Source organism: Cibotium barometz, chromosome 52, assembly GCF_041138505.1.
Source record: "Cibotium barometz isolate CiBa-2024 chromosome 52, ASM4113850v1, whole genome shotgun sequence".
NCBI classification, from domain to species: domain Eukaryota; kingdom Viridiplantae; phylum Streptophyta; class Polypodiopsida; order Cyatheales; family Cibotiaceae; genus Cibotium; species Cibotium barometz.
Window position 1 is genome coordinate 42,971,675 of NC_141097.1, and position 72,089 is coordinate 43,043,763.

The window sequence follows — 72,089 nt, forward strand, 5'->3', positions numbered from 1 at the left end:
CTCTCACCGTTGCCATCTTGGCAACTGGGCTGAAAGTTTCCTCATAATCAATCCCATATGTCTGCGCATATCCTTTGGCTACCAATCTAGCCTTGTACCTGTTTATGCTCCCATCACTGTTATGTTTAACTTTGTACACCCACTTGCATCCAATGGCTTTCTTGCCTTCTGGCAATTGCACTAAATCCCAAGTTTCATTTCCATATAGTGCATCCATCTCCTCATCCATAGCTTTCTCCCAATTCACATTTCCAATAGCCTCATCAATGCATGTGGGTTCAACAACCTGCACAACCTTTGCCATATATGCATAGTGATGTGCCACATAACCATCATATGTAAATCTCTGCACAGGGTTCTCCACTCTCCCTGATCTTCGCAGCTTTTCATTCATGGCCTCCATAGCCTTCTTTACACCAGGTGTTCTCATAGCTGGGATCCCAAGCTCCTCATCAAGGCTCATATCTGAGCCACTAGACTCTCCATCAACATGAGAATGCCCTGCAGAAATGTCAGGCATACCAAGGGGCTCAACCACTTTCTCTTTTCCTTTACGTGATGTACTAATCACATTTGCAGGACTGGTATTATGACGCAACTTGCCACTCCATGGTCTATCAACAGACCCACTAGATGAGGACTCTCCTGGTCCACTCAAAGACTGTGATTGCTGACCTGCATTCTATGCAACCACACTTCCACTCACATCAGCCCCAATAGCTTCTTTTTCAGCAGCATACCAGCTGCTCATCTCATCAAAGACAACATCCCTGCTTACCCTCAACTCACGTGTAGCAGGGTTATAACACCTGTATCCCTTTTGCTCAAGGGAATATCCAATAAACACACATTTTTCAGCTTTCGGATCCAGCTTAGTTCTCAGCTCATCTGGCCCATGCACATATGCAATGCATCCAAAAACTTTCAGATGAGACAAATCTGGTTTTCTGCCAGTAAACCTCTCCTCTGGAGTTACATCATGTATGGCTACAGTTGGAGTCCTGTTCATGATGTATACTACTGTAGAAACAGCCTCAGCCCAATAGCAATGCGGCATATTCTTCTCTTCCATCAATGCTCGCGCAATCTCAGCAATGTGCCTGTTTTTCCGCTCAGCAACTCCATTTTGCTGCGGAGTGTATCTGCATGTAAATTGTCTCCGAATACCATTCTTCTTCAAGAATTCAGAGAACTCATTGGAGAAGTACTCTCCCCCTCCATCTGACCTTAGGCACTTTACATATTTCCCTGTTTGCTTTTCAACCAAAACTCTGAAATTCTGAAAGTGAGTGAACACCTCACTCTTCTCCTTCATGAAATATACCCACACTTTCCTTGTGTGGTCATCAATGAAAGTGACATAGTACCTGCAGCCTCCCATAGACACGGTCTTCGTAGGACCCCATACATCTGAATGCACAACATCTAGTGCATTTCTGCTCACATACCTGTTACGTGGAAACACATGCTTTGTTTGCTTCCCAAATTGGCATGCTTCACATATTTTCTGCATACCTTCCACTTTAAATTTTGGCAGCCCTGTCACAATTCCTTTTGTCTGCATAGACTTCAATCTCTGCACATTCACATGACCAATCCTTTTATGCCATATGTCTGTGTCTGCAACAACTCCTGAACCATTTGCAAACATTGCAGCACTCATTTCAGGCATGTCTACATCCAACGTAAACATTCTGCCCACTCTGTTGCCTTTTGCAACCAACCTGCACTTGTCTTTAAAATCTTCAACATAACACCCATCAGGGTTAAACCGAACCTGCAAACCCTGCTCAATCATCTGGCCAACTGAAACCAGATTCTTTGTTATGTTCGGTACATGAAGTACATCTGCAAGGTACTTCACTTTGCCATCCTGCATAGACAATGGCACATCTCCAACGTGGGCAATTGGATGAGCAGTGTCATCCCCTGTTTCCACAAAACCTGGTCTTTCCGGGTTTTTCATCTCCTTGAACCACTCTCCATGACTCGTCATGTGGTTCGAAGCGCCTGAATCCACATACCATACATTATCTTTTTGTGCTGCATCAACATTTTCAGACATGGCATTCACGACATGCTGCATAACAAACAACCTTTCATTATCCTCATTATTTCTGCTTGAGGATGCATAGTTGTTTTACTGCACTTTCCCATTTTGCATGTCAGCCTGCTTCTTATAACATTCTGCCTGCACATGTCCTGTCTTACCACAATAATAGCATTCACGTGCATCATTATATTGCCTTTGCCAATTTCCACGGCCTCTTTGACTCCCCCTGCCTCTGAATTTGCCTCTTCCACCTGCGTGTTATTGTTGTTGTTGATTCTGGGACTGTTGTTGCTACTGCTGCTGGCCATAATTCTGATTACCTGTTCGGCCACCTCCTTGACCGTGTCCACGGCCTCCTCTACCTCGTCCTCTTCCTGAACTCGTGTAGAAGGCCTGTTGCTCTGAACTATTTTTGCTTTGTGAAGTCTGTTGGTCTTCACCCAAGCTCTTCTCTTCGATAATCAGCATAGACACCAAATCTGTAAAGTTGGGAATGTTTTCCCGAGTCTGAATGGACGTCTTGAACGCCTTGTATTGTGGCCCGAGACCACGTAGACAGACTTCCACCTTGTCATCATCATCTACTGACACACCAATAGATGCAAGGGATTCCACAATACCCTTTATCTTCAACGCATAGTCATTCACAGACATGCTCTTTTTCTCCACAGTATGAAGTTCATTCTTCAACTGTATCTTACGTGCCTTGGTATTTGTTTCATACAGCTTTACCAAGGTGTCCCATGCCTCCTTGGGGGACTTGGCATCCTGAATGTGCCCAATCATGGTGTCCTGTATACTAATGGAAAGCCAATACATAACCTTCCTGGCTCCTTGGTTCCAGTCTTTAAACTCTTTCACATCTGCAGCAGTCGAATTTATATCCGGTATCTCCGGTGCCTCTTCATGCTCGCCTTCTATGTAGTCCCAATAGCCTTTTCCCATCAGGAAATTCGTCAACCTGAACCTCCAAGCATGGAAGTTATTCTTATCCAGCTTCTCAGCCACAATCTGTGTTATGCCATCATTAGACATCTTGCCAAACACACAATTTTACCAGAAACTGCACTCTGGTTTTTCTGCACAACCTGCAGTATTTTCTGCACAGCGGTACTGTAGTACTCAAATGTCACAACCAGTGACTTCAATGTGCATACATACACCCAATGGCAACTGTAGACCTCTTTGCAGCACCCACAGTGTCTGCACAGTCAATCTGTCTTCCTGCAGTTCTTAAAACAGAGTTCTGCAGAGAATCGATGACTTACCCGCAATGCCCGAAATCACCTGCTTTCTGAAAAACGGAGGTCCAGACGCGCCCGAAACGCGTTTTCGGCCCGAAAATTATAGTCCGTAGGACTGTATAGTTGCCCTATAGCTTCACTCCCGCGAAGAAAGCTCCTCAATCGGAGATCGTTTGCCGGTGCCTCCCGTAGAGCTCCCGACAAGGGTGTAGTCACCAACACAATAGGGAAGAGTAGTTGAAGCTCTTACCCTCGTACCGCTTCCTGTGGTTCTCTTGCTTGCAGCTCAGCCCTTAGCACGAACCAGGCTCTGATACCATGAAAAGATGCAGGGGGGAAGAGAGCTTGAGCTCTTGCAAGCACACACACACACACTCACAAACCCTAATAGAGAACACACAAGGTGAGAGGCTGAAAATCTTCTTCTTCTCTACTCAACACTCAACACACCATATACAAGAATAAGAGTACACACAATATGAAAGGTACTCAACCAATACATACACGGGTTCTCTATAATGTGAACCCGACTAAATGAGCTGGCGCTATAACTATGCCAGTCTCTAGAGTGGCTGTCACACAGCCTGTCATCCCACTGGCCGCATATCACCCAAGATCTCACCAACCATGCCAGTGGTGTAAGTGCGGGGCCTATCCCCCAGGCGGGTCATCAGTGTCCACCGCCTCACTAGAGCTCGATATCTCAACAAAATTGCCCCATGGGCTATAAGATGTCATATAAACTGCTAGAATAATGAGTTAGAGAAGTTTTCCTCTTCTTTCTCTGGTTTCTTTGCTTTTCTCTTCTCTTTCTCCTCTTCATCCTTCTTCCTCTTGAATCAATATTTGATGATGTGGCCCTTCTTTTTACAATAGTAGCAAGTTCGAGGAGCCTTGGTCTTCTTGTCCTTGACTATAGTGGAATAGGCATGCTCCACTGGAATTGGTGTTGAAGGAGCTAAAACTTTGAAACCCTCCGTGTGAGTTTCCTCAGAATAGGCATGCTCCACTGGAATTGGTGTTGAAGGAGCTAAAACTTTGGAACCCTCCGTGTGAGTTTCCTCAGAATGCGGACAGAAGTCACTGAGGCTATAGTATGACTGTTTTGATTGGCTATCACTAAGACACACTGCTCATAACAAGGAGGCATGCTAGAATGCAACACATAGATAGATGGTCTCCTCCTCATCAATAGTCACATCTGCACCAACGATTTGATCAACGGATGTCATTTACAGGAGAAGTAATCCTGTTTTTGTCATCTTTTTCCATCCTATAAAGTTTCTTCCTTAAGAAGAACCTAGAAATTGCATTGGTTTGCGTAAAGATGGACTTGAGCCTAAGCTATGCTTCATTCGAAGTCTTTGCTGAGCTTACTTGATGGATTTGGCTATCACCTAGTCCACAAATGATGACACATAATGACTTGGAGTCTAAATTAGTCCACTTAAAGATAAGATATGGATCTCAACTTGGTCTTTTCTCAGTTCCATTAACCACTCCCCGCGTCTTTTTCAATGAGAAACATTTGCATTTTGATGCACCAAGTATGGTACATGGAACCATCAAATTAATTGGTTTTGTCAAACATTTTTCCCACCATGGCTGCTATGGTACTCAACCGGACACACACACACACACACACAGTGTTACATAATGAGGAAGTCCTTTATAGCTCTAGGACTTTACAATGGAGCTTGTCTTTTCACCTAGAAATGCTTTTACTCAAGGATCCCTTCACCAAACAGATGAAGGTGTGTGCACATGAATTTTGACCACTCCAGATAGTGTGAATTGGCTTGGATTTTGAACTTGGGCTTGGATTCTTTAGCTAGTGCAATTTGGGCTTCAGTTTTAGTTTTTAAAAACCTTGGAATTTGACTAGAACCTCTCACACTTTATGCAATGGGAGGAAACCTAAGGACTGCACTCATTATCATGGAGTACACACATGTTCCACTCATCATAGGGAGTAGCACCTACTGCACTCAATAATGGAGTACACACATAGCTTCTCAAAAGGGAGAAGTCCACCATGGAAGCTGAGAGCTCCAAAGAGTAAGAGTATTCAAGAAAGTATAATGATAAAAAAGGGTACAATGTCCATGAGCCCTATGCCTCATATAGGGTCCCCTAAAAGTACACATGTAAATGTCCCTAAGCCCAAGTGCCTAGGCCCCATTTCCCCATGTGCATGTGCACCCAAACCTACTTCATTACAAACCATCCCCTCCTACAATGATTTCATCTTCAAAATCGAAGGGTGGTTGTGCCCGAAGAAAAAAAAACATATACAAGTGGCTATGTACAAAAGAAAACAAAAATCACATCTTGACCCCCTGGGTCAAATGGAAAGAATAGAGGGCTCCCATTTGATAATGAGGCTATATATGCAACCTCCTAGATCAAAAGAAAATCCGAGGCATGCAAAATCCAAGGCAATGGCTCCATGATAATCTGGTGCAAGTGGAGTAGATAAGGAACCATTGTCGATAGCAAATCAAGTCGAGTATCCTCCAAGGATCAAAGGGATATGTATGGTATACACCTTGAACCATCGAAGCTTAAATGGTAGTAGCTCCTGGATCAAAAGGAAAGCTCGACTCCAAAGAGATTGTAGTCCTAGGGTGAAAAGGAAAACTTATAAGCCCATCCTCACGACCACACTGTGAATCTAGTATGAAAGGTATCCGTTGAAGAAGCTCAAAACTCCTGGCCAGAATGTGAAGTGGTCCTGGCACACAAAAGAATCATCGTGTAGGCCAAGATTGGAATATTTGAAAGATGCACCTGAATGTCGAGCCACATATCCAAAAACTATGCTCCTCAAATGGCAAAGAATGCATCCAAAGAAAAATGTCATGACTCCAAAGAACACAGGATCATGTCGACATCCGTAGGAGGCAAACGTACATAGCTCAAGGTCGGCCTCATGTAGAGTCAAATGGGAACCCATGCCTTCGTCACATGTAGCACCACTCAAAAAGTTGAAAGCATGATCCACCATATCTATGTATGTATGAGTATGAACCAATCCATGTACAATATCTCCATGTGTAAGACACTCTATATGTGTGTGTCCCTCTAGAATAGAAACCGGATCATCATAAAGATTATCATCACTAATCACTGACCAAGTGTCTACACAAGAGGTATAAGTGGTATCAGTCAACTCACTATCGATGGAATCTCCAAGGTCACTAAGGTCATCCCCAAAGGTATAACCCAACTCCATCACTGGTGTCCCTAATATGACCTAAATCCCATGATAGATCAATCTCCAATAGTACTGGATCTAAGGAAATACCTAGATCAACTGTAAAACTCTCAAAGTCAATGTCATAGGATATGCTAAAAATTACTCATACGATGTCTCACCTCTATGAACTCATCACTACTCTCATGCAATATCCCTGACTGCTGCTCAATCACAACAACTCAATCCACTCGAATGCTACCAAAAATGCTATGAAAACTAGTAGTGGTCGTATCTGAAATCTCTGCACATGTAACAAATCTAGAGGAGTAGCCCAACACATCTAATACTAGAACCTCGGGTCTATGCTCCTCAAGGTCTATGATGTGCTCAACGACACGTGAAGTGTCAATACCATGTGTAACTAAAGATGTATGACTAGCTGAATGATCATGACTAGTCAAATGCCCATCAAGATCATGGAATGCATCACTACGGTCATCTAATGTATCCCTATGATCACTCAGAATAGAGATAGGTAGCTCTATGGATGCTCGTAATGCTCGATGTGCTCGCTACCATCCCTCCCATCAAGATCATGCACACATGATCTGACTCACATACATCACTCTCACTGTCACTATCACATACATCATCATCATGTACATATGTGTCAATGGCATCATGTGCACGTGTATCACTATCATGATGTGTATGTGTGTGTGATACATCAATATCATCATATTTGTGTGTGCACGATACATCATCATAGGTATGTGGGTGTGATACATCAATGTCATCACATGTATGTGTATGACCATGACCATGTGTACATGTATCAACATCAGTATCATCATCAACATGATGATGATCATCACCATCATCCACTGAATGCATGTCATAATGGTACCCATCCTCAGGTATATAGTCATCTCTGCTCACAAATGTAGGGCACTCAATCAAAGCCCCACATACATCCTCCCATGCAATCAATGCCGAACCATCCATGTAATGATAACGACATAGGTCCTCAACAAAATCACCATGTGTAGAACGTCTAGACCATCTAGCACAAACATCCTCCTCATCAAATAAATGTCTATACTAGCTAGGTAATAACATCTGAAGCTCAAACATCCATATGTGACATGAATATGATGTGTCATCATAGCATGATGTCGGTGAAGAATGATCTAGAGGTCGAATCCATGATGTGCCAAATGTATGTATGAACTCGGCGAATGATATGTAACTCCTCACCTGAAATGGCAAATCAAGATAACGGCCATGAAGCCAGAGTGATAAGATACAAGCAGATATTGCATGATCAGCGTCTGGAATGGCGACATAGTGATGTCGACAACGAAGATGGTGGGTAGCATGGCGATCATAAGCAGGGTAGAGGTAGTAATGGATACCCATGCCATCTCACCAAATCTCGAAAGTGTGGACACACCCCAAATGTTCTCAAGAATCCCACACTGCGTGTGGAAAAGGTACCAATATGCTCAAATGGTCACTCGAACGTGAACAAAAGCCAAAACAATGGCTGAAAATGCTCAGAATGACCACCCGTGTATGAACAAGGGCTAAGATGCATATGTGAATGCCCAAAATACACTAAATGGTCCAAAAGTGTGCGCACATGAATGCCCAAAATGCACTAAATCGTCCACATGACACACTAACCACCACCACCATGAGGCTCAAAACATGTGAAAAACCCTAAATAAAACATCAAAACGTGTGACACACCTCACACGTGTGAACAATCACCCAATATGCCCACACTACACACGAAATATCTCCACAAACTCAAGGCATGCGGACGAACTCTATCACTGCATGTGAACACCCCTAACTCAATACATACTTATCATGCGTGGGAACCACCACTAGCACAAGTAAGGATTGGGTGTGGAAATGGCCAAGCGATAAATAGGAGATATAAAAGTAAGTGGGAACAAGCTGTAAAATGGGCAAGATAGGCTAAGTGATCAAGAGCCTAGGGCGTGGGTTGGACAAAATGAATGGGAATAGGAAATGGCAAAAGGATCTAAGGTAAAATAAAGTATAAAGGTGTGAAAAGGCTAAGAGAGAAAGAAAGAAAAGAAAACTTAAATATTAGACTTCACATATTTTTTTTTCTCCTCTACTTCTCCCTCTCACATTGGCGCCTCCTCTAGTCTATTGAGCTCCTCTTCTCTACTGAGCTCCTCTTCTCTGTTGAGCTTGAGAAAAGAACAGCCTAGCTCTTTCAGCAATGATGGCAAAGGAAATTTGTATTTTATTTTTTTAAAGAAAATGTTGTTTCTTTCCACTTTTTGCTGCTCTCTATGAAACTAACTGTGAATCTCTTGCTTAAATGCTTTTTGCTGAAGAACTCGTTGCCTACAAACTCCAACCAAGACCTGAATTGTTGTGCGCTTGATGTGTTGAGCCTTATCGAAGGTGATGAAGCTCATCTGCTTACGCTCAAAGCAAAATGCTTTTTGCTGAAGAGCTCGTTGCCTGCAAACGTTGTTTCTGAAATACGGCCTCGCTGAGCTGCTATTGAGGGGGTGGCAGAGCCTACTGCTACTGCGTCACGCTTATTTCTAATGCGCTGAGCCTCACAAAAGGTGATGAAGCTACTGAAGCGTTAGAAATGATGAAACTGCTGAAGCGTTAGAAATAGGCAGTGTTGACCGAGCTGGTGTGAGATGTTGAGCAAGAGAGCTGGGCTGTGTTGGTGTGAGATGTTGAGCAAGAGAGCTGCGTTGTGCTCACCAGCGTGCTTGAGAGACACTCAGTTGTGTGAGTTTCAGACAAAGCTGCTGAAATTTTGTGCTGGTTGCTACGTTGTACCTGTGAATGGTGGGTAGCTCGAGGCACAAGTCGAGGAAGGCCCAGTGCAATCTGTTCCTGTGATTTGCTTCAGTTTTTTTTGAAACGTTGAGCTCGCCTGCCTGCGCTGTGCTGGATGACGTTGTGTTGGCTCAATAGCAAGAGATCTTGGAAATGATGCATCTTCCATTTAAGTATGGTCCATTTGACCTACAAGAGTGCAACATTCCATATGACCCATTAGAACATCATGCCATATCCAATATAATGGAGTACAATTTGCTGACAATTCCTCACTTACTGTGCTGACGATTCCTCACTTACTCGTCTATTTTCCATACATGGAGATGCACCCTCTTGTTTCGGAACATCATGTAGCCAACAGGTAGAACAACCCCCACCATCATGACAAGGGCTCTAATCAAGTAGCGTGTAGGCTCTGAGGCTCAATTTGTTCTGAATAGCAGCAGACACATCATCACTCATGCTCCTTTGTTATCTCGTTTAGCTCTACATCCTTTGGTAGGTGAAGTTAACTATAAGTGTTGATGTTGAATAAAGTTGGTTGAGTATGAATTCCTGAGCAATCCGCTATGCTTGGAGAAGAGTTGAAACTGTATAGGCAATGCAAATGATACAACTTTTGCTTGCTACTACTGAATTATTTGAAATGAATGATAGATGCTTGATGATCCTTTGTAGTATGAAGGTAGTTCTTTACTAAATCTTCAAGAGATCATCACTCTCAAAGAACCTTGTATGTAAGTTAGGAGAACCTTGTGGTGTATGGGACACACTAGCTCACACCAGTGGACTCGGTTGAATTCCCAGCAAGGCCATACTTGCAAACACAGTGTTAATCAACAAACCTTTTGGATTCTTGCACTTGAAATTTTAACACTTGTATACTTTTGTATCAACTAGTTATCAGCATGCTTTTTGCATAATACTAATGCTTAGATCTTTAATAGAACAACATACCGTACATCTTCTTGATGGGAATGTGCTAAAATGTTGTAAACATTGTTTTCTCAACACTTTTCCTTTACTTCTAATACATCAAGATTTATGCTAATCTGTGTATATTCCAATACATTTGTAATCTCTGTCTATCTTCGTTGCAAGAAAGTATCAAGATCAGAAAGATTTGACCAAGAATCACTTACCGTTCTAGTTTTTGTGTCAAGATTTGATTTCAGCATAATAAACTTTGCATAAACTTCAAGAAACTGTACAGACTTTAATGAACTGGAGTAATCTTCATTCTTTTGCACAGAATCTGCAACTATTATAATAATGTGCACAGCAATCTATACTCTGCACAATAATGTGCACAGAAATCTAAAAACTGCACATCAATCTTGATGTCTGTAGTAGTACAGCAAACTATACTCTCTGCATAAACTTTGTGATCTGAATATTCTGCACAGTTTGCACCAATCTTTTTGAAAACTGCAATGAAATTTTTTGCAAAATTTCTTAAGAAACCAAGATTCTTGTAAATCTGCTCCAAGAACTCCAAGATTTTAGAAAATAGGACAGAAATAGAGGCTTAATGGATTAATAATTAAAACTGTAAGCTCTCTAAGCAAGATAATGCAAGAAAATATCTTAATTTTGGTTGCTAAAATCTCTATAAATCCTAATTCAAAAATCAAGATCAAGAAGATCAAGAAGTTCAAGAATCAAACAATAAACTGGATTAGGGTTCTAAAAATAGTATTTAATACAAATTCAAAAATGATTAATAAAAATTTCTTTGCTAATCCTGTTAAATAAGAAATTAGCAAATCTGAAAACTGTGTGAAAATTAAATTAAAAAATAATTAATACTAATCACTCCCTAAGCAAGGACCTAAGCCAAGGGCTCTAATATCAATGCAATGGAGGAGCTTTGATACCAATGCAATGGAGAAAACCTAAGGACTGCACTCATTAGCATGGAGTACGTACACACATGTTCCACTCATCATAGGGAGTAGCACCTACGGCACTCAATAATGGAGTACACACATAGCTTCTCAAAAGGGAGAAGTCCACCATGGATGCTGAGAGCTCCAAAGAGTAAAAGTACTCAAGAAAGTATAATGATAAAAAAGGATACAATGTCCATGATTCCAATGCCTCATATAGGGTCCCCTAAACAAAAGGATCCCTGGCTATTATGCATATATCTAATCTAACCAGATCACCTCACATAGCCCTGGCCTAGGGTTTTGGTGGAGTTTGTTTGTTTACTTAACACTGAGTCATGGTACTAGAGAAACATGAGGACAAAAGACTGCATTAAGTCATAAGACTATTCAAAAATGGAGGTGAGATATAACTCAAACTTATAGAATCCAAGCAATCAAAATAGCATCTCATAACTCTCCTTTCTCAAGGTTATTCAAGTAATACATTATCTTAAATTTAAAGAACCAACTATATCAGACATGTAAATCAATCATAGGGGAGGAAACTTATGACTTGATCCACATGCTACAAGGGGTATCCTAAATCTTCAATAGGAGAGGTATCCCCTTCGCTAGGAGTATCTATTCCATGGACTCCTTGCCCTTGCTAGACTTCCTAGGTGCCATTCCTCTTTCCAAACATATGACATTAACTTAGCAAACATACATTAACTAAGAAAGAAGCAAAGCCACCAAAAAATAAACCATAACAACAAATGGGCCTAGTCATGAAAAAAATCCTCAAAAGGAGAGGTTAACATGCTAAAGCGATATTTAAGCATGGTATACAGGTGTCACGTAGGCTGTAATGCCTGTGACCGACGGCAAACCGGATGGCCATGTCCGGGGTTCAGTGGGAGAGGACGCCCATGCGGAGTCATGGGCGGCCAGGCTAGTGTGGACGGCAGGCCACACACTATATAGCCTGGGGGATGAGGGGCAATCCTCATTCTTCCTCTATGGCTGGGTGGTGAGCCAGAGGCCGTCCCCTCTTGTGGTAATGCCCGTAGCGGCGTTACGGGAATGCAACACTGGTATCAGAGCATGGTTCGAGGGAATCGTGAGAGTCCGCGCGTGAACGGGGGACCGGAGCCCACTCGATGGTTTTCGACCATTCGTCTCCTTATCGTTATCTTGAATGGAGGGTGTGGAGGGAGGTAGCCATGGAAGAATGGAGGGGAAGAACTCTCTCTATCTCTCTCTCTCTCTCTCTCCCCGTCACACACAGTAAGGAAAATCAAGGGGGGGGCGCAGAGCCCATGGAGACTTGCGCTGACTGGGTAAATCCGCCTTGAAGGGGCTGAGTGGGGAACCCGCCTTGAAGGGGCCATGTCCGGGGTTCAGTGGGAGAGGACGCCCATGCGGAGTCATGGGCGGCCAGGCTAGTGTGGACGGCAGGCCACACACTATATAGCCTGGGGGATGAGGGGCAATCCTCATTCTTCCTCTATGGCTGGGTGGTGAGCCAGAGGCCGTCCCCTCTTGTGGTAATGCCCGTAGCGGCGTTACGGGAATGCAACACTGGTATCAGAGCATGGTTCGAGGGAATCGTGAGAGTCCGCGCGTGCACGGGGGACCGGAGCCCACTCGATGGTTTTCGACCATTCGTCTCCTTATCGTTATCTTGAATGGAGGGTGTGGAGGGAGGTAGCCATGGAAGAATGGAGGGGAAGAACTCTCTCTATCTCTCTCTCTCTCTCTCTCCCCGTCACACACAGTAAGGAAAATCAAGGGGGGGGCGCAGAGCCCATGGAGACTTGCGCTGACTGGGTAAATCCGCCTTGAAGGGGCTGAGTGGGGAACCCGCCTTGAAGGGGCGAAGAGCAGCCCCCAGCGAAAATCGAAACTCTGTGTGGGGGTGAGGGGCGAAAACCAACCCACGAAAGAGACCCACCGTGTGGAGATGCTGCTGGAGGCGAAGAGCGCCCGTTGCTAGTAATGCGCCGTGTGTGTGGGGCGAAGCAAGCCCAGGGCAAATGGCCAGCCCAGGCTGCGAAGACCTTGTGTTGAAGGGGCTTGTCTTGTAAAGGCAAAGCTACCGACCCACCGTGTGGAGATGCTGCTGGAGGCGAAGAGCGCCCGTTGCTACGAATGCAAAAGCCACAACTGAAGGGGGCGCCTGTGCTGCGTAGCCAGCCAGGCCGGCCAGCCAACCAACCAGGCGGCGACGGCGGCAGCGGCCAGCCAACGCCGGCCAGCCAGGGGCAACGGCAGCCGACCGGCCCGCCATCAGCAGCAGCCAACCAACGCTGCAACGGCCAGGAAAAAAAAAAAAGAAAAAAAAAGTGGGTGTTTCCCATGAGAGTAAGGCTAGTGCCCATATCATAATTGTGACATAGCCCACGTTTATGCTGGAGTCGATCGACACTCCTCCACTGGCTCTAATGTAGAAAATGATTGCGACAATAGTCTTTACACCTTGCCTATGCGCAATGCCTGCATCCTCCAATGTTTGGTACCAGTTGTGGACGCATTGGTAGAGTCCAACCCAATCGTGTCGTAGTGTACGTATACCCTCATGTAGTCGTGCCGTAGTGCACCCTGGCCATTTGTGGCATAACGCACTTGCTCGTGCAGTGCACGTACGTCTAAGGGTGCCGTAGCGTGCCCATGTCTGCTGAACCATTGACAGTCTTGCACACACAAGTCATGTCATGGCGTGCACATGTTGGTGTCACGTCATAAGTGCACTCATACCCACATTGTGCCGTAGTGCACTAGAATTTTTTTTAAGGTGGCAAGAGGGAAATCGATGGTAATGTTCCCGCGTAGTTCGAGAAGTATTTGTTGACAATACATAAATACATGATATAAATTCTCTCTGTTAGTGGTTTAACCATGTGGTTTACCACAAAGTAATATGAGAGCAGATCAAACACATTGTTCTTGTTGAAAGTCCACAAGAAGAAGTTCGTGGCTCCAATGTGCTTAGACCCAATGAAAAATGTCTACTTGGATGTGGTCCATTGTGACGAACAAATGTAGTCCGTAGAGACACTTTTGCAAGCGCAGTCTTGCCATGGTCATGACTTCTAAAATTGGTCAATGGCATTTAAGATAGCTAGGATTGAGGTCGCGTTTGTCGATTACCCGCTAGTAGCCTTGATCACATGACCCCATTAGCAACGTACTCTCTAGACATGACTAGTGTTAGACTCTGGGAGCGTAGCCTCGCCAGATTTCAATTTCCACTTTTGCGAGCGTCGTCTTGCTAGAGTTAAAGTTTTGTTCGGACAAATTTGTGTTTGTTTTGTAGTGACAAACAAATCTGAAGGGGTATAGTCTTGAGATGTAATGCTCAATGCCCTTATACAATTTGATCGAAGAGAACTGTTCTTAAACTTACTAGCATGGTTTTCTCTTCTTTTTATTGCCATGCGTTGACATCCCACTGCTCGAGAGTTTGTGGTGATCTTTCGAGGGGGGAAAGAGCCTTTTTATATGTCACATCAATTGGTTGAGTGGTAATTTGATGGTATGGGACATCAAATTCTCACGGAATCAATTGTAGTCTGGGTGGAATGGGACGCCAAGGCTTGTGCATGTAACTTGACTCTTTGGCAGGTCTGTATGTACACTTGTCTGTAGTGATAAAGTGTGCAAGATAAAATTTGGACTTTGAAAATTACCAAATATAGCCATAAGTTGGGATAAAACCCAGTTTTATAGAGTTCGGAGAAGCTCTAGGTAGCAAGACCATGATGGTGTGCTAGTGCTAACAGAGTGATTTAGTTCCGGAGTGATCTAAATCTAGAGGTTAGCAGTAAGACTAGTTGGTTGGACAATTTCATGCATGGGGGATGCCCTATAGCATTTTGCAAGTGTAGTCTTGCCTATGTTCAACATAAGTGTGCGATTGTGAGCACATTTTAGTTGCTACCATATGAATTTGGAAAATATATTACTTTCTTACATAAGCAATTGTAATATTGCATGACAGGCTATTTTGCTTACAAGTTCATGTGCGTGTAAACCCTATAAGTTGTATGACCCCTAGGAAATGAGTGGAGCATTTCTAGGATTTATGAGGTTTTACATGGCAATAGTGAGTAGTATCTCACTCCAGATGAGCCTGGTTGTTGTTAGTATCGGATCCGACATATGAAGTGTACATAAACTTGGGCTGAGTTAGGATAGAAGGCTAAGCCGGAGAGCTTAGTGGTAAATCCTACTGTATCTGGTGAGTTTTGACTTAACCGGACTGTTAAGAAGTAAACTCAAAGTCTGGGGCTGAACTGGAGTGTTCGGAGGCAGATATATCTTTTGTTAAATCGGAGAATTTAGCAAAAGATGAGCTTGGGGTGAACCATGGTACCCAGGAAAAAAGCTCTTCACACTAAAATAGTGCACAATAATTTTAGGGTGATAAAAATCCATCGCAGGAATGTTTTACAACTTTCCATAGATGATAGATGAAGACCATGTACTTTACGGAGTTAAAGTACATAGGTGGTGACTTCGGCGCCACATTTTTTGTAGGAAGTCACCAGTGGTGTGGTTAGGTCGGCCGAGACTCCACAAGACCTATGCACTAGTTTTTAAGTTGACCTCTATGATAAGGACGTCCAGAAATTCGTGTTGTAATACCAGAATTTGCACTGCAATGTGCAATGGAGGAATCAATTTGTGTAGTCACTTCTTAGCACAAGTGACTTAATCATCTTGTTATAGATGGTTGTATATGGTACTCCCACTCGGGGGAGGTACGCCATTGGGTACGGAGTTACTCATAGACTAGTATGGAGCTACTAGTGTGATGATAGTGGGTACGTAGTTACTCACTACTAATACATAGCTGCTAATAAAATTAAGATCCTCGAGTGAAAGATACTCTAGATCAACATTTTAAATTACCGAACCACAATCCATGAGTATCGAGGTACTCATAAATATGTTGACGTTGCTCAAATCGAGGGACCGATTTGTTCGATGGTATGGAATAAGCAAGGAGAGTGGAGTAACTTAAAAGTTACACATCACTAGTCCTAGTGAGTTGTCGAGGTCATCCGTAGTTTGATGATCCCCTCTACCTATCAGATAACATTCAATTTTGCAAGCCCTGGCATTTAATCCGTAGTGATTATGAGTTGGGTGTGAGATATGGTTATGAAGTTCTTACAAGAGTACTCGTTTATTTGCTTGTCATTGGTTATAGCTTGGTAGAGATTGCCACCTGTGATGGGTAGGTAGCTTTGCCGCTATGATGAGGAGGCAGCAAATAATGTTCTCATAGTTGTACTTCATACCAACACCAAACAGGGATAGGATGAAATTCCTAAGTTCATCATCACGAAGTACTATGATGTTTGCATTTATATTGAATGTATGATGTAATGAGACATTGGACTTGTGTAGTTACCATCAATTATCTAGCAACCTATGGCTTCACAGCAAGCTCAGTCATTATCTGTGGATTGATAATGTGGTTATTAGTAGTTTGGAATTTTTCTTGACAGATGGTAAAACCCACCCAAATGATTCATAAGTGTGTAACCACTTATGAAGGGTAATAATATGCAACAATGAAGCACTTTGTTACAAGTGTGAAACCACTGATCTGTTGCAAAGCAGTTTATCAATAGTACCACCATATATGCGTAGACACTATACCACATCTTCGTTGCAAGATGTTTAAAAGTTTCTTGGAAGGACTCGAGATATAACATATGATATTAAACATGGTCTAGATTTGTTCTTGGACCTATGACACTAGCGCGTAGTCCGCTTGACAGTAGAGTTTTTGAGGATAAAAATCTTTCTTGAGGGAAAGGAGGGATATCCTCAAATATCACATAAACTCGAATAGTTGTGTGAGTCCAGACAATACTTGAATGGATATGTCTGGTAATAGCAACAAAGAGTTGTAAGTGATTGGATGTAACTCCAGACACCCGTAGTGGTGCCAGAATCTTTATCAAACATCTCTGCATACTATATGGCCCCCGCAAAGATAGTATGGCATAAGAGATAAGAAGTTTGATTGTTATATTTGAAGGGAAATCTTCAAAACTTACATTTACTCTGAGTTAGAGTGGAGTTTAACCATCCGTATATTGATGGTAGTTAGAAACTCAACAAAATTCTAGAGCATGTGCTTGTGCAACAATGTTACTCTAAGAGAGAAAGTATCTCTCAGCTTTGGAACTAATCCTTGTGATGCATGATTAGATTGGCTCTAGTTTATTTCTCCTATGGCCGTAGAGCTTTCCAAGGAGAAGTTTTAACGAGTTGGTGACGCAACATGGTAGCGTAGTCTCAGATATCTAGTAGCATAGTCTAAGAACTTGCGCTACTAGAGTGCTCTCCAGTACATTAGCTTCTGTGCTAATGACATGATGCAAAATCAAGGTATGAAATTTGCCTTAAGGTTTTGGTTGAAATACCAAATCATGGCTTGTGTGAGCATGATCCTGTCTTTACAGAGGTCTGGTGTACTGTACGCGTACGCACTTTGTCACAGCCGTGCCCACCTTCCTCGCCGGCATGTAATGCTAGTCCGGAGAGACTGGCCGTAGGTGCAGCGGGTAGCGAGGCGAGAGTTAGTCCGGAGAGGCTAGCCGAGTCTTCGGAGTATAGTTTTGATAGTCCAAGTGTGGGTCATCCTGGGATTCAGAAGACCTATGCACTAGTAAAAAGACAGTTTTATTGGCCTAGTTTGTTTAAGAACGTCCAGACTTATGTGCTGAAATGCAGTAAGTGCCAAGTCAATAAACAGAACGTCTTAAAGTTGGAGGACTACTCCATCCGCTAGAGATTCCTCAAGGGAAATGGGAAAGCATTTCCATGGATTTCATTACCGGCTTACCCAAGACGAGTCGAGGGAATGACTCGGTGTGGGTAGTAGTGGGGACAACTAAACTAGCAAAGTTTATTACCACGAAGAAAACTGTAAAAACGCCAGAGTTGGCAAAACTCTTTATTGAACATCTCTACAAGCTATATGGCCTGCCCGCAGATATAGTGTCAGATAGAGATATAAAGTTCAACAGTCATTTTTGGAGGGAAATCTTCAAAAAATTGGATACTACTCTGAGTATGAGTACGGTAGATCGTCCGGAGTCTGATGGTCAAACAGAAAGGGTTAACCAAATACTCGAGGATATGTTGCGTTCTTATGTCAGTAAGAAGCAATCTAATTGGGAAGAGTACTTGCCCTTATTGGAGTTTGCCTATAACAGCTCCAAACACTCAGCGACTGGATTTACACCATTCATGTTAATGTATGGATTCCAGCCGAGATCTCCGATGGCTGTAGGCCTAGATAAGAAGAAGATTCAATCTGTCAAGGAGTTCCTTGAATAAATGAATGATATGCTCAAAGCTGCACGCGAGAGCATCCGTAGCGCACAGGATCGCGCTAACACATTTGCCGATAAAGGACGCAGACAAGTGACCTTTGCAGAAGGTGACTTTGTATTTTTAAAGGTTCCTGCGCAGTCAGCAACCATGCGAACGGGAAAGTGTGATAAACTTTCTCCTAGATATTGCGGTCCTTTCAAGGTCCTTAAGAAGATTGGGGACGTAGCATACAAACTTGAGTTACTGGATAGTTCTCAAGTTCATCCTGTCTTCCATGTCAGTAAACTGAAGAAATCAGTTCACGGGTTAGAGAACGCAGTTTCTCTAGAGATTTTGGTGGACTTGTGAGCCACCAAAGATATCACATGAATCTGAAAAGATTCTATAGTATCGTGACAGACAAACCCGACATAAAGTGTACCAGGAGGTACTTGTTAAATAGACGGATAGGGATTAGGAGTAGCAACCTGGGAACGCCGTAGTGCAATTTCCAAAAGGTTTCCCCAGTTTGTTTTCGAGGACGAAAACTCTTCTTAAGGGGGGGGTAATGTCACGTAGGCTGTAATGCCTGTGACCGACAGCAGACCGGATGGCCATGTCCGGGGTTCAGTGGGAGAGGACGCCCATGCGGAGTCATGGGCGGCCAGGCTAGTGTGGACGGCAGGCCACACACTATATAGCCTGGGGGATGAGGGGCAATCCTCATTCTTCCTCTATGGCAGGGTGGTGAGCCAGAGGCCGTCCCCTCTTGTGGTAATGCCCGTAGCGGCGTTACGGGAATGTAACAACAGGTATTAAGACAAAGAGGCACCATTTACAAGTGCATGTATGAGTATTAAAGTGATGAAATGATAGTCTAAAGTGCCAATAAAGTTCGATTGTAGGGATGTGAAACCATAGTCTAAGGTGCCAACAATAGTGCAATTGCAAAGCCATGTGACCATAGTCTAGGTGAAACCATAGTAGGGATGTGAAACCATAGTCTAAGGTGCCAACAATAGTGCAATTGCAAAGCCATGTGACCATAGTCTAGGTGCCAACAATAGTGTAATTATAAGGGCGTTATAACCGTAGTTTGCTAGCAATAGTATGATTACAAGTATGTGCATACTTAGCTTAAAGTACCAATAAGAGTGCAATTATAAGGTGCAAGTGAGGAAAGAATTACAATTATGTGCAGGAGAGTAAAATAGGGTGCAATACAATGGAAGAGAATGCATGTTTCACGAAAAGTGCGGTTTGGAGAGGCATTGTAGGAGAACATTATATCCACTACACTACCAATATCTTAAAGCCAAGATTTCATCAGTTAGGAAGCCATCATAATGGGGTAATTTAAAACTCCTCCAACCAATCAAAAATGCAAGAGATCTAGCATACAAGAGAGTGGAGAGACTCTCCCACTCTATTGTGTGGGTTTTTTTTTTGTCACGAGAGTATAGGATAGGTTGGGGTGTTTTTAGTCTAATAGTCGAGTTATATATGTTTGAGGAGCTTAGCAACTACATTTGTCAAGTTTGTATAGCTTTTATTTGGTCAGTTATATGCTCATGTTGGTGTGGAGCACACCTTGATTAAACTTGGATGAGATCTTGACAGCAGTAGGTCTAGTGCCAACTGGGTTCTCAATAAAGGCAATAAATGTGTGATCTGTCTATTTTTCCTTATTGTAGTACCATCTCTGAGTTTTAGGGCCAAATCTTGCAGGCCTTTTCTTCTCAATCCAACACCTCACCTGCAGCCAACAATCCATCATTAGGGAGAGAACCCTAGTATGCATGAAGCTCAGCCAAAATCAGGGAAACACTCAAGGCATATTCCTCTGCAGGTTTTGAATCAACAAATCCAATTCCAGAGATCTAATTTTATTTACATTACATACAGACCAGCACATGTATACACATTTATACATCATCTCAATATCCTGGAATCTTGTACATGTAGCCCTAAAAAACACAATTTCGTTTCTAGTAGTCCAGATTTCCCATAAGATGCAAGTTATGATAATGTTAAACACCAACCCACTGAGCTCATCATTAACTGCCCACTTCCAATTAACCAGTCCTCCAAAAAGGTCTGCAGACTCAAACCCCTCTCTATCCACTTAGTCATTTTGCACCAGGTGCTCCTTATGGCTGGACATTCCCAAAACACATGCTTGCCACTTTCTATTGAAGACCTGCATCTAGGGCAAATGCCACTAGCCATGTTTCGGTGAATCAATTAAATTAGTCATATTGTAAAAATTAACATTTTGTGTCTTAGGCTTAAATATTTCTAAAAATTTACATTGTGTCTTAGGTTAAAATCCAAAGGGGCTAGAGGGGTGCGAAAATGCCCTGTGCGGCCTCTTACACATGCCTTTTTCACGCCCTTCAAGCCTACTTGTATTTTCATTTATTTGATATTTGTTTACTCAAAACAACCGTCAAATTGACTCGGATTTAATTGGTTTAACTTGTTAACTTTACTTTAACTCATAAATTTTTGGGTGAATCAATTAAATTATTCGTACTATAAAAATTAACATTTTGTGTCTTAGGTTTAAATATTTCAAAAAATTTATAGTGTCTTAGGTTTAAATCCAAAGGGGCCAGAGGGGTGTGAAAATGCCTTGTGCGGGCCTCCCGCACCGGCCTTTTTTGCACCCTCTTGGCCCACTTTTTTTAGTCTATTTGATATTGTTTTACTAAAAAAAACCTATAAATTCCTTGAACTTAGATTTAATTTGATAAAAATTCCTTGAACTTAGATTTAATTTGATAGATTTTTAAATTAAGGGCTAAACACCAGTGAACCCTAGCAAATTCTAGAGAGAGAATGAATCCTTATAGTACAAGTAAAATTTTAAACCATTCTCAATGAAGGGATATGTATTTAAACCTAAGATTTTGGGAATATGAATACCATTGATAGGTCTCGCTAGTAAAATCCAATTATCATGCGGCTTATGTGACATTACTTTTAGAAAAACTCAAACATTGCAGAAAACATGGAAATCCAAAGAGGCCAGAGGGGTGTGAAAATGCACTGTGTGGGCCTTCCGCATAGGCCTTTTTCGCACCCTTCTGGCCCACTTGTTTGGTACAATTTTAAAAAAAACCAATCAATTGCATCAAACACAATCGCAAACTATGAAACAAAGACAAAAAGATATATTGCATTGACAATTGCAAAAATGTTACATTTGTACTTGATAGACCAATTACATTAAAAATCAAATGGTCTATCTCTGCGGCCCTTTTTCTCCACGAATTCATCGTGCGAACTGCATGTCCTTTGTCGTGATGGTTACTTGCTTTGCATGAATTGCATAGAGGTTAGTGTCCTCAAACGGAGTGACCAGGTAGGCCTTCGTCACCTCCTGAAACGTTTCAAGGGCAACGGACTACATGCGGCATTCCATCTTGTAATCGCATAGAATTTCCTTGCATGTCCATGCAAATGGAGCCCTCCAGATTAGCAGCTCTATCGACTTCTGGTAGTGGCATATCTCTTGGAATACTTTGAAGCCAGAGTTGGTTTTGCATCATGGACCACACGGAAGAGGTTGGGGGGTCGGCCCACGCGTGTGGGGGCCTGAAAAACATGCTCTTATTGTGGCATTGTTGCGGAGTATAGCCTCTGGCCATTTGGGCTCTTGGGTAGTCTCGGTGGCCTCTGGCTGTCTAGAGGGGCACGACCTTTGGGCATGGCTACTACCGAGTATGCTGGAATCTCCATGCCAACCCATGAGGGCTCCCCCAACGGATTGTTGTCGATCGACTGAGTCCTCTCCGAATCGGAGTCACTGCTACTATCAATGTCATCTTTATCAACAAGCACCCTCCTTTGCTTTTTACTCCTAGAGGAAATGTTCATGTGGACATTCAATCAGAGAGAGATATCACAACCACATAAGTGAAAAAACGTGTCAAGAAATTCACAAAACAACCAAGTTGACAAAGGAAATGTTCATGTAGACATTCAATTAGAGAGAGATATCACAACCACATAAGTGAAAAACATGTCATTTATTCCTTCAGAGAAGTGTCAAATTACTCTGAAGTAAAACCTAAAAAATTAAATTTCTGTGCCCCGTGTGTGTGCGAGAGAGAAAGAACACTAAAAAAAGAGAGAGTGAGTTTGTGCGTGTGAGAGAGACTCACACAAATATCTGTACGTACACGAGAGAGAGAGAGAGAGGGAGAGACTCACACAAATATGCGTACGCACACGCACGAGAGAGATAGAGAGAGAGAGAATCAAAATGCTATGGAAAGGGCTGTGGCCTTAATTCTTAAGAACTCGTTGAACCTCTTTAGATACGTCCTAACGCTATGTGGCCTTAATTCTTAAGAACTCATTGAACCTCTTTAGATACGTCCTAACGCTATTATCGGATACTTACTTTGTGACACAATTTCATTTTTATAAACCGCAGCAACCTCCAGGTCGTCGACTAGTCCATTATAACACACGCAGATTACACTTATAGGGATGCGTCAATTGCATGTTGCATATATGGAGAGCAAGAGAGCTATGATAACTCCAAGTTTGCAATTACACTCTTTCCATCAATTCGAGAAATACACGCAGAATTAGATCATCCAGTACCAGACACCCAAGTAGACATGGCTACTTAGTTTTATTATTATTAGTAGTAGTAGTAGCTGCTGGTTGCTGCTCAGCCGTGGGTGAGGTTGTCGTGAAGAGCTTTCATGAGGGAGCGCTCGTGGGCGTATGGGAAATCTCCCGAGGTCTCCCACACCAGGATGCCCCCGAGGTCGTTGGCCTTGATGTACTGAGCCTTTTCAGTGATGGACTGCACGTTGTCGTAGGTGTCCACCACCCGGTCAGTGGGGTGGTAAGCGTAGGGCGCCTTGGCCTCGTCGTCCCACAGCTCCTCCGACCCTTCCCAGGGCAGCTTCTTGTAGTCCACAATTCCGGCCTCCCACGAGGTGTGAGAAGATCCGCCGCTCGCGGGCTTGCCGATGCCATCCGTGTTGCTGAACCCGCGGGAGTAGAGAGCACCCCCAATGAAGATCTTGGAAGCGGGAACACCTTTAGACAGGTAGAACTTGGCGCCCTCATCGGCGGACCAGTTGCCATAAGAGCTGTGATACAGATTGGTGTGATGGGCAGAGGTTGTCTCGCCCCAGTTGCCGTCGTGGAAGTCGTAGGTCATCACGTGGAGCTCGTCCAGCAGAGGATGCGTCTTCTCGATGGGCCAGTTGCTCTTCTCGGGTGCGGCATTGCAGCACGACGCGATTGTGTAGCCCGGGAAGGCTTCTCGCAGCTGCTGCAGCAGAAGGATGAAGTTCTCCCCGTCCTCCGGCCTCACCACATTGCCGTCGTTGCCGTAGTTCACCCCGTCGTCGCTCACGTACTCCCAGTCGATGGATATGCCGTTGAAGATGGGATATTGATCCAGGATCTTCTTCAGAGAAGTGACAAAGGTAGTGCGTGTTTCAGCAGTGTAGACGGCATCGGAGAAATACCTGGAGTAGGTCCAGCCTCCGATGGCGACGAACAGGTTGAACTTCTTGCCCTGATCTTGGAGGAGCTTTTTGAACTGGCCGAATATGCCCAGATCCTGGGCAGGAGAATTCCAGCTGTTCTGAGGATCGACACCATTGCCATCCGTGAAGGGGTTCTGAATGCTGGCCCACTCATCGGCGATGTACACCTCACCGGAGGAGCGCACGTTGAGGAAGGAGAAGGCGATGTCGACGAGGTAGTCGATGGGAAGATCCTTGACGAAGTACTGGCGGGCATAGATGGACCACTCCGTGTGATAGAAGATGGCTCTCTTGCCAGTAGGCGTGGAAATCTGGGGGGTGGCCATACTACGCTAATACTGTGTGTGTGCTACAGCTAGCAATGCAAAATGGTGTTCGATGATGAACACAGAGTTTCTGATCCTATTATATAAGCACAGACCCCAAATGCGAGACCGATGCGTGTCACTGTGTTGCGTCAGATTTATCCCATGTGATTCTTGGCGCTTCTATGGAAAAAGTTTGTATGGTACCAAAGCCTTCCGCTGTTGCGTCACATTTATCCCATGTGATTCTAGGCGCTTCTATGGAAAAAGTTTGTTTTAAAGAACAATATTATCTTTATATTAATAACTCTTTTGCAATACTTTTCTCACAGGCCTACATGGTAGTACCTCCACCGTCAAATTTGCCGTTACTACATGGACTGTGACTACTGTGACCCAGATTCCTGCAACTTTACCATGGATTGTGACTACGCCTATTTTGGCAAATTAATAGCTCCATTACAAGTTTAGAAGACAAGATGACCACTTGAAGCCAGTAATCTGAACAACATATGCTATTGATTGAATAACCGGTGGAAATCACATACACAGGTTTATCTAGGTTGTTCCTCCATCTCTAGAATAAAAGAAAGAAGAATTAAAAGAGTGAAAAGAAACGAATCTTTAATGGAGCCAAAAAAATCAAGAGGAGGGAATGGGACCACTCAATGATATTTTAAGAGAGTGGAAATATGTGATGACACATCCCATACATTGTAAGAGAGGAGTGGGAGAGTGGAACCACATTTTTTACAATTGTAACTCACGCAAGGGGTATCTTACTCATGTAAAGAAAAGTGGTCCAATCTCCTATAAGACATGCATTACTTGTACTTTTTACTTAAAGAAAAAGAAAAGTTGTCCCACTCTCTTAAAACGTCTTACAGCCTCGTACATTAGTTGTACCATTGCCTAGAATCTTTGGATAGATGAAGTTTCATGATCAAGTCTAGTTAGCTAGCATTTCACCGTCATGAATAGTATAATTGGCTTATCTTTCTATATTTAACCGGGCTTCTTTCTTTTACGACACGTGTCACAAAATAATGGGGGTGGCGAGCCATCCACGTGTTGAGTTCCTAGGCGCATGTCCATGCCCATGCCGCCTCTGCCAGAGCTCCATCGTGTCCACGCTGCCCCTATTCGATGCTGGGTGGTCGGTTGCAGAGGACGTTGCAGGTGTCACCACCCCTTATCGATGTGGTCCGCTCCCCTTCGATTTGCACCTTACACTCAGGGAGCTCTTCACGTTTTTTTCTGCCAACTCCCGATTGCGCTTTGTCCAACTCCTTGCGCGGCTTCTGCTGTGTCCCCTGGTGAGCATCTCTCTCTCTCTCTCTCCCTCTCTCTCTCTCTCTCTCTCTCTCTCTCTCTCTCTCTGTGTCACTATGTCGTGGTAGATGGGCTTTTTTTTGGCATGCAGACTTTGGTGGACGTGCTTGCTGTTGGAGCTCTTCTTGGCCTTTGTCCCCTCCGAGCATCTGTGGAGTTTGTCCTGGTGAGCATCTCTCTCTCGATCTCTCTCTCTCTCTCTCTCTCCCTCTCTCTCTCTCTCCAATGTGTGTGTCATGTGTTAGATCATCCAATGTAGTGAAAGTGTGTGTAAAGCATATTGTGGAATATAAAAGTGACACAATAGGTTCAAATGAGCTCTTCACAACCAATGTTGTCTACAAGGAGGTTTTGCAAATGGCATGTCGAAGAATTTGAATGTAAATGGTAGTTTGCAAATGTAAGAGACTACATTTATACCTATCTTTGTGCACTGAAGGAAGCATTTGATTGGAGAATGTTTTTGAAGATGTGCAAGTGCAGTCTTTGTTTGCTTTTGGATTGCTTTTATATACAGTGCCCTTATATTGTGTGTGTGTGTGTGTGTGTGTGTGTGTGTGTGTGTGTGTGTATATATATATATATAGAGAGAGAGAGAGAGAGAGAGAGAGTGAGTGATGAAATGATAGTCTAATGTGCCAATAAAGTTGGATTGTAGGGATGTGAAACCATAGTCTAAGGTGCCAACAATAGTGCAATTGCAAAGCCATGTGACCATAGTCTAGGTGCCAACAATAGTGTAATTATAAGGGCGTGATAACCGTAGTTTGCTAGCAATAGTATGATTACAAGTATGTGAATCCTTAGGTTAAAGTACCAATAAGAGTGCAATTATAAGGTGCAAGTGAGGAAAGAATTACAATTATGTGCAGGAGAGTAAAATAGGGTGCAATACAATGGAAGAGAATGCATGTTTCGTGAAAAGTGCGGTGTGGAGAGGCATTGTAGGAGAACATTATATCCACTACACTACCAAATATCTTAAAGCCAAGATTTCATCAGTTAGGAAGCCATCATAATGGGGTAATATAAAACTCTTCCAACCAATCAAAAATGCAAAAGATCTAGCGTACAAGAGAACGGAGAGACTCTCTCACTCTATTGTGTAAGTTTTTTTTTTTGTCACCAGAGTTTAGGATAGGTTGGGGTTTTTTAGTCTAACAGTCGAGTTATATATGTTTGAGGAGCTTAGCAACTACATTTGTCAAGTTTGTATAGCTTTTATTTGGTCAGTCATATGCTCATGTTGGTTAACAGTTTAAGTTATATGTCACTTTTTGGTGAGTTGGTGGGAATCCTCTCCACCTACACATGTGGATAAAAGGGGGGTTTTTGGAGCACACCTTGATTAAACTTGGATGAGATCTTGACAGTAGGTCTAGTGCCAATCGAGTTCTCAATAAAGGCAACAAATCTGTGATCTCTCTATTTTTCCTTATTGCAGTACCATCTCTGAGTTTTAGGGCCAAATCTTGCAGGCCTTTTCTTCTCAATCCAACACCTCACCTGAGCAGCCAACAATCCATCATTAGGGAGAGAACCCTAGTATGCATGAAGCTCAACCAAAATCAGGGAAACACTCAAAGCATATTCCTCTGCAGGTTTTGAATCAACAAATCCAATTCCAGAGATCTAATTTTATTTACATTACATACAGACCAGCACATGTATACACATTTATACATCATCTCAATATCCTGGAATCCTGTACATGTAGCCCTAAAAAACACAATTTCATTTCTGCTAGTCCAGATTTCCCACCATAAGATGCAAGTTCTCATAATGTTAAACACCAACCCACTGAGCTAATCATTAACTGCCCACTTCCAAGTAACCAGTCCTCCCAAATGGTTTGCATACTCAAACCCCTCTCTATCCACTTAGTCATTTTGCACTAGGTGCTCCTTACAGCTGGACATTCCCAAAACACATGCCTGCCACTTTCTATTCAAGACGTGTATCTAGGGCAAATGCCACTAGCCATGTTTCGGTGAATCAATTAAATTAGTCATACTGTAAAAATTAACATTTTGTGTCTTAGGTTTAAATATTTCTAAAAATTTACATTGTGTCTTAGGTTAAAATCCAAAGGGGCTAGAGGGGTGTGAAGATGCCCTGTGCGGCCTCTTGCACATGCCTTTTTCGCGCCCTTCAAGCCTACTTGTATTTTCATTATTTGATATTTGTTTACTCAAAACAACCGTCAAAAGTGACTCGGATTTAATTGGTTTAACTTGTTAACTTTACTTTAACTCATAAATTTTTGGGTGAATCAATTAAATTATTCATACTATAAAAATTAACATTTTATATCTTTGGTTTAAATATTTCCAAAAATTTACACTGTCTTAGGTTTAAATCCAAAGGGGCCAGAGGGGTGTGAAAATGCCTTGTGCGGGCCTCCCACACCGGCCTTTTTCGCACCCTCATGGCCCATTTTTTTAAATCTATTTGATATTGTTTTACTCAAAACAACCTATAAATTCCTTGAACTTAGATTCAATTTGATAATTTTTTAAATAAACTAAGGGCTAAACACCAGTGATGATGAACCTAGCAAATTCTAGAGAGAGAATGAATCCTTATAGTACAAGTAAAATTTTAAACCATTCTCAATGAAGGGATATGTATTTAAACCTAAGATTTTGGGAATATGAATACCATTGACAAGTCTCGCTAGTAAAATCCAATTATCATGCGGCTTATGTGACATTACTTTTAGAGAAACTCAAACATTGCAGAAAACATGGAAATCCAAAGACGCTAGAGGGGTGCGAAAATGCACTGTGTGGGCCTTTCGCACAGGCCTTTTTCGCACCCTTCTGGCCCACCTGTTTGGTACACTTAAAAAAAACCAATCAATCGCATCAAACACAATCGCAGACAAAAAGATATATTGCATTGACAATTGCAAAAATGTTACAGTTGTACTTGATAGACCAATTACATTAAAAATCAAAAGGTCTATCTCTGCGGCCCTTTTTCTCCACGAATTCATCGCGCGAACTGCATGTCCCTTGTCGTGATGGTCACTTGCTTTCCATGAATTGCATAGAGGTTAGTGTCCTCAAACGAAGTGACTAGGTAGGCCTTCGTCACCTCTTGAAACGTTTCAAGGGCAACGAACTGCATGCGGCATTCCATCTTGTAATCCCATAGAATTTCCTTGCATTTCCGTGAAAATGGAGCCCTCCATATTAGCAGCTCTGTCGACTTCTGGTAGTGGCATATCTCCTAGAATACTTTGAAGCCAGAGTTGGTTTTGCATCATGGACCACACGGAAGAGGTTGGGGGGTCGGCCCATGCGTGTGGGGGCCTGAAAAACGTGCGCTTATGGTGGCAGTGTTGCGGAGTAGCCTCTGGCCATTTGGGCTCTTGGGTAGTCTCGGTGGCCTTTGGCTGTCTAGGAAGGGCACGACCTTTGGGCAGAGTCTTCACGGCTACTACAGAGTATGCTGGAATCTCCATGCCAACCCATGAGGGCTCCCCCAACGGCCTGTTGTCGACCGACTGAGTCCTCTCCGAATCGGAGTCGCTGCTACTATTAATGTCAACAAGCACCCTCCTTTGCTTTTTATTGCTAGAGGAAATGTTCATGTGGACATTCAATTAGAGAGATATATCACAACCACATAAGTGAAAAAACATGTCAAGAAATTCACAAAACAACCAAGTTGACAAAGGAAATGTTCATGTTGACATTCAATTAGAGAGAGATATCACCACATGAGTGAAAAAACATGTCATTTATTCCTTCAGAGAAGTGTCAAATTACTCTGAAGTAAAACTTAAAAAATTAAAGTGTGCCCCGTGTGTGTGTGAGAGAGAAAGAACACTAAAAAAAGAGAGAGTGAGTTTGTGCGTGTGAGAGAGAGAGTCTCACACAAATATCTGTACGTACACGAGAGAGAGAGAGAGGGAGAGACTCACACAAATATGTGTACGCACACGCACGAGAGAGAGAGAGAGAGAGAGAGAGAGAGAGAGAGAGAGAGAGAGAGAATCAAAATGCTATGGAAAGGGCTGTGGCCTTAATTCTTAAGAACTCGTTGAACCTCTTTAGATACGTCCTAACGCTATGTGGCCTTAATTCTTAAGAACTCATTGAACCTCTTTAGATACGTCCTAACGCTATTATCGGATACTTACTTTGTGACACAATTTCATTTTTATAAACCGCAGCAACCTCCAGGTCGTCGACTAGTCCATTATAACACACGCAGATTACACTTATAGGGATGCGTCAATTGCATGTTGCATATATGGAGAGCAAGAGAGCTATGATAACTCCAAGTTTGCAATTACACTCTTTCCATCAATTCGAGAAATACACGCAGAATTAGATCATCCAGTACCAGACACCCAAGTAGACATGGCTACTTAGTTTTATTATTATTAGTAGTAGTAGTAGCTGCTGGTTGCTGCTCAGCCGTGGGTGAGGTTGTCGTGAAGAGCTTTCATGAGGGAGCGCTCGTGGGCGTATGGGAAATCTCCCGAGGTCTCCCACACCAGGATGCCCCCGAGGTCGTTGGCCTTGATGTACTGAGCCTTTTCAGTGATGGACTGCACGTTGTCGTAGGTGTCCACCACCCGGTCAGTGGGGTGGTAAGCGTAGGGCGCCTTGGCCTCGTCGTCCCACAGCTCCTCCGACCCTTCCCAGGGCAGCTTCTTGTAGTCCACAATTCCGGCCTCCCACGAGGTGTGAGAAGATCCGCCGCTCGCGGGCTTGCCGATGCCATCCGTGTTGCTGAACCCGCGGGAGTAGAGAGCACCCCCAATGAAGATCTTGGAAGCGGGAACACCTTTAGACAGGTAGAACTTGGCGCCCTCATCGGCGGACCAGTTGCCATAAGAGCTGTGATACAGATTGGTGTGATGGGCAGAGGTTGTCTCGCCCCAGTTGCCGTCGTGGAAGTCGTAGGTCATCACGTGGAGCTCGTCCAGCAGAGGATGCGTCTTCTCGATGGGCCAGTTGCTCTTCTCGGGTGCGGCATTGCAGCACGACGCGATTGTGTAGCCCGGGAAGGCTTCTCGCAGCTGCTGCAGCAGAAGGATGAAGTTCTCCCCGTCCTCCGGCCTCACCACATTGCCGTCGTTGCCGTAGTTCACCCCGTCGTCGCTCACGTACTCCCAGTCGATGGATATGCCGTTGAAGATGGGATATTGATCCAGGATCTTCTTCAGAGAAGTGACAAAGGTAGTGCGTGTTTCAGCAGTGTAGACGGCATCGGAGAAATACCTGGAGTAGGTCCAGCCTCCGATGGCGACGAACAGGTTGAACTTCTTGCCCTGATCTTGGAGGAGCTTTTTGAACTGGCCGAATATGCCCAGATCCTGGGCAGGAGAATTCCAGCTGTTCTGAGGATCGACACCATTGCCATCCGTGAAGGGGTTCTGAATGCTGGCCCACTCATCGGCGATGTACACCTCACCGGAGGAGCGCACGTTGAGGAAGGAGAAGGCGATGTCGACGAGGTAGTCGATGGGAAGATCCTTGACGAAGTACTGGCGGGCATAGATGGACCACTCCGTGTGATAGAAGATGGCTCTCTTGCCAGTAGGCGTGGAAATCTGGGGGGTGGCCATACTACGCTAATACTGTGTGTGTGCTACAGCTAGCAATGCAAAATGGTGTTCGATGATGAACACAGAGTTTCTGATCCTATTATATAAGCACAGACCCCAAATGCGAGACCGATGCGTGTCACTGTGTTGCGTCAGATTTATCCCATGTGATTCTTGGCGCTTCTATGGAAAAAGTTTGTATGGTACCAAAGCCTTCCGCTGTTGCGTCACATTTATCCCATGTGATTCTAGGCGCTTCTATGGAAAAAGTTTGTTTTAAAGAACAATATTATCTTTATATTAATAACTCTTTTGCAATACTTTTCTCACAGGCCTACATGGTAGTACCTCCACCGTCAAATTTGCCGTTACTACATGGACTGTGACTACTGTGACCCAGATTCCTGCAACTTTACCATGGATTGTGACTACGCCTATTTTGGCAAATTAATAGCTCCATTACAAGTTTAGAAGACAAGATGACCACTTGAAGCCAGTAATCTGAACAACATATGCTATTGATTGAATAACCGGTGGAAATCACATACACAGGTTTATCTAGGTTGTTCCTCCATCTCTAGAATAAAAGAAAGAAGAATTAAAAGAGTGAAAAGAAACGAATCTTTAATGGAGCCAAAAAAATCAAGAGGAGGGAATGGGACCACTCAATGATATTTTAAGAGAGTGGAAATATGTGATGACACATCCCATACATTGTAAGAGAGGAGTGGGAGAGTGGAACCACATTTTTTACAATTGTAACTCACGCAAGGGGTATCTTACTCATGTAAAGAAAAGTGGTCCAATCTCCTATAAGACATGCATTACTTGTACTTTTTACTTAAAGAAAAAGAAAAGTTGTCCCACTCTCTTAAAACGTCTTACAGCCTCGTACATTAGTTGTACCATTGCCTAGAATCTTTGGATAGATGAAGTTTCATGATCAAGTCTAGTTAGCTAGCATTTCACCGTCATGAATAGTATAATTGGCTTATCTTTCTATATTTAACCGGGCTTCTTTCTTTTACGACACGTGTCACAAAATAATGGGGGTGGCGAGCCATCCACGTGTTGAGTTCCTAGGCGCATGTCCATGCCCATGCCGCCTCTGCCAGAGCTCCATCGTGTCCACGCTGCCCCTATTCGATGCTGGGTGGTCGGTTGCAGAGGACGTTGCAGGTGTCACCACCCCTTATCGATGTGGTCCGCTCCCCTTCGATTTGCACCTTACACTCAGGGAGCTCTTCACGTTTTTTTCTGCCAACTCCCGATTGCGCTTTGTCCAACTCCTTGCGCGGCTTCTGCTGTGTCCCCTGGTGAGCATCTCTCTCTCTCTCTCTCTCCCTCTCTCTCTCTCTCTCTCTCTCTCTCTCTCTCTCTCTCTCTCTCTCTCTCTCTGTGTCACTATGTCGTGGTAGATGGGCTTTTTTTTGGCATGCAGACTTTGGTGGACGTGCTTGCTGTTGGAGCTCTTCTTGGCCTTTGTCCCCTCCGAGCATCTGTGGAGTTTGTCCTGGTGAGCATCTCTCTCTCGATCTCTCTCTCTCTCTCTCTCTCTCCCTCTCTCTCTCTCTCCAATGTGTGTGTCATGTGTTAGATCATCCAATGTAGTGAAAGTGTGTGTAAAGCATATTGTGGAATATAAAAGTGACACAATAGGTTCAAATGAGCTCTTCACAACCAATGTTGTCTACAAGGAGGTTTTGCAAATGGCATGTCGAAGAATTTGAATGTAAATGGTAGTTTGCAAATGTAAGAGACTACATTTATACCTATCTTTGTGCACTGAAGGAAGCATTTGATTGGAGAATGTTTTTGAAGATGTGCAAGTGCAGTCTTTGTTTGCTTTTGGATTGCTTTTATATACAGTGCCCTTATATTGTGTGTGTGTGTGTGTGTGTGTGTATATATATATATATATATATAGAGAGAGAGAGAGAGAGAGAGAGTGAGTGATGAAATGATAGTCTAATGTGCCAATAAAGTTGGATTGTAGGGATGTGAAACCATAGTCTAAGGTGCCAACAATAGTGCAATTGCAAAGCCATGTGACCATAGTCTAGGTGCCAACAATAGTGTAATTATAAGGGCGTGATAACCGTAGTTTGCTAGCAATAGTATGATTACAAGTATGTGAATCCTTAGGTTAAAGTACCAATAAGAGTGCAATTATAAGGTGCAAGTGAGGAAAGAATTACAATTATGTGCAGGAGAGTAAAATAGGGTGCAATACAATGGAAGAGAATGCATGTTTCGTGAAAAGTGCGGTGTGGAGAGGCATTGTAGGAGAACATTATATCCACTACACTACCAAATATCTTAAAGCCAAGATTTCATCAGTTAGGAAGCCATCATAATGGGGTAATATAAAACTCTTCCAACCAATCAAAAATGCAAAAGATCTAGCGTACAAGAGAACGGAGAGACTCTCCCACTCTATTGTGTAAGTTTTTTTTTTTGTCACCAGAGTTTAGGATAGGTTGGGGTTTTTTAGTCTAACAGTCGAGTTATATATGTTTGAGGAGCTTAGCAACTACATTTGTCAAGTTTGTATAGCTTTTATTTGGTCAGTCATATGCTCATGTTGGTTAACAGTTTAAGTTATATGTCACTTTTTGGTGAGTTGGTGGGAATCCTCTCCACCTACACATGTGGATAAAAGGGGGGTTTTTGGAGCACACCTTGATTAAACTTGGATGAGATCTTGACAGTAGGTCTAGTGCCAATCGAGTTCTCAATAAAGGCAACAAATCTGTGATCTCTCTATTTTTCCTTATTGCAGTACCATCTCTGAGTTTTATGGCCAAATCTTGCAGGCCTTTTCTTCTCAATCCAACACCTCACCTGCAGCAGCCAACAATCCATCATTAGGGAGAGAACCCTAGTATGCATGAAGCTCAACCAAAATCAGGGAAACACTCAAAGCATATTCCTCTGCAGGTTTTGAATCAACAAATCCAATTCCAGAGATCTAATTTTATTTACATTACATACAGACCAGCACATGTATACACATTTATACATCATCTCAATATCCTGGAATCCTGTACATGTAGCCCTAAAAAACACAATTTCATTTCTGCTAGTCCAGATTTCCCACCATAAGATGCAAGTTCTCATAATGTTAAACACCAACCCACTGAGCTAATCATTAACTGCCCACTTCCAAGTAACCAGTCCTCCCAAATGGTTTGCATACTCAAACCCCTCTCTATCCACTTAGTCATTTTGCACTAGGTGCTCCTTACAGCTGGACATTCCCAAAACACATGCCTGCCACTTTCTATTCAAGACGTGTATCTAGGGCAAATGCCACTAGCCATGTTTCGGTGAATCAATTAAATTAGTCATACTGTAAAAATTAACATTTTGTGTCTTAGGTTTAAATATTTCTAAAAATTTACATTGTGTCTTAGGTTAAAATCCAAAGGGGCTAGAGGGGTGTGAAGATGCCCTGTGCGGCCTCTTGCACATGCCTTTTTCGCGCCCTTCAAGCCTACTTGTATTTTCATTATTTGATATTTGTTTACTCAAAACAACCGTCAAAAGTGACTCGGATTTAATTGGTTTAACTTGTTAACTTTACTTTAACTCATAAATTTTTGGGTGAATCAATTAAATTATTCATACTATAAAAATTAACATTTTATATCTTTGGTTTAAATATTTCCAAAAATTTACACTGTCTTAGGTTTAAATCCAAAGGGGCCAGAGGGGTGTGAAAATGCCTTGTGCGGGCCTCCCACACCGGCCTTTTTCGCACCCTCATGGCCCATTTTTTTAAATCTATTTGATATTGTTTTACTCAAAACAACCTATAAATTCCTTGAACTTAGATTCAATTTGATAATTTTTTAAATAAACTAAGGGCTAAACACCAGTGATGATGAACCTAGCAAATTCTAGAGAGAGAATGAATCCTTATAGTACAAGTAAAATTTTAAACCATTCTCAATGAAGGGATATGTATTTAAACCTAAGATTTTGGGAATATGAATACCATTGACAAGTCTCGCTAGTAAAATCCAATTATCATGCGGCTTATGTGACATTACTTTTAGAGAAACTCAAACATTGCAGAAAACATGGAAATCCAAAGACGCTAGAGGGGTGCGAAAATGCACTGTGTGGGCCTTTCGCACAGGCCTTTTTCGCACCCTTCTGGCCCACCTGTTTGGTACACTTAAAAAAAACCAATCAATCGCATCAAACACAATCGCAGACAAAAAGATATATTGCATTGACAATTGCAAAAATGTTACAGTTGTACTTGATAGACCAATTACATTAAAAATCAAAAGGTCTATCTCTGCGGCCCTTTTTCTCCACGAATTCATCGCGCGAACTGCATGTCCCTTGTCGTGATGGTCACTTGCTTTCCATGAATTGCATAGAGGTTAGTGTCCTCAAACGAAGTGACTAGGTAGGCCTTCGTCACCTCTTGAAACGTTTCAAGGGCAACGAACTGCATGCGGCATTCCATCTTGTAATCCCATAGAATTTCCTTGCATTTCCGTGAAAATGGAGCCCTCCATATTAGCAGCTCTGTCGACTTCTGGTAGTGGCATATCTCCTAGAATACTTTGAAGCCAGAGTTGGTTTTGCATCATGGACCACACGGAAGAGGTTGGGGGGTCGGCCCATGCGTGTGGGGGCCTGAAAAACGTGCGCTTATGGTGGCAGTGTTGTGGAGTAGCCTCTGGCCATTTGGGCTCTTGGGTAGTCTCGGTGGCCTTTGGCTGTCTAGGAAGGGCACGACCTTTGGGCAGAGTCTTCACGGCTACTACTGAGTATGCTGGAATCTCCATGCCAACCCATGAGGGCTCCCCCAACGGCCTGTTGTCGACCGACTGAGTCCTCTCCGAATCGGAGTCGCTGCTACTATTAATGTCAACAAGCACCCTCCTTTGCTTTTTATTGCTAGAGGAAATGTTCATGTGGACATTCAATTAGAGAGATATATCACAACCACATAAGTGAAAAAACATGTCAAGAAATTCACAAAACAACCAAGTTGACAAAGGAAATGTTCATGTTGACATTCAATTAGAGAGAGATATCACCACATGAGTGAAAAAACATGTCATTTATTCCTTCAGAGAAGTGTCAAATTACTCTGAAGTAAAACTTAAAAAATTAAAGTGTGCCCCGTGTGTGTGTGAGAGAGAAAGAACACTAAAAAAAGAGAGAGTGAGTTTGTGCGTGTGAGAGAGAGAGTCTCACACAAATATCTGTACGTACACGAGAGAGAGAGAGAGGGAGAGACTCACACAAATATGTGTACGCACACGCACGAGAGAGAGAGAGAGAGAGAGAGAGAGAGAGAGAGAGAGAGAATCAAAATGCTATGGAAAGGGCTGTGGCCTTAATTCTTAAGAACTCGTTGAACCTCTTTAGATACGTCCTAACGCTATGTGGCCTTAATTCTTAAGAACTCATTGAACCTCTTTAGATACGTCCTAACGCTATTATCGGATACTTACTTTGTGACACAATTTCATTTTTATAAACCGCAGCAACCTCCAGGTCGTCGACTAGTCCATTATAACACACGCAGATTACACTTATAGGGATGCGTCAATTGCATGTTGCATATATGGAGAGCAAGAGAGCTATGATAACTCCAAGTTTGCAATTACACTCTTTCCATCAATTCGAGAAATACACGCAGAATTAGATCATCCAGTACCAGACACCCAAGTAGACATGGCTACTTAGTTTTATTATTATTAGTAGTAGTAGTAGCTGCTGGTTGCTGCTCAGCCGTGGGTGAGGTTGTCGTGAAGAGCTTTCATGAGGGAGCGCTCGTGGGCGTATGGGAAATCTCCCGAGGTCTCCCACACCAGGATGCCCCCGAGGTCGTTGGCCTTGATGTACTGAGCCTTTTCAGTGATGGACTGCACGTTGTCGTAGGTGTCCACCACCCGGTCAGTGGGGTGGTAAGCGTAGGGCGCCTTGGCCTCGTCGTCCCACAGCTCCTCCGACCCTTCCCAGGGCAGCTTCTTGTAGTCCACAATTCCGGCCTCCCACGAGGTGTGAGAAGATCCGCCGCTCGCGGGCTTGCCGATGCCATCCGTGTTGCTGAACCCGCGGGAGTAGAGAGCACCCCCAATGAAGATCTTGGAAGCGGGAACACCTTTAGAGAGGTAGAACTTGACGCCCTCATCGGCGGACCAGTTGCCATAAGAGCTGTGATACAGATTGGTGTGATGGGCAGAGGTTGTCTCCCCCCAGTTGCCGTCGTGGAAGTCGTAGGTCATCACGTGGAGCTCGTCCAGCAGAGGATGCGTCTTCTCGATGGGCCAGTTGCTCTTCTCGGGTGCGGCATTGCAGCACGACGCGATTGTGTAGCCCGGGAAGGCTTCTCGCAGCTGCTGCAGCAGAAGGATGAAGTTCTCCCCGTCCTCCGGCCTCACCACATTGCCGTCGTTGCCGTAGTTCACCCCGTCGTCGCTCACGTACTCCCAGTCGATGGATATGCCGTTGAAGATGGGATATTGATCCAGGATCTTCTTCAGAGAAGTGACAAAGGTAGTGCGTGTTTCAGCAGTGTAGACGGCATCGGAGAAATACCTGGAGTAGGTCCAGCCTCCGATGGCGACGAACAGGTTGAACTTCTTGCCCTGATCTTGGAGGAGCTTTTTGAACTGGCCGAATATGCCCAGATCCTGGGCAGGAGAATTCCAGCTGTTCTGAGGATCGACACCATTGCCATCCGTGAAGGGGTTCTGAATGCTGGCCCACTCATCGGCGATGTACACCTCACCGGAGGAGCGCACGTTGAGGAAGGAGAAGGCGATGTCGACGAGGTAGTCGATGGGAAGATCCTTGACGAAGTACTGGCGGGCATAGATGGACCACTCCGTGTGATAGAAGATGGCTCTCTTGCCAGTAGGCGTGGAAATCTGGGGGGTGGCCATACTACGCTAATACTGTGTGTGTGCTACAGCTAGCAATGCAAAATGGTGTTCGATGATGAACACAGAGTTTCTGATCCTATTATATAAGCACAGACCCCAAATGCGAGACCGATGCGTGTCACTGTGTTGCGTCAGATTTATCCCATGTGATTCTTGGCGCTTCTATGGAAAAAGTTTGTATGGTACCAAAGCCTTCCGCTGTTGCGTCACATTTATCCCATGTGATTCTAGGCGCTTCTATGGAAAAAGTTTGTTTTAAAGAACAATATTATCTTTATATTAATAACTCTTTTGCAATACTTTTCTCACAGGCCTACATGGTAGTACCTCCACCGTCAAATTTGCCGTTACTACATGGACTGTGACTACTGTGACCCAGATTCCTGCAACTTTACCATGGATTGTGACTACGCCTATTTTGGCAAATTAATAGCTCCATTACAAGTTTAGAAGACAAGATGACCACTTGAAGCCAGTAATCTGAACAACATATGCTATTGATTGAATAACCGGTGGAAATCACATACACAGGTTTATCTAGGTTGTTCCTCCATCTCTAGAATAAAAGAAAGAAGAATTAAAAGAGTGAAAAGAAACGAATCTTTAATGGAGCCAAAAAAATCAAGAGGAGGGAATGGGACCACTCAATGATATTTTAAGAGAGTGGAAATATGTGATGACACATCCCATACATTGTAAGAGAGGAGTGGGAGAGTGGAACCACATTTTTTACAATTGTAACTCACGCAAGGGGTATCTTACTCATGTAAAGAAAAGTGGTCCAATCTCCTATAAGACATGCATTACTTGTACTTTTTACTTAAAGAAAAAGAAAAGTTGTCCCACTCTCTTAAAACGTCTTACAGCCTCGTACATTAGTTGTACCATTGCCTAGAATCTTTGGATAGATGAAGTTTCATGATCAAGTCTAGTTAGCTAGCATTTCACCGTCATGAATAGTATAATTGGCTTATCTTTCTATATTTAACCGGGCTTCTTTCTTTTACGACACGTGTCACAAAATAATGGGGGTGGCGAGCCATCCACGTGTTGAGTTCCTAGGCGCATGTCCATGCCCATGCCGCCTCTGCCAGAGCTCCATCGTGTCCACGCTGCCCCTATTCGATGCTGGGTGGTCGGTTGCAGAGGACGTTGCAGGTGTCACCACCCCTTATCGATGTGGTCCGCTCCCCTTCGATTTGCACCTTACACTCAGGGAGCTCTTCACGTTTTTTTCTGCCAACTCCCGATTGCGCTTTGTCCAACTCCTTGCGCGGCTTCTGCTGTGTCCCCTGGTGAGCATCTCTCTCTCTCTCTCTCCTCTCTCTCTCTCTCTCTCTCTCTCTCTCTCTCTCTCTCTCTCTCTCTCTCTGTGTCACTATGTCGTGGTAGATGGGCTTTTTTTTGGCATGCAGACTTTGGTGGACGTGCTTGCTGTTGGAGCTCTTCTTGGCCTTTGTCCCCTCCGAGCATCTGTGGAGTTTGTCCTGGTGAGCATCTCTCTCTCGATCTCTCTCTCTCTCTCTCTCTCCCTCTCTCTCTCTCTCCAATGTGTGTGTCATGTGTTAGATCATCCAATGTAGTGAAAGTGTGTGTAAAGCATATTGTGGAATATAAAAGTGACACAATAGGTTCAAATGAGCTCTTCACAACCAATGTTGTCTACAAGGAGGTTTTGCAAATGGCATGTCGAAGAATTTGAATGTAAATGGTAGTTTGCAAATGTAAGAGACTACATTTATACCTATCTTTGTGCACTGAAGGAAGCATTTGATTGGAGAATGTTTTTGAAGATGTGCAAGTGCAGTCTTTGTTTGCTTTTGGATTGCTTTTATATACAGTGCCCTTATATTGTGTGTGTGTGTGTGTGTGTGTGTGTGTGTGTGTGTGTGTATATATATATATATATATAGAGAGAGAGAGAGAGAGAGAGAGAGTGAGTGATGAAATGATAGTCTAATGTGCCAATAAAGTTGGATTGTAGGGATGTGAAACCATAGTCTAAGGTGCCAACAATAGTGCAATTGCAAAGCCATGTGACCATAGTCTAGGTGCCAACAATAGTGTAATTATAAGGGCGTGATAACCGTAGTTTGCTAGCAATAGTATGATTACAAGTATGTGAATCCTTAGGTTAAAGTACCAATAAGAGTGCAATTATAAGGTGCAAGTGAGGAAAGAATTACAATTATGTGCAGGAGAGTAAAATAGGGTGCAATACAATGGAAGAGAATGCATGTTTCGTGAAAAGTGCGGTGTGGAGAGGCATTGTAGGAGAACATTATATCCACTACACTACCAAATATCTTAAAGCCAAGATTTCATCAGTTAGGAAGCCATCATAATGGGGTAATATAAAACTCTTCCAACCAATCAAAAATGCAAAAGATCTAGCGTACAAGAGAACGGAGAGACTCTCCCACTCTATTGTGTAAGTTTTTTTTTTTGTCACCAGAGTTTAGGATAGGTTGGGGTTTTTTAGTCTAACAGTCGAGTTATATATGTTTGAGGAGCTTAGCAACTACATTTGTCAAGTTTGTATAGCTTTTATTTGGTCAGTCATATGCTCATGTTGGTTAACAGTTTAAGTTATATGTCACTTTTTGGTGAGTTGGTGGGAATCCTCTCCACCTACACATGTGGATAAAAGGGGGGTTTTTGGAGCACACCTTGATTAAACTTGGATGAGATCTTGACAGTAGGTCTAGTGCCAATCGAGTTCTCAATAAAGGCAACAAATCTGTGATCTCTCTATTTTTCCTTATTGCAGTACCATCTCTGAGTTTTATGGCCAAATCTTGCAGGCCTTTTCTTCTCAATCCAACACCTCACCTGCAGCAGCCAACAATCCATCATTAGGGAGAGAACCCTAGTATGCATGAAGCTCAACCAAAATCAGGGAAACACTCAAAGCATATTCCTCTGCAGGTTTTGAATCAACAAATCCAATTCCAGAGATCTAATTTTATTTACATTACATACAGACCAGCACATGTATACACATTTATACATCATCTCAATATCCTGGAATCCTGTACATGTAGCCCTAAAAAACACAATTTCATTTCTGCTAGTCCAGATTTCCCACCATAAGATGCAAGTTCTCATAATGTTAAACACCAACCCACTGAGCTAATCATTAACTGCCCACTTCCAAGTAACCAGTCCTCCCAAATGGTTTGCATACTCAAACCCCTCTCTATCCACTTAGTCATTTTGCACTAGGTGCTCCTTACAGCTGGACATTCCCAAAACACATGCCTGCCACTTTCTATTCAAGACGTGTATCTAGGGCAAATGCCACTAGCCATGTTTCGGTGAATCAATTAAATTAGTCATACTGTAAAAATTAACATTTTGTGTCTTAGGTTTAAATATTTCTAAAAATTTACATTGTGTCTTAGGTTAAAATCCAAAGGGGCTAGAGGGGTGTGAAGATGCCCTGTGCGGCCTCTTGCACATGCCTTTTTCGCGCCCTTCAAGCCTACTTGTATTTTCATTATTTGATATTTGTTTACTCAAAACAACCGTCAAAAGTGACTCGGATTTAATTGGTTTAACTTGTTAACTTTACTTTAACTCATAAATTTTTGGGTGAATCAATTAAATTATTCATACTATAAAAATTAACATTTTATATCTTTGGTTTAAATATTTCCAAAAATTTACACTGTCTTAGGTTTAAATCCAAAGGGGCCAGAGGGGTGTGAAAATGCCTTGTGCGGGCCTCCCACACCGGCCTTTTTCGCACCCTCATGGCCCATTTTTTTAAATCTATTTGATATTGTTTTACTCAAAACAACCTATAAATTCCTTGAACTTAGATTCAATTTGATAATTTTTTAAATAAACTAAGGGCTAAACACCAGTGATGATGAACCTAGCAAATTCTAGAGAGAGAATGAATCCTTATAGTACAAGTAAAATTTTAAACCATTCTCAATGAAGGGATATGTATTTAAACCTAAGATTTTGGGAATATGAATACCATTGACAAGTCTCGCTAGTAAAATCCAATTATCATGCGGCTTATGTGACATTACTTTTAGAGAAACTCAAACATTGCAGAAAACATGGAAATCCAAAGACGCTAGAGGGGTGCGAAAATGCACTGTGTGGGCCTTTCGCACAGGCCTTTTTCGCACCCTTCTGGCCCACCTGTTTGGTACACTTAAAAAAAACCAATCAATCGCATCAAACACAATCGCAGACAAAAAGATATATTGCATTGACAATTGCAAAAATGTTACAGTTGTACTTGATAGACCAATTACATTAAAAATCAAAAGGTCTATCTCTGCGGCCCTTTTTCTCCACGAATTCATCGCGCGAACTGCATGTCCCTTGTCGTGATGGTCACTTGCTTTCCATGAATTGCATAGAGGTTAGTGTCCTCAAACGAAGTGACTAGGTAGGCCTTCGTCACCTCTTGAAACGTTTCAAGGGCAACGAACTGCATGCGGCATTCCATCTTGTAATCCCATAGAATTTCCTTGCATTTCCGTGAAAATGGAGCCCTCCATATTAGCAGCTCTGTCGACTTCTGGTAGTGGCATATCTCCTAGAATACTTTGAAGCCAGAGTTGGTTTTGCATCATGGACCACACGGAAGAGGTTGGGGGGTCGGCCCATGCGTGTGGGGGCCTGAAAAACGTGCGCTTATGGTGGCAGTGTTGCGGAGTAGCCTCTGGCCATTTGGGCTCTTGGGTAGTCTCGGTGGCCTTTGGCTGTCTAGGAAGGGCACGACCTTTGGGCAGAGTCTTCACGGCTACTACTGAGTATGCTGGAATCTCCATGCCAACCCATGAGGGCTCCCCCAACGGCCTGTTGTCGACCGACTGAGTCCTCTCCGAATCGGAGTCGCTGCTACTATTAATGTCAACAAGCACCCTCCTTTGCTTTTTATTGCTAGAGGAAATGTTCATGTGGACATTCAATTAGAGAGATATATCACAACCACATAAGTGAAAAAACATGTCAAGAAATTCACAAAACAACCAAGTTGACAAAGGAAATGTTCATGTTGACATTCAATTAGAGAGAGATATCACCACATGAGTGAAAAAGCATGTCATTTATTCCTTCAGAGAAGTGTCAAATTACTCTGAAGTAAAACTTAAAAAATTAAAGTGTGCCCCGTGTGTGTGCGAGAGAGAAAGAACACTAAAAAAAGAGAGAGTGAGTTTGTGCGTGTGAGAGAGACTCACACAAATATCTGTACGTACACGAGAGAGAGAGAGAGAGAGGGAGAGACTCACACAAATATGTGTACGCACACGCATGAGAGAGAGAGAGAGAATCAAAATGCTATGGAAAGGGCTGTGGCCTTAATTCTTAAGAACTCATTGAACCTCTTTAGATACGTCCTAACGCTATGTGGCCTTAATTCTTAAGAACTCATTGAACCTCTTTAGATACGTCCTAACGCTATTATCGGATACTTACTTTGTGACACAATTTCATTTTTATAAACCGCAGCAACCTCCAGGTCGTCGACTAGTCCATTATAACACACGCAGATTACACTTATAGGGATGCGTCAATTGCATGTTGCATATATGGAGAGCAAGAGAGCTATGATAACTCCAAGTTTGCAATTACACTCTTTCCATCAATTCGAGAAATACACGCAGAATTAGATCATCCAGTACCAGACACCCAAGTAGACATGGCTACTTAGTTTTATTATTATTAGTAGTAGTAGTAGCTGCTGGTTGCTGCTCAGCCGTGGGTGAGGTTGTCGTGAAGAGCTTTCATGAGGGAGCGCTCGTGGGCGTATGGGAAATCTCCCGAGGTCTCCCACACCAGGATGCCCCCGAGGTCGTTGGCCTTGATGTACTGAGCCTTTTCAGTGATGGACTGCACGTTGTCGTAGGTGTCCACCACCCGGTCAGTGGGGTGGTAAGCGTAGGGCGCCTTGGCCTCGTCGTCCCACAGCTCCTCCGACCCTTCCCAGGGCAGCTTCTTGTAGTCCACAATTCCGGCCTCCCACGAGGTGTGAGAAGATCCGCCGCTCGCGGGCTTGCCGATGCCATCCGTGTTGCTGAACCCGCGGGAGTAGAGAGCACCCCCAATGAAGATCTTGGAAGCGGGAACACCTTTAGACAGGTAGAACTTGGCGCCCTCATCGGCGGACCAGTTGCCATAAGAGCTGTGATACAGATTGGTGTGATGGGCAGAGGTTGTCTCGCCCCAGTTGCCGTCGTGGAAGTCGTAGGTCATCACGTGGAGCTCGTCCAGCAGAGGATGCGTCTTCTCGATGGGCCAGTTGCTCTTCTCGGGTGCGGCATTGCAGCACGACGCGATTGTGTAGCCCGGGAAGGCTTCTCGCAGCTGCTGCAGCAGAAGGATGAAGTTCTCCCCGTCCTCCGGCCTCACCACATTGCCGTCGTTGCCGTAGTTCACCCCGTCGTCGCTCACGTACTCCCAGTCGATGGATATGCCGTTGAAGATGGGATATTGATCCAGGATCTTCTTCAGAGAAGTGACAAAGGTAGTGCGTGTTTCAGCAGTGTAGACGGCATCGGAGAAATACCTGGAGTAGGTCCAGCCTCCGATGGCGACGAACAGGTTGAACTTCTTGCCCTGATCTTGGAGGAGCTTTTTGAACTGGCCGAATATGCCCAGATCCTGGGCAGGAGAATTCCAGCTGTTCTGAGGATCGACACCATTGCCATCCGTGAAGGGGTTCTGAATGCTGGCCCACTCATCGGCGATGTACACCTCACCGGAGGAGCGCACGTTGAGGAAGGAGAAGGCGATGTCGACGAGGTAGTCGATGGGAAGATCCTTGACGAAGTACTGGCGGGCATAGATGGACCACTCCGTGTGATAGAAGATGGCTCTCTTGCCAGTAGGCGTGGAAATCTGGGGGGTGGCCATACTACGCTAATACTGTGTGTGTGCTACAGCTAGCAATGCAAAATGGTGTTCGATGATGAACACAGAGTTTCTGATCCTATTATATAAGCACAGACCCCAAATGCGAGACCGATGCGTGTCACTGTGTTGCGTCAGATTTATCCCATGTGATTCTTGGCGCTTCTATGGAAAAAGTTTGTATGGTACCAAAGCCTTCCGCTGTTGCGTCACATTTATCCCATGTGATTCTAGGCGCTTCTATGGAAAAAGTTTGTTTTAAAGAACAATATTATCTTTATATTAATAACTCTTTTGCAATACTTTTCTCACAGGCCTACATGGTAGTACCTCCACCGTCAAATTTGCCGTTACTACATGGACTGTGACTACTGTGACCCAGATTCCTGCAACTTTACCATGGATTGTGACTACGCCTATTTTGGCAAATTAATAGCTCCATTACAAGTTTAGAAGACAAGATGACCACTTGAAGCCAGTAATCTGAACAACATATGCTATTGATTGAATAACCGGTGGAAATCACATACACAGGTTTATCTAGGTTGTTCCTCCATCTCTAGAATAAAAGAAAGAAGAATTAAAAGAGTGAAAAGAAACGAATCTTTAATGGAGCCAAAAAAATCAAGAGGAGGGAATGGGACCACTCAATGATATTTTAAGAGAGTGGAAATATGTGATGACACATCCCATACATTGTAAGAGAGGAGTGGGAGAGTGGAACCACATTTTTTACAATTGTAACTCACGCAAGGGGTATCTTACTTATGTAAAGAAAAGTGGTCCAATCTCCTATAAGACATGCATTACTTGTACTTTTTACTTAAAGAAAAAGAAAAGTTGTCCCACTCTCTTAAAACGTCTTACAGCCTCGTACATTAGTTGTACCATTGTTTTTTTTCCAACTCCTGATTGCACTTTGTCCAACTCCTTGCGCAGCTTTTGCTGTGTCCCTGGTGAGCATCTCTCTCTCTCTCTCTCTCCCCCTGCCTCTCTCTCTCTCTCTCTCTCTCTCTCTCTCTCTCTCTCACTGTGTCATGGATGGGCTTTTTTTTGGCATGCAGACTTTGGTGGACGTGCATGTTGTTGGAGCTCTCCTTGGCCAATGTCCCCTCCGAGCATCTCTGGAGTCTATCCTGGTGATCATCTCTCTCTCGATCTCTCTCTCTCTCTCTCTCTCTCTCTCTCTCTCTAATGTGTGTGTCACGTGTTAGATCATCCAATGTAGTGACAGTGTGTGTAAAGCATATTGTGGAATATGAAAGTGGCACAACAGGTTCAAATGAGCTCTTCACAACCAATGTTGTCTACAAGGAGGTTTTGCAAATGGTATGTCGAAGAATTTAAATGTAAATGGCAGTTTGCAGATGTAAGAGACTACATTTATACCTATCTTTGTGCAATGAAGGAAGCATTTCATTGGAGAATGTTTTTGAAGATGTGCAAGTGCAGTCTTTGTTTGATTTTGGATGGCTTTTATATACAGTGCCCTTATATTGTGTGTGTGTGTGTGTGTGTGTGTGTGTGTGTGTATATATATATATATATATAGAGAGAGAGAGAGAGAGAGAGAGAGAGTTATATTTGATATCAGGGATAGTATGGATATGGCAAGGAGATCATTTTCATTTGTTTATGGTGATGGATAAGATATTGAAGGTAAATGTTTTAGATGTTTGCTATAATTTAGGTATTATTGTTTTCCAAGATTTATTTAATATTCATGGCTGAATTGTAGACCCTCCATTTTGGGAAGGCCAAGTAACAGCTTCTCTAATTATCGAACTGTTAGAGAGCACTGGTGTTTTACGGTATATATACAAACTTTCTTTTTATGTAGCTTTTGTGTTTTGTTTGATTAATTTATATTTTTATTAAAACATTCATTTGCAATAGGGAATATCTTCACTTTTAAGGACCCAGATTATTGTTGGGTTTGTATGGTCGAGACAGTTATTAGACAAGAGCTTTGGACTCCTAGGAATTTACAATCTACGATTGTGGAAGGTTGCAGATCAACTTCATGTACGTGTAATGTTTGTGGATTATGAAAAGTCTGATAAGTTAGACTTTTAGTGCATAGGCACTGGACAATACAAAATTTTTCAATTTGGTGTTTACAAGCCTATTCAAACGTCGTTCGCCTCAAATATTGATCCACAAAATGAGTTTTGTAAGCTTTTATCCTTAGCCAACTTTTTTCTACGAGTTATATTTTCAATGTTAATATTTTTTATGGCATACATTTTGCAGATGGAGGTGCGGGATATAGGCTACCAAGGAGAAATAATCCTATTGTCCGAAGATTATTTTGAGGTTGTGTTCATGTGTGTTAAGATACTTATCATTTTATGGGTTTGTAATGCTAGAAGCTTCTATATGGATATATATGGCAATCACGATGTTTTTATATATTAGTTTGGCAAGTTAAGGGCGATGTAAATATATATGTATGAGTGTGACAAGTATCTATGGATATTATGGGTGCGTGCGTATACACAGACACATATTTACATGTGTGTATGCGACATGCACACATGCATTCATAGGCGCGCACACACTTACACATATCTTCCACTTGTGCCATGTATGGTTTCAATGGATTTCACGTACACGACATACTCATACGTACATGTACATACATACATACATCTTTATGCATGTTTGTGTGTAGCTCGATGTGCCTAGCTTCTAAAAGGAAAGGAAGAGTGATTTTACACATATATCTTTTTCATGTACCTAAATGCAAAATGCTTCTTGCCCGTCGGAGACGGGCCACGACACCAGTGCTTAATAATTTGTCTTATCGTTGCCTAAAATTTCACCATCATGAATAGTACAATTGGTTTTTGCTTAATAATTTGTTCTATCATTTCACGATCAAGTCTAGTTAACTAGCATTTCACCATCATGAATAGTACAATTGGCTTATGCTTAATAATTTGTTATATCGTCTGATCACTCATTTTATTTAAAGATAGTAGATAAAAAAATAAAGTCATGTGATAAGTTACATGGAGATTGATGTTTTTTGGAACACACAATGGTTGCTCTTTCATCAACTAGAAATATTTTGTCAAAGGCTATTTGTTTTTAAATTTTCAAAAAGGTAGCATTTACCAAGAGTTACAAAGGATTATTTCCATAACATGTATTTTTCGTTATTTCAAACATTGCATTGCGCTAAGGGACATATGCTTACACAATGTGCTTATTGTTTTGGGAGATTCAACACAAGGGTCATTGGAGCGTGTGAGAGAACTGGGGGTTTTTTCTAAGTCAGCCTAAGGCTCGAGTACTCACCACTTAGCCTAGTAATGATAGAAGCCATGTAGCATATACCCTCTAGCCAACCCCTACACCTAATCAATTGTATGTAGTGTATATTTGAAGCATAATGAAAGATTGGTCTATCTTGGCTATAAAATTAAATTATTTTAAAAAAAAAGTGAGTGTGAGAACTCAACAAAAGAGTGAGGAGATCTCTGGCCCTTCTTCAAGCTTGAAATAGAAAGAAGCAAGGAACGTAGAGAAGCTTGGCATTATTGTTCTAAGAAAAAGTCCCCCTCTTAAAATGTCTTGCATTTTTCACACTACTAGTACCTATCACAAGAGTGGCCATGGCATAAAAAGAGTGAAGCACAATAGCAACAATGACAGAAGATGATGTGCAAGGACATGTGAGAGAGGTGATGTGCACAAGAGACAATGGATGCCAACACAATATTGGGTGTTGCTCTCGGTGGGGTTCACCTAAAAATATGTAAGTATACCACGTGAGCTCAAATGAAGGTGTTTTTTAATACACAATTTTAAGGTAAATTTATAGAAATACATTTACAAAAGGGGTTTTTTTATTATTGATTTTGAAAAAAAAACCATAAGTCTAGAAAGAAAAAGGGGTCATTTTATTCATGAAAAAATCACCGATAAGGGGTTTTTAAAATACCTCTTGAATGCACGTGATACATAGGGTTTCTTTGCAGTGCACCCCCTGAGGTGCTGCTAATGATGTCAACCAATTCCCTTCTTGCTTGGACGTGTGCTTGGGCAATCACAAGGAGAATGCCCCTTTCTATATTTGTGATATGTCCTTGTGGAAGCATCTTTCATGACACTGAGCCTTGATATGATCTTTCTTCTTGCAGTATGAAAAATTCACATTAGGTTTGGATGTCCCATGCTTCACCATCAAAGCTTTCTTACCATTGAAGCTAGATGGCATTCCCCTTTTGGTCTAAAGAATTTTTTTTTCTCGACTAGGTTAGATATGGCCCCATCAAGTGTAGCATTACGAAGAAACTTTACTTGTGACAAGGCTATCATACATCCTAGGGATTCTCTTCAAGAGCAGGGGGATAACATTTAGGTTTGATCACCTTGATATCAATGTAATCCAACTGAGTGGTGCTGATGATATTGATGAAGTCTCCAAGGTTCATCCCCTCCTTGTGAATGAAGCCAAAGAATTTCACTTTAAGAGTCGCCCTTGAGTGCTTAACTTTGGCTTCATATAGTTGTTAGAGCTTTTCCAACACAACTTTTGATGAACTGGCTCCCATTACCAAATGAGTGAGCTTCTTGTGTAGATACAAAACAATGAAAATGAGTGAGCTTCTTGTGTAGATACAAAACAATGAAAATAGCTGCTTACTCATCCTTTTTGGCACCGGCCTCTCCTTGTCAAGGTTTACCTTTCTCTTGCTGCTCATATAAAGTCATAAGCCCTTGCACATGAGGAAGAACTTGACTTGGGTTTGTTATGTGTAGAAGCACTTGACTTGCGCATGAGGAAGCACTTAACTTTGGTTTGTTATGTGTGGAACTTTTCACCCTTAAAATTCTCAATTCCAAAATCCTTGATGTTATGTTAAAGGGGAATAGGAGAGATCTTAACTCTTACCACAAGGATAAGGATGATACAATGCTTTCACAATCTCAAAATTTCAACAAAATAATGTTTTAAAAGAGACATAATGTGGTTGTTACAATGAGATGTAAGCTTGAAGATGTAGATTAGGGTTTTGGAATGCTTAAACCATATGAAAAGTAAGTAGGGTTTTAACCATGGAATGATATACCTTGTTTCTCACACAACCACCTTGGTAAGAGTTTGGTGTTTGATCCAAGAGACAAGATGACACCACTTCTTCACCTGAAGAGAGAGGCACATTTCACCACCTTGCTTGAAGTTGCATTTGGCTGGGATGATGCCACAAACCTACTCATGCACCTCCAAGAGCACCCTTAGACTTGCATTTGGGCCACTTCGAGCATCCACAGTCTAAGAATTCCCCTCTTAAGTACAAGAGCATACAAGATCCAAGAACCATGCAAGTTGTATTTTTTACCTTAACAAGGAAGAAAGATTGTATTTAACACAAGAGCACTTATGTTTGGCATGAACAAGGTTGTAGGAGAGCTAATGAGGCCTCTACTTTGGTTGTGCACTATCATAAGCCTCCAATTTGTGCCTTTCATATCATATGTTGCCTTTTCATTGAGTGCTCTTGACACGAAGCTAGTCCCCCTCCAAGCACCAAGCCTTCTTTTATGGGATGAGTGAAGCACAATAGGAGAAAATGACACAAGGTGATGTGTAAGGAGATGTGAGAGAGGTGGTGTATGCAATAGAAAATGGAACAACAACAAAAGAGTAATAAAATACTTAGTGTTTTTTTTATCAATATGATCTTGTCACACTTCATGCACATGTGCTTAAAAGACAATCTTGAGTGAGCACATGTTACTTCTTTATATCTAAAGCTAATTCTTGAACCCTTGAGCAACTAACTAGGATTAGGGTTTGGTAAAAGACCTCTTTGAGGCAATGTACACATGCATGCATGCATGTGTGTGTACATTGCCTCAAAGAGGTCATGTGTCTACATTGTGTCCGTGTGTGTGTGTGTGTGTGTGCGGACACACACACAGACACAAACACAAACACAGAAACGCATACACACACACACAAACACAAAAATGCACACACCTATTCTCTACTACATATGCAAGCTTGTATCCATATTAACAAAACCATTTTCCGGTATCAATGAGGGAGAAAATGGCATTTCAGAACAATTAGTAACATTGTCTAGCTAGCATTTTACCATCTAGGTGGGATGGTCACTACATGAAAAACTTCATATAGCACGTGCATCTAGGAGACATTTCTAAACACCCCTACCTACATACTTTTTAAGTATTTGAACATCCCTTTTGCAAAATTTTGAGTCATATGGGTACCCCTTTTGTTTGAAAATTTTGACATCTCCCATTTCAACACCCCTTATATAGGTCTCCATCATGATTCAGTACAATCATACGTATTAACATTTTACAAGTTCTATCATTGATTCGTCACTCATTTTATCTTGACATTGTAAATGAAATGTAAACTCATTTAATTAATCACATATAATTTGATTGCTTTAAGAAAAAAAAATAATGTTTGCTCTCTCTCATTGACGACAGAGAGTCTTAGTCTAAGAATTTTAGTTTTTAGTTTTAAAAAGGCAACATTTACTAAAAGTGTGGGGCTCTTTCCACACAACTTGCATTTTTATTATTAATGCAGACATTGCACTGTGGTAAGGGAAATCTATTTGCACAAAGTGCTTATCATTCTAGATCAATAAGAGGTTCATTAGAGTAGTAGTATGAGAGAATTGTTGTTGTTTTCCAAGTCAAATCACCTTGTCCACCATTTTTCCTATAATGATACACATTTTTTAAGCCTATGTTTCATCCTCTAACCAACCTCTAAACCTAATCAATTGTATGTAATGTACTTTTTTTGAAGCATAATGAAATATTGGTCTATGTTGGTTTCAAGCTCTTACTCTTCTTTTTTTGAGTGAGGGTGTGAGCACTCACCAAAGGAATGAGACAATCTTTAGAGGATATAGGCAAAAGCAAGGAAGGTGGAGGAGTTTGGCATCCTTCATGACCCTTGCAGGAGCATGCACACTCTCTGATATGACAATGGATAGGAGCGTAGAGTTCTCCATTGCCTTCACCAAGTGCGTGTTGTTGGAGTGTGTGCTTGAGCATGAGCTCTCCAAATTTTCCTAATGACTAGGGAGTGGTGGGTAGGTTGTAATAGGTGATGGTTGTGAGGCCATCACTAGTACAAGATGACCCATTTGCGACGCCTACTTTTGACGGTGGCCACGCCGTTGAAATATTCATTGATATAAATGTCCAAATAATTGACGAAGATAAACATCAAAATAAGGGTCAAAAAGCCCGTTGAAATAAAAGTCGGTATAAGCATCGAAAAGCGCGTCGAAAACTTCTTTTTTGTGTCGGGCTGCCCAAAAATTCAAAAATTGAATGTGAATTGGAATTAAAAAATGAACTTAAGCAGCCATTCGAAATATAGGCGTCGAAATAACCATTGGAAATACCATCAAGACATGCATCAAAAACATTATCTATTGATGCGTATTTCGATAACTACTTACGGTTATTTTGATGCCTATTCAACGACTATTTCGACATTGGTAATTATTAACAAAACAGCGGCATCTCACTATTAGCATTTTCGAAACCTGGTTTTGCTTGTCCTCTCCAAAAATTAGCAGGTTCTCTCCTCTCCCTTCCCCCATCCCTTTCTTGTTTTAATTTTGCATTATGTGTACGTCTCTAATATGTAGCTTCTAATTGTGTGTTTGTTTTGCAGCTTCTAATTTGTTGAGATTCCAGGTAGCCCTTCACCTTTCTCTTGTTTTTGTTTGTTTATTTTCTTTTATTTTGATAATTGTACCCTTGGGTGCTAGGGTTTAAGGTTTGCAGCTTCTAATTTGTTGAGATTCCAGGTAGCCCTTCACCTTTCTCTTGTTTTTGTTTGTTTATTTTCTTTTATTTTGATAATTGTACCCTTGGGTACTAGGGTTTAAGGTTAGCTTAAGTTTACGCATGCATCTAGCTTAAGGCTATGCTTAAGTTTATGCATGCATGCATCTAGCTTAAGGCTATGCTTAAGGCTTATGCATAAGCTTAAGCATTATGCTCAATCTCTATGCATAAGGCTTAAGCTTAGGCAAAGAGATTGAAGCTTATGCATAGAGCTTCAAGCTTATGCAAAGAGATTAAAGCTTCAATCTTATGGAAGGGCCTTTGTTTCCTTTGCCTTCTCAAGCTTTATTAATGGTATGATTTGCATGTGTTGTGTGTATTTGCAAGTTTGCCTATCTTTACACAATCTCTTCTTTTCCAGGTATGGACTGTAAACCCTTGCTCCTTTTGTTGTTTTTTTCTTTTTTTACTTGTATAAAAGAGGCCCCGATATGGGGAGGTGGGTAGATAAAGAATGATGTATAGGCTTCTTTCCTTGTATAAACTTTACGCAAGAAGCTTATGCATAGAGCTTATACATAGAGCTTGTATAGGCTTCTTACAAGCCCTATGCATATGCTACTTGTGCAAGCTTGCACATGAAGCTTTTGCATAGAGTATGCATAGAGCTTGCATAGGCTTCTTACAAGCTCTATGCATAGGCTTCTTGTAAGAAGCTTATGAAGCCTCTTTATTAGATTTACCTATATGCAAGCTTTATGAATAGCCTTGCAAGCTCTTGCTTAGGTCTTTACCTCTATGCAAACTCTATGCATGATGCTCTATGCATACATGAATAATGCATCTAGCTCTATTCATGCTTCTTGCATACATGCTCAATCTCTATGCTTCAGGCTTATGGGGATAAGGCCTATGCACTCAAGCTCTATGCATAAGACCTTATGCAATAGGCTTAGGGTTTAGGATTGTGTAATAGAGTCCTATGAAGCCTCGTGATTAGGTTTACCTCTTTGCAAGCTTTATCCATAGCCTTGCAAGCTCTTACTTAGGTTTTTACTTCTATGCAAGCTGCTCTATGCATGCTTCTCTATGCATACATGCTTAATGCATCTGTGTTAACCTATTCCTAGGGTTAACAAGAACTACCACCATTATCTTACATCAAGGAGTCAAGATAGATACACTAAAGGGTCATACATTCAAGATATGAAGCAATGGTGTCCAAAGATACAACTTGGATGGGCGCTCGTAATGGTGTGATGAAGTATTTATAGTGATTCCCACTTCAAGAGCGTGTGGTAGTAAGTTAGGATGAAGTCCTAAGTGACGTACTTCATGGATATATTATGAGAGTAGTCGTTGTAATAGCATTAGGCCTCTAATGAGCCTAAAGTGCCCGACAGGTCACAGTTTAAGTGAGTGTGAACACTTATGGCCATGTATATAAATGAATATCTCTCATAATACAACATACTCTCCCATTGTGCAATTGAGTCTTGATCATGCTCTTGCTAATCCTCTTGCTAATATCTTTACCTAATGCATGCTAGTGTGCGTGTGTGTGAGTGAAGTGAGGTGAGAGGAGGGACGAGTACCTGTAGTGCAATGTGGCGGTGTGACAATGCTTATGGTGGCAGGCACGGTGGAATTGCTTCTCAAGGAGTTGTAGAGCTTGGAGACCTCAAGGGTTACGAGCTCGGTCATTGGAAAGATCCTCACGACAGTTCTCGTTCACCACGTAATCTCTTTTGGATGTTTTTCAAGGAGGGTTAGGACGAGCCATAACATTTTTTAGTGCTGCCTGTCGGGGAGCCATCCCTTGGCTTTTTCCATCGTTTTTCCTCTAATCTACGCAGTACCCATTGCCCATTGTCTTGATTAATGGTTTCCCATAAAAAAGGTATGGATTTGATGGTGATTTGGTGTAGAATAGCTCTCTTTTGTGTTTTTGTAAAGAATGCTTTTTGCTCAAATTTTAGCTTAATTTGTTGTTAATGTGGTTTTTAATGTTCTTAGGGCTTGCACATAGTTTGTATTAGGCTATTGCATCAAACATTGCAAAGAATGCAATTTTTAGTGAATGTTAGCTCTCTTTCGTGGTAAACATAGAATTAAAATCATTAATTTTAGCTTAATTTGTATGCTTTTTGTTGCCATTATTTATATTAGAGTGTTAGAAAGCATTAGGAGTAGCTTAAGCTTTCAAAAAATTTCTCAAAACCATCAAAGCACCCTTGAATTTGACTAGTTTCTCTTAACGGACTGTTTTTGTCATTAAGAGTAATTAATCCACTTCAAGGGATAAAAATTTAGAAACTTTGTTATTTGGGGTCTAAATTGATCATGTGAGTAGTCGAAATTAGAGTTTTGAGAGCATCTAGATGCATCAAAACACCTTATCACATCAACTTCTTCATCAATTGGAGGAATTTGACTCTGTTTGCTTAATTTTGCCTTAAAAGAGAAGACCAAAACTAAGAGTCTAATTAATCTCCTATTTTAGATTAATTTACACATTTATTCATGCACATATCTTAGCATTCCCTTGCTCTATCCAATGATGTGCTCAATTATGTGAATTAATTTGGGATTAGTGGTTAATTAGAGCCCTTGATTAGTGTAAAAAAGAAAAACAATTAGTGAAGAGATTAATCCTTGATGTTATAGGCCACTCTAGGTCAGTTCAATTTTGATTCTTCATGAATGGGGACACACCAGTAATGCAATATAAAGTGCATGTAGCAAGGGCCTAATTGGAGGCCTAGTGATGGAGGTATTCCATTGTGGAAGAAAGATAGTGAAGGTAAGCCAATGTTACCATGAGAAAATCCACCTTTGTTGTCGATGGCAGAGCATGTAAAGGGACATGAGGATGTGATATCAGGTATAAAGTCTTATATTAGATTTTGGTAAAATCTTGGAAACAGTTCTTTTGTTCCAAGATATTATAGACTTGTGAGATAGATTACTGGAATAATGTAATCTAAGAGCTTGATAAGCCAATTATAGCATTGGAGGCTAGATTTTACACACATTTTTGGCCAAAGTCTCAAGGATCTCAACACCGGGACATGGATGCTTCATTTGAGCCTGAAAGGTTCTTAGAGGTTACGAGGAGTACAATGATCATTATTGTGGGCCTCAACGAGAGAAACCAAGGGAAGAATTCAACCCAATACTAGATGTCCAGCAAGGGGACTTTATCTTGTTGCTCCCACCAAACAGAGATGTGTATCCTGTTTGGCTTGCTATGGTTGAATCAAACATTGATATGGATAGAAAGTCACCAAACTACAAGAAGATTCTGATATAGTATTGGGCACCGTGTGTAAGAAAGTGTGGTTTGACAGATGCAGAGGCCTATGCTAACTGTTGGAAGGGGTTTTGGGCAGATAACAAGGTAGATCCTCGGGTGTTGGCGGATGCAATTGTTTGGTCATGGAGACCTAGAAAACCTGGGCCTTATACGAGAATCAAGATACCAGTCAAGGAAGCCAAAAAAGCACAAGAAGGAATGTGCGTAGGTGGAGCAGATCAACCTCATGAATTGATGAGGAAGACTTTGACAGTGCATGCCTTGAAGAGTTATGACTTTTGTGCTTTGAATTTGCATGATAGTAAAAATGCACCAATCTCACTTATTTGAAATTTTCTATTTCTCACAACCTAATTTGCAAACAAGATTGTTTTTTCACCATCATAATCTACCATCGTACTTGTTCAAGACTTGGTATTTAAATTTAAAGATTGTTTCATTTAATTGTTGCCATTGAAGGTAGAGTTTCATTTATTAGTTTGATCCACAATCATGAAGTCTGTGGGTATTTATGTACAAGACATATGCAACTTCCTTATTATGGTGTTTATCAACACCACCTTCCCTTAAAACTTATAATTTTAATGAATTTACTAATTTTTTAGGGGAAAAAATACATTTTTAAAAGGTATTTGAACAATCACGGGCGTCCGAATGGACACACCACATGCCGGTCACCAAACTCGAATATTCCAAAATTTTAAAATAACCTTTGTCTAATTTTTCATGAATTTTTTAAATTTTTTTTAAAATTTTTAATATACTTCATATTTTGTTTAAACAAAAAATTCTTTTGACCTTTGGGGTTCAATTTTTTTGGCCTTTTAGATTCTGATATTTTTTGTCTTTTCATTTTCCAACAACCCTTGACTTTCCGTATTCCAGGATGACCTTTCGGGTTTTGATTTTTTTTACCGTTCGTATTCTAATGCGTTCAAAGTCCTACATGATCTATCTCTCTCCTTGCAAGTATGGAATGACCCAATTGCCATTCTTTACACACGTACAAATTTCCACAATAAGTGGAAAATTTCCAATTTATGCGAAACATACCAATTTCAAAATTCCCCAATTGCAAGATTTTTCCCATTTTATCTAATATGGTCTTGACTGCATTAAGTCATAAGACTATTCAAAAATGGAGATGCGATATAACTCAAACTTATAGAATCCAAGCAATCAAAATAGCATCTCATAATTCTCCTTTCTCAAGGTTATCCAAGTAACACATTAACTTAAATTTAAAGAACCAAGTATATCAGACATGCAAATCAATTCATAGGGGAGGAAACTTATGACTTGATCCACATGCTACAAGGGGTATCCTAAATCTTCAACAGGAGAAGCACCCCCCTGGCTAGGAGTGTCTAGTCCATGGACTCCTTGCCCTTGCCAGACTTTCTAGGTGCCATTCCTCTTTCCAAACATATAACATTAACTTAGTAAACATACATTAACTAAGAAAGAAGCAAAGCCACCAAAAAATAAACCATAACCACAAATGGTCTAGTCATGAAAAAAATCCTCAAAAGGAGAGGTTAACATGCTAAATCGATATTTAACCATGGTATACAGGTATTAAGACAAAGAGGCAATATTTAGAAGTGCACATCTCAGTATTAAAGTGATGAAATGATAGTCTAAAGTGCCAATAAAGTTCGATTGTAGGGATGTGAAAGCATAGTCTAAGGTGCCAGCAATAGTGCAATTGCAATGCCGTGTGACCATAGTCTAAGGTGCGAACAATAGTTTAATTGCAAAGCTGTGTGACCATAGTCTAGGTGCCAGCAATAGTGTAATTATAAGGGCGTGATAAGCATAGTCTGCTAGCAATAGTATGATTACAAGTATGTGCATCCTTAGCATAAAGTACCAATAAGAGTGCAATTATAAGGGCTTGATAAGCATAGTCTGCTAGCAATAGTATGATTACAAGTATGTGCATCCTTAGCATAAAGTACCAATAAGAGTGCAATTATAAGGTGCAAGTGAGGAAAGAATTACAATTATGTGCAGGAGAGTAAAATAGGGTGCAGTACAATGGAAGATAATGCATGTTTCGCGAAAAGTGCAGTGTTGAGAGGCATTGTAGGAGAACATTACATCCACTACACTACCAATATCTTAAAGCCAAGATCTCATCAATTAGGAAGCCATCATAATGGGGTAATATAAAACTCTTCCAACCAATAAAAAATGCAAGAGATCTAGCATGCAAGAGAGGGGAGAGACTCTCCCACTCTATTATGTGGGTTTTTTTTTGTCACCAAAGTATAGGATAGGTTGGGGGTTTTTTGGTCTAACAATCGAGCTCTATATGTTTGAAGAGCTTAGCAACAACTACATTTGTCAAGTTTGTATAGCTTTTATTTGGTCAGTTATATGCTCTCGTTTGGTTGACAGTCCAAGTTATATGTCACTTTTTGGTGTGTTGTGGGGAACCCTCTCCACCTACACATGTGGATAAGAGGGGGGTTTTTGGAGCACACCTTGATTAAACTTGGATGAGATGTTGACAATAGGTCTAGTGCCTTCTCAACACAATTTCATTTCTGCTAGTCTAGATTTCCCATAAGATGCAAGTTTTGATAATGTTAAACACCAACTCATTGATCTCATCATTAACTTTACTTCCCAAGTAACCAGTCCTCCCAAAAGGTTTGCATATTCAGATCCCTCTCTATCCACTTAGTCATTTTGCACCAGGTGCTCTTTAGGGCTGGACATTCCCAAAACACATGCTTGCCACTTTCTATTGGAGACCTACATCTAGGGCAAATGCCACTAGCCCCATGATCCTTTTTTGTAGCTTATAATCAATAGGTAATGCCAACATGTTAACCCTCCACAAAAAAACTTGAAATTTCCTAGGGACCTGGCAATTCTAGATCAAGTGCCATCTCTTTTTCCAGCTAGAAGCACTCCACTTTACATTCCATATTTTGTTGCAATACAGAATATTAGCATCCCTTTTTCTCATTAATGCATAAATATCCCTAGTTTTTCCTCCTTCAGTTTGACACCATTAATCCAAGTTCAGTCCTTGATCCAGACTGAAGTATCAGTAGTTGTGGAACATAATTTACTATGCAACATCTCCATCACCTGAGTAATCAAATCTCTCTCTCTCTCTCTTGGTTAACTCCCTAGATAAGAGGTTCACCTCTTTCCACCCAGCCAAATCCCTCTTTCCACCTAGCCAAATCCCTCTTTCCACCTAGCCAAATCTCTGTCCCAACAATCAGCTAGATATCTAATACCTTTGTTGTTGAGAATCTTTGTGTAAGATCCCTGTCCCCACCGCGCAACAATTTCAGGGGTGCTAGCAGCGAAAGTAGCACTTCTTGCGCGGAGTAGGGTCCCACACTCGGGGCCTCGCCCACAGATATCCGGACAAGAGACTAATCCATCAGTTTTTCCAAAATCAAACCCGAAAAAACTTCCTTTGCCCGAAAAGCACGGGCGATTCCACCAGGATAACTTTTCCCTAATGTAGTCAAAAGCCTCAACTAACTGAGCTCATCTAATCGAACCCATAAGTCCCTTAGTCAGAGCAGGAAAAAAGACTGTACTTGGATCATAGAGACCAACGCTTTTTTCCTCATTGAGAGGCATCCCCAGAGCCCGAGCACTGTATGGTGAGCATCCTCTAGGATCCTTCGCAGGTCACCTAGCGCTTCACTCATAGGCCGCTTCCTTGGTCCCTCATCCACCGTACCGGAAGCTCACCATTTAAATCGAATCGAGGCAAGACCTCGGCCGACCATGCTACGCGAGACATCCTCCGTTGACTTTCCGTCAGCTGTTACAACTTTATCAGTTAGGTCTCCCCACGACCTTAATCACAAGACGGTCAAAATGCTTCCCCAGCATTCTTGACATAGAACAGTCATTTACAAACCAAACAGGTCACAATTACAGTTTCTATAATGAACTCTCGTCTTTCCACATTATCCCTCATCAGTCTACATTACTTGTTCCACATTCAATTCATATGTTTTCCATCTCATCACATCAGATTCATTCATATCATCGTCACATCATTTCACATACACATTCGCATTCATTATTCCACATGCACATCCACATTCGTACATCCACATCCATATCCGCATTCATACATACACATCCACATTCCATATCTACATCCATACATCCACATCCACATCCACATTCATACATCCACATCCACATCCACATCCACATCCACATCCATACATCCACATCCACATCCACATCCACATCCACATCCATACATCCACATACATACATCCATTCTCACATCCACATTCATACATCCACATCCACAATCTACATTCCACATTCATACATCCATTTCCACATCCACATTCATACATCCATATCCACATGCATACATTCACATCCATACATCAATCTACATTAATCTACATCATTCACACATCAAACCACATCATCCATTTATCCATCTACATCAATCCACATCAAACCACATCATCCATATATCCATCCGCATTAATCTACATCATTCACACATTAAACCACATCATCCATTCACATCCGATTCACATGCCGTCATTCATTCACATCCCTTATCATTCATTCTTATCACGATTCGCATGCCATCACATTCCTTCACATCCTATACCATTCATTCACATCCTAATTCATAGGACATCCCATCCATTCATCCAATTTCATTTATCTGATCCATATCACTTCCATCCATCCATTTACATCTATCTGATTCCTATCACATCTCATCACATCTATTTATAGAATGTAAGAGAATTCTAATTTTTTGATATAAAGATTCTTTACGCATCTAATTAGACATAAAGACAACTTTAGTAGGAACAACACTTTTATAAAAATCCTTTTTTGCATCTATTTAGGCATAAATTCAATTTTAAGGAAAATATCATGTCTGAATTAAAAATAAACCTTTTTTGCAGTTTACTATGCATAAACTCCATTTTAATGAGAATAACACTTTCAAAATAAAATTAAATCTTTTATGCATCTTCCTATGCATGAATTCAATTTAAATGAGAATGATACTTTTGAATTAAAAATCAATCTTTTATGCATCTTCTTATGGATAAAATCAAAATTGATGAAAAAACTCTTTTGAACTAAAAATAGATTTTTTTATGCAAAATTCTATCTATAAAATCAAAATTGATGAAAATAACTCTTTTGAAAGAAAAATAGATTTCTTTATGCATCTTTCTATGCATAAAATAAAAATTGATGAAAATAACTCTTTTGAAATTAAAAAAGATTTCTTTATGCATCATTCTATGCATAAAATCAAAATTGATGAAAATAACTCTTTTGAACTAGAAATAGATTTCTTTACGCATCTAATTTATGCATAAAATTCATTTATGATGAGAATCACACTTTAAATATTAAAAAAATATCTTTTATGCATACAATCATTTATGATGAAAATCACTCTTTTAATATAAAAGAATTTCTTTTATGCATCCATTTATGCATAAAAATCATTTATGATGAAAATCACACTTTTAATATAAAAAATATCTTTTATGCATATGTTTATATATACAAATCACTTATGATGAAAATAACTCTTTTAATATAAAAGAATTTCTTTTATGCATCCATTTAAGCATAAAAATCATTTATGATGAAAATCGCACTTTTAATATAAAAAATATATTTTATGCATATGTTTATACATACAAATCATTTATGATGAAAGCTGTCTCCTCTATCTTCAGCCTTGCAAGAGCCATTTTGCTCTTCTCATTGTACCCGATGACATTGAAGTATTCTTCCATTGATTCAATCCACTTCTCCACAGCCTCGCCCAAGTTTTTCTCTTCACCCTTGAAAGGTCAAGGCTACAAACTATAAAGAGTTTTACGAACATCCAAGTCGAGCTCTTCTTTATCAAGTTGGGAGTTAACATTTCTACCACGACGACCTCGATCCATGTTCCTATCAATACGAAAATTCTTGTTAAGTCTCTTTATTTATGATTCAATCCGATTTTTTATTCAACTGATTTCGGGGTTTTCTAAATAGGTCGGCTCCCCACAGAATCAAGGGATAAAGATACTCATATAGAACGCATTATCAGTTAATAATTCATTCAAAATATCTCATTCATATCTTTAACACAATAATGGTCCATCAGACTAAATTTTTTCATCTGAGCGGTCCTCCATGGGGATTCCAATTTTTCAGATTTTTAATTTATCATCCCTTAACTTGATCCACTGGACAAAAGTTAACAGTAGCAATCTGCCAGCACAATCCACTAATCTCATAGTGATTGGCTGAAGTCATTAACACCATTCCAGTTAAGAACATCATCACAGGGACTCGTCCCATTCATCCTCATTGTGGCTTCGCTCAGCTTATTACATTTCAACCAAATTTCAGGGATCATCATTTTTCAATCAGAATCCAAATCAACTTATCAGTTCTCAACCAGAATTTAAAAATCATATCAACCACATTTGAATTTATCATCTGGATAGCATTAATGCTTATAATTTCAAGTCTTAGACTTACTCGTATATACTGGCAGTAAAGAGCTGCAGTTATACCCTCGGTATATACGGGTAGTCATGGTTCTTGGAACTATAAGATAAATGCCATCATGTCAGGGATTCCATACAATTGCAGTACTTCCATCTGAAGACCCAATTACTAATTTATGAATTTCAGTTTGAATATCAATTTGTATGAATTTTATCACACAATTACAACCTTTTATTGCTTCTTCGTAAATTTTTGATATTCTTGGCTTCTCGGTTGATCCTCATTAGCCAATTCGCTCTGATACCAATTGTAAGATCCCTGTCCCCACCGCACAACAAATTTAGGGGTGCTAGCAGCAGAAGTAGCACTTCTTGCGACGCGGGGGGCAAGGTCCCACACTTGGGGCCTTGTCCACGGATATCCGGACAAGAGACTAATCCATCGGTTTTTCCCAAACTGAACCCGAAAAAACTTCCTTTGCCCGAAAAGCACGGGCGATTCCACCAGGATAATTTTTCCCTAACGTAGTCAAAAACCTTAACTAACTGAGCTCATCTGACCGAACCCGTAAGTCCCATAGTCAAATCAAGGAAAAAGACTGTACTTGGATCATAGAGACCAATGCTTTTTTCCTCATTGAGAGGCACATTCGTTGATTCTTTTCCATAGAACAATTTTTGTCCGAAATTTACTTATCTATCGAACTAAATAGAAATTAAGTCTCGATTTACGGATCCATCAGTCCAGCCAGTCCCATGGGTTAGCCAACCGTCCAACCACTGTAGTGATGGGATCCAATTAGGAATTTGGTTAGATTTTGTCTCGAGTACCAGGGAAAAGAGTTCCCAGGCCCCCTAGCCGGATGTTCATGCAAACATAAAACTAGTCACACCACTTACACACCCAATATGAAATTGCTTTTTTCTCAGCATCAGCTATCTTTAAAATAATCCTTTAATGAAACCATTGTGTCACTCATCATAATCCTCAAAATCTCTGGTTGAATCCTTAAATCCAATCATTCCTTCATCAGTGTACTTATGGCATCATTGGCAACCAGAACGCTCACCACCTGTTCACTCAGGGGCCTTTTCGATAGTTCCTAGCTCATAGTAACCGGCAATATATTCACATAACAATTTATGTGGAAGATCAGCAAGACCAACCAACAGATCCATACAAAAGAGCCATGGACTCATCCGTTGAGGACCAGCAAGGTCAATCAACCAGATCTATGCTCGGTTTCAGAAAACAACTCTTACTCCTTATTCCAATATCTTCCACGACGCACGTGTGGGTATCTTCGGTGACCCAGAGCCCGAGCACTGTATGGTCACACCCTCTAGGATCCTTCGTAGGTCACCTAGCGCTTCACTCATAGGCCGCTTCCTTGGTCCCTCATCCACCGTACCGGAAGCTCACCATTTAAATCGAACCGAGGCTGGTCAAGACCTCGGCCGACCATGCTACGCGAGACGTCCTCCGTTGACTCTCCGTCACTCACAGCTGTTGCAACTTTATGAGTTAGGTCTCCACCACGACCTTAATCACAAGACGGTCAAAATGCTTCCCTAGCATTCTTGACATAAAACAGTCATTTACAAACATGTCACAATTATAGTTTCTATAATGAACTCTCGTCTTTCCACATTATCCCTCATCAGTCCACATTACTTATTGCACATTCAATTCATGTGTACCCATTCTCATCCAATCACATCAATTTCCATCTCATCACATCAGATTCATCCATATCATCGTCACATCATTTCACATGCACAATCGCATTCATTATTCCACATACACATCCACATTCGTACATCCACATCCATACATCCACATGCATATCCGCATTCATACATACACATCCACATTCCATATCTACATCCATACATCCACATCCACATCCACATCCATACATCCACATCCACATCCACATTCACATCCATACATCCACATCCACATCCACATCTACATCCATACATCCACATCCACATCCACATCCATACATCCATATTCATACATCCATTCCCACATCCACATTCATACATCCACACCCACATTCCACATTCATACATCCATTTCCACATCCACATCCACATCCATACATCAATCTACATTAATCTACATCATTCACACATCAAACCACATCATCCATTCATCCATCTACATCAATCCACATCATTCACACATCAAACCACATCATCCATATATCCATCCACATTAATCTACATCATTCACAAATCAAACCACATCATCCATCTACATCAATCCACATCATTCACACATCAAACCACATCATCCATATAAATCTACATCATTCACACATCAAACCACATCATCCATTCACATCCAATTCACATGTCGTCATTCATTCACATCCCTTATCATTCATTCTTATCACGATTCACATGCCATCACATTCCTTCACAACCTATACCATTCATTCACATCCTCATTCACAGGACATCCCATCCATTCATCTAATTTCATTTATTTGATTCATATCATTTCAATCCATCCATTTACATCTATCTAATTCCTATCACATCTCATCACATCTATTTATAGAATGTAAGAGAATTCTAATTTTTTGATATAAAGATTCTTTACGCATCTAATTAGGCATAAAGATAACTTTAGTAGGAATAAAACTTTTATAAAAATCCTTTTTTGCATCTATTTAGGCATAAATTCAATTTTAAGAAAAATAACACTTTTGAATTAAAAATAAACCTTTTATGCATTTTACTTTGCATAAACTCCATTTTAATGAGAATAACACTTTCAAAATAAAATTAAATCTTTTATGCATCTCTCTATGCATAAATTCAATTTAAATGAGAATGACACTTTTGAATTAAAAATCAATCTTTTATGCATCTTCATATGAATAAAATCAAAATTGATGAAAATAACTCTTTTGAACTAAAAATAGATTTCTTTATGCATCATTCTATGCATAAAATCAAAATTGATGAAAACAACTCTTTTGAAATAAAAATAGATTTCTTTATGAATCATTCTATGCATAAAATCAAAACTGATGAAAATAACTCTTTTGAAATAAAAATAGATTTCTTTATGCATCTTTCTATGCATAAAATCAGAACTGATGAAAATAACTCTTTTGAAATAAAAAGAGATTCTTTATGCATCATTCTATGCATAAAATCAAAATTGATGAAAATAACTCTTTTGAAATAAAAATAGATTTCTTTATGCATCATTCTAAGCATAAAATCAAAATTGATGAAAATAACTCTTTTGAACTAAAAATAGATTTCTTTATGCAACTAATTATGCATAAAAATCATTTATGATAAAAATCACACTTTTAATATAAAAAATATCTTTTATGCATATGTTTATGCATACAATCATTTATGATATAAAAGAATTTCTTTTATGTATCCATTTATGATAAAAATCACACTTTTAATATAAAAAATATCTTTTATGCATATGTTTATACATACAAATCATTTATGATGAAAATCACTCCTTTAATATAAAAGAATTTCTTTTATGCATCCATTTATGCATAAAAATCATTTATGATAAAAATCACACTTTTAATATAAAAAAATATCTTTTATGCATATGTTTATACATACAAATCATTGATGATGAAAATCACTCTTTTAATATAAAAGAATTTCTTTTATGCATCCATTTATGCATAAAAATCATTTATGATGAAAATCACACTTTTAATATAAACAAATATCTTTTATGCATATGTTTATACATAAAAATCATTTATGATGAAAATCGCTCTTTTAATATAAAAGAATTTCTTTTATGCATCCATTTGTGCATAAAAATCATTTATGATAAAAATCACACTTTTAATATTAAAAAATATGTTTTATGCATATGTTTATACATACAAATCTTTTATGATGAAAATCACTCTTTTAATATAAAAGAATTTCTTTTATGCATCCATTTATGCATAAAAATCATTTATGATAAAAATCACACTTTTAATATAAAAAATATCTTTTATGCATATGTTTATACATACAAATCATTTATGATGAAAATCACTCTTTTAATATAAAAGAATTTCTTTTATGCATAAAAATCATTTATGATAAAAATCACACTTTTATAATCAAAATAACGATTTCAATATGCTTCCTTCTATGCATAGAATTTAATTCTAAAGAAGGTAACACTTTTTTAATAAAATATTTTTAGTATGCATTTTTCTATACTTAGGATGAAAATAACACTTTAGGAATACATATACGATGGGATTTACTCTTTTTGAATTAAAAAAAGTAGAACTTATTTTACACAATTTTAGAAAATTTTGCCATAACCTCCTTTGTATGGCTGATCATTTTTTAATTTTTAACTCTCTAAAATTAATTAGAATTTCACCAATTTAAATCATTGTAATGTAAACATTTTCTACTTATTTAAGAGAAACATTATGAAAAACTTGATTTTATCCAATAATCATTCATCTAGGATAAAGAATGGTTGGATTTACTAAAGAAGAGAGAGGAATGCCTTTTCAATGAGGCATAACATCATATTCATTTTAGAGAAGACAAAAATCATAAAAACCGTAAAATGAACAGAAAAAAGAGAGAATTTCCGACTTACGAAAGAATTTGAGAACTTTCCTTTGGTTTGATGGTTTGAGGGATCTACTCTTGTTTGAAACAAGAGTGGCCACCAATCTTTAGAAGAGGGAAGGTCAAAAACTAATGAATTATGAGTAAATTCACAGTTTTTGATTGGGTGTGTAAGTGGTGTGACTATCTTAAAGTTTACATGAAGCGCCAGCTAGGGGGCCTGGGAATTATTTTTCCCGGTACCCGAGAAAAAACCTAACCAAATTCTTAAATGAATCTCATCACTATAGTGGTTTTTGGGCAGTTGGCTAACCCACAGGACTGGATGGGGTTAGGCTGGACTGTTGGATCCCTAAAATGAGACTCAATTCTGTTGTAAGAAAGCAGTATGGGCCCAAGGCCATGGACAACTAGTAAGTAGGTGTAAACTCTTGGGTGGAGTATAAATACCAATGTAAATGGGATTATGGCTCATTCATAATGTTATTTGTTCCAAGAATCAATGGTGAGCTTCTCCCGTGAGATGCTAAGTGGTGACTCCTTCATGAGCCACTCCCTTGGTGAGGGACTAACCCACCCCTGTTACTTTCTTTCATTGGTATCAGAGCATGGCTTTTGATCCATGATTTTTAATTCTTCTTTTCTTCTTCTCATTTCGTGAAATTTCTGCTTCATTTGATTCATGGGGGAAGGGGATATGACTAAGGTAGAGTTTGTGGTTCAAATCTGAGCACATGGACCTAATTTTTTTTGAATGAGTGGACCAAATTGGGAAAAATTCACTAATCTTAATTAGCAATTGTTAATCAAAAACGTTTTTCTATTTGGGAGCTTTCTTGCAAACCCTAGCCATGGAATCTCAACATGAGCAAAGGGCATTGAGTCTCCAAGTCAATTGGGAGTGAAAGCAACTTTTCAAGCACACCATAGATCACCAGAAGAGGGGCGGCAAACTGCAGCAGCCTGCCTCAGAAAATGCAATTTTTCAAGCTCACAAAGAGCTTGGCTTACTAAGCCAAGCTCCCCATTGAAGCTTGGGTATGTTCTCTCATGTATGTAGCAATGTTTTATGAAGTATTTCACCTATTTTCCATGAGCAATGGGGCTCCCAATGTGGCTGAAAATCACTACCAAAGCTGCCCACGTTTTTCACCAAAGTGACCCTAATCTTTATCTCCTTCAACAAATTCAAGCATTAAGGCTTCCCGGGTGACATTGGTGAGTTGCTCCATTTCTTCCTTACAATTTTGAAGCATTCTTTCAAGCTATGGAGTGAATTAGGGTTTTATTACACATAAACCCTAATTTTCAGAAATTGGACTTTAATCATGGCCATTCATGCTCTTCTTTATGCATTATGAATGTCATCTAGAGCAAGAGGCACCATGGATCAAAGGTTTCCCTTCTCACAGCTGATTTGGTGAAAGTGAAAGTGGTGCAATTCGAAATCGTGAGTCGAGATGAAATCGTAAATTCTCTCTCTTTACCTCGCCTTATGAATGACCTACATGTTTAGGGTTACTGTCTGTGTGCAGACATAGTTGTGATGACCTTTATAATTTGACTAGGCAGAGATTGTAAGGATGTTCAGGAATATCTATACTTGTCATGGGAAGACTTTTGGGGTTCTCATGTCCTTTCAACTTAGCTTTCATGTAGCATCAAATGTGGGTGGTCAAGATTGAGTGTAATGAAACTTATGACAAGGGTAAGCCCAACCTTGGAGGCTTAAGTTATCCTTGCTTGGGCACCATTGATCGGCACGTAGAATGCCAAACTTGTGGGGGGAACATGGTTGAATGTCTTGGGTTATGGTCCAGACCGCTTACTCTTGACCGGGCGTGGTTAGATTTCGGGGTGATTACCAGCGTGGAGGTTTTTTCCAGCTTATGTGGCAAAAACGAGCGTGGCCACGCTGGCAGCTACCAAAATTGCTTTGAATGCGTGGGTCCACCGCCGCATAAGCTGGACGCTGCCACCAACCTTGCACTTATTCCCTGTAAACTAAGTATTGAATTTGCAGGGAGCATAGACAAAGGTGCTGGTGTAAAAGGTTATAGGTCGTTGTTATTTTTGCTACTATGTTCACTGCCATGGTGCAATCGGCGCGATGTAACACTTAAGTAGCAACAAAAATCTTGGAATCCATAAATTTCACAGATAAATTCTAGGAAATGCAAAGAGTAAAAAAATAGTATATTTTCCAATTGTTCATGATTGTTGGTAGAATATCTAAAAATAATAAGAACCCAATTGCATGAAACATGAATGACATAGATAGTATAAAATAAACATAATTGATAAATTGAATCCATGATATTAGTATTAAGCAATTCTCTTCATCGTTTCCATCTTGCAACAAACCATTCAGTCTCTATATCAAACCATCCATGCCGTCTCTATATCAACACCTGACTAATCATTGATGTCTATAAAAGTTTTATTTCACTACTAGATGATGCAATATTGGTGCAAGTTTGCTTATGCTCCACTATGGTTTCTTATTTATCTTAAACATGGCCATTCTCATTGTCATGTTGAATGGTTGATGATGTGTCATGGTTCACTTCTACGTCCTCCAATGTCTCCTCAACATCTTGACCTTGAAAGACACATTTTGATAGATATACCACCATTTTGATAAAAGAATGACTTATATAAAATACCACCATTTGATAGAGGAGTCACTTGTATAACATACCACCATTTTGATATTCAACACCTCCACACACCACCTTTGAACCATTTGACATCAAAGGTAAATAAGCTGAATGTTCTAACTCCAACCCCTTTGAACCATTTGACATCAAAGGTAGATTAGCTGAATGTTCTAACTCCAACCCCTAAGACGTTTTTTGAATAGTTTCATAATAATCAAGTTTGTCGACTACAATATTGGTATCCCATCTACTAGGTCAATGACTCAGTGCAAAAGGGTCTTTCTTTTCAACCATGCACTTTTTATACTACCACCAAACAAACTTAAAAAACATACGTATATGTTAAGCATATGCCTATAATTACTATAATTAAAGGAGAAATTCAAATTTACTTATATTGAAATTCAAATTTACTTATATTGAAATTCACAACCTCATGTGAATGAAGGCTTGGATTTGAACGACGACGCTTTTGTGGAGACTATTCTAGGGAAGAACACATGAGCTTAAGGGCTGCCTATCTCTATTTATGGCATTTTGACATTATGATGACATTATGTACTTTTTGCCATGGGGTTTACGTTTTGGATGACATTTTGAAGACCCTACTTTTTTGATGACATTTTCAGTTTTGAGTTTTATGGTTCAGATCAGTTTTCAATTTTCAGAATGTAGACAAGGGAGATAGAGAGAGCCTACATTGTACATTACCAAACCTTAGAACAACAATTTGTAAATCACAATAGAGAGCCTATATAGATTTGAAAATCCACCTTCATGTAATATGGGCTTCATGATACAATGGTTATACATTCATACATATAGATGCCATCATGTAATCTGGGCGTCATTGCCCTCTAGCTCGATTGTTGCTTGCATCGACTCTTTAATTGCACGTGCATCCAATTTGGCTTGCATGGAGGGGCGTCTACCCTTAACTATAGCAATGAAGGAGGTGCCAACTTGATTGCCATCCATTGTTTTGCGCTTCTTCCTGTTGATCCCTTTCTCAATGAAAGACTTTGCTCTCTTCAAGCTATTCCCAAAGCCATCTCTAGTTCGTACAAAAGACTTTGCAAGCTCAATGCCCTCCTCTCTTTGTGCTTTCAATGTATGTAGTTGCCCAAGTGTCTTCTTCATGCTAGTGGTAGCCTCATGAATAAGCTCGGCATCATCCTGCACAAAATCCACAAGTTGTTGGAAAGTGTCATGTAAATGATTCAAGCTTGACCTCTGTGTAGACTTTGAAGATGCAGCCTCACAATTGTGCCCTTCCTCCAAGCTCGCATCATCCTCAAGTGGCACTCCGCCGATGTTGAGGTCATCAGGCTTAATCTCAAGTAGTCTCCTCGGGACCATCTCCAAGGCACTATCTTCATACATGCTCACACAATGTGACACCATACCTTGCTCCTGAACACCGGCCATGAGCATCACCTTGATTTGATGCTTGCATATGTTGCCAAGCTCGGACCAATGGCATGTACAACATGCCCATTGACAATCTGAGTTGTAGACAGTGTACATTGGTTTGGATTGGAGAGGCTTCGCGAACATAAGCAGGGTGGTTGCAAGATGAGGGTACTCACTTTCGTTCACTCTCTCTAAAATTGGGACATCCATGCATCTCGGGCGGAGTACCTCGATCGTGATAGTGCCGCGAATTAAAAGACGACACGTGCCTCCCGAGCCTAAATCGACATATCTCGATCGAGATGCCAACTAATGCCACGCTAGCAGGTCCGGGTTTCCAGGCGTCATCCATGTCACCAATACATGTCACCGCCACCACATTATCTCGATCAAGATATCTATGCCACTCGGATCCACATCAGGGCCACGCTGTATCCCCCTAGGCATATTTGACTAGCACATCTCCATCGTCCACGTATCTCGAACGAGAAATTAACATCAAATCGCGACCATTCATTGTTCGAGGTAATGGGATACAATCTCCACCGTCCCCATATCTCGATCGAGATACTGAGATCAAATCTCAGCCGTCCAAATATCTCGATCGAGATACAGAGATACAATCTGCACCGTCCAAATATCTCGATCGAGATACGTAGATGCAATATCCACCATCCAATTATCTCGATCGAGATACGTAAACGCAATCTATACCGTCCATTCACGTACGTTGG

General features: G+C 41.0%; 4 protein-coding genes across 4 annotated transcripts; all 4 read right to left on the minus strand.

Moving 5' to 3' along the window:
- Positions 1-23,098: 23,098 nt before the first annotated feature.
- LOC147609148 (endochitinase 1-like) lies at positions 23,099-24,486 on the minus strand. Its single transcript, XM_086788268.1, has one exon. It carries the CDS (start codon positions 24,398-24,400, stop codon positions 23,240-23,242), a length of 1,161 nt encoding a protein of 386 aa, XP_086644394.1. The 5' UTR covers positions 24,401-24,486; the 3' UTR covers positions 23,099-23,239.
- Positions 24,487-29,996: 5,510 nt separating this feature from the next.
- LOC147609149 (endochitinase 1-like) lies at positions 29,997-31,384 on the minus strand. The gene has a single exon (XM_086788269.1). The coding sequence runs from the start codon at positions 31,296-31,298 to the stop codon at positions 30,138-30,140; it is 1,161 nt and encodes a 386-aa protein (XP_086644395.1). The 5' UTR covers positions 31,299-31,384; the 3' UTR covers positions 29,997-30,137.
- A 5,511-nt stretch (positions 31,385-36,895) lies between these two features.
- Positions 36,896-38,292, minus strand: LOC147609150 (endochitinase 1-like). The gene has a single exon (XM_086788832.1). It carries the CDS (start codon positions 38,195-38,197, stop codon positions 37,037-37,039), a length of 1,161 nt encoding a protein of 386 aa, XP_086644958.1. The 5' UTR covers positions 38,198-38,292; the 3' UTR covers positions 36,896-37,036.
- Positions 38,293-43,777: 5,485 nt separating this feature from the next.
- On the minus strand, positions 43,778-45,165 carry LOC147609151 (endochitinase 1-like). The gene has a single exon (XM_086788314.1). The coding sequence runs from the start codon at positions 45,077-45,079 to the stop codon at positions 43,919-43,921; it is 1,161 nt and encodes a 386-aa protein (XP_086644440.1). The 5' UTR covers positions 45,080-45,165; the 3' UTR covers positions 43,778-43,918.
- Positions 45,166-72,089: the final 26,924 nt, after the last annotated feature.

Excerpts from the sequence above, each read along its gene's own strand:
- LOC147609148 (XM_086788268.1), bottom strand. The coding sequence starts at position 24,400 with ATGGCCACCCCCCAGATTTCCACGCCTACTGGCAAGAGAGCCATCTTC.
- LOC147609149 (XM_086788269.1), bottom strand. The coding sequence starts at position 31,298 with ATGGCCACCCCCCAGATTTCCACGCCTACTGGCAAGAGAGCCATCTTC.
- LOC147609150 (XM_086788832.1), bottom strand. The coding sequence starts at position 38,197 with ATGGCCACCCCCCAGATTTCCACGCCTACTGGCAAGAGAGCCATCTTC.
- LOC147609151 (XM_086788314.1), bottom strand. The coding sequence starts at position 45,079 with ATGGCCACCCCCCAGATTTCCACGCCTACTGGCAAGAGAGCCATCTTC.